The 71,459-nt window shown below is 44.7% G+C and overlaps 4 protein-coding genes and 6 pseudogenes across 5 annotated transcripts; 6 read left to right on the top strand and 4 right to left on the bottom strand.

The window, feature by feature from the left end:
* The window catches only part of LOC124658824, a 2,401-nt pseudogene extending 46 nt beyond the window's left edge, over window positions 1-2,355 (top strand).
* Window positions 2,356-3,302: 947 nt separating this feature from the next.
* On the bottom strand, window positions 3,303-6,609 carry LOC124664539 (rust resistance kinase Lr10-like). The gene is made up of 3 exons (XM_047202036.1): window positions 6,598-6,609; window positions 6,016-6,042; window positions 3,303-4,114 (listed from the first exon to the last, which is right to left on the bottom strand). Exons 1-3 carry the CDS (start codon window positions 6,607-6,609, stop codon window positions 3,323-3,325), a joined length of 831 nt encoding a protein of 276 aa, XP_047057992.1. The 3' UTR covers window positions 3,303-3,322.
* Window positions 6,610-9,743: 3,134 nt separating this feature from the next.
* On the bottom strand, window positions 9,744-13,756 carry LOC124658823 (annotated as a pseudogene).
* A 14,147-nt stretch (window positions 13,757-27,903) lies between these two features.
* On the top strand, window positions 27,904-31,884 carry LOC124664538 (annotated as a pseudogene).
* A 4,298-nt stretch (window positions 31,885-36,182) lies between these two features.
* On the top strand, window positions 36,183-38,899 carry LOC124664537 (rust resistance kinase Lr10-like). The gene is made up of 2 exons (XM_047202034.1): window positions 36,183-36,362; window positions 37,805-38,899. The coding sequence occupies exons 1-2, from the start codon at window positions 36,183-36,185 to the stop codon at window positions 38,897-38,899; spliced, it is 1,275 nt and encodes a 424-aa protein (XP_047057990.1).
* Window positions 38,900-39,303: 404 nt separating this feature from the next.
* On the top strand, window positions 39,304-40,744 carry LOC124664536 (annotated as a pseudogene).
* Window positions 40,745-42,043: 1,299 nt separating this feature from the next.
* Window positions 42,044-44,491, top strand: LOC124658825 (annotated as a pseudogene).
* Window positions 44,492-45,515: 1,024 nt separating this feature from the next.
* On the bottom strand, window positions 45,516-49,052 carry LOC124664535 (annotated as a pseudogene).
* Window positions 49,053-50,588: 1,536 nt separating this feature from the next.
* Window positions 50,589-53,606, top strand: LOC124658821 (cysteine-rich receptor-like protein kinase 38). 2 transcript variants are annotated; one of them, XM_047196837.1, is made up of 3 exons: window positions 50,589-51,405; window positions 51,520-51,689; window positions 51,795-53,606. In XM_047196837.1, the coding sequence occupies exons 1-3, from the start codon at window positions 50,672-50,674 to the stop codon at window positions 52,889-52,891; spliced, it is 2,001 nt and encodes a 666-aa protein (XP_047052793.1). In that variant the 5' UTR covers window positions 50,589-50,671; the 3' UTR covers window positions 52,892-53,606. The 2 variants fall into 2 exon arrangements, with proteins under 2 accessions (XP_047052793.1, XP_047052792.1); XM_047196836.1 differs by having other exon boundaries at window positions 51,517-51,689.
* A 2,139-nt stretch (window positions 53,607-55,745) lies between these two features.
* On the bottom strand, window positions 55,746-65,024 carry LOC124658822. The gene is made up of 10 exons (XM_047196839.1): window positions 64,716-65,024; window positions 59,391-59,520; window positions 59,000-59,158; window positions 58,468-58,515; window positions 58,274-58,336; window positions 58,019-58,111; window positions 57,782-57,925; window positions 57,198-57,305; window positions 56,465-56,516; window positions 55,746-56,375 (listed from the first exon to the last, which is right to left on the bottom strand). Exons 1-10 carry the CDS (start codon window positions 64,934-64,936, stop codon window positions 56,338-56,340), a joined length of 1,056 nt encoding a protein of 351 aa, XP_047052795.1. The 5' UTR covers window positions 64,937-65,024; the 3' UTR covers window positions 55,746-56,337.
* Between the last annotated feature and the right edge of the window lie 6,435 nt (window positions 65,025-71,459).

Genomic DNA, 71,459 nt, shown 5'->3' with positions numbered 1-71,459 from the left:
CTTGGAGTTTATTATTCTCAAAAAAAGACTTGGAGTTTACTTTTTGTTAATTTGGCAGCCATATCCGTAAGAACTCTAAGCTCCCAGGGTTGGGAGGCTCCATTCATCCCGGTGTTTGTGCTTCTCTGTACCAGTCAGCCATGGCGATGCCCGCTGCTCTGAAGGCCTTCACTGTTTTGTTTGTGCTTGCAGTTCTTGCTGTAGATCAGGTTGAAGGGCGGCATCAACGACCTGATTGTCCTTCTTTCTCATGCGGCCCTCTTAGAAATGTATCGTCCCCATTTCGTCAGGCAGGTGATCCACCTGGATGTGGTTATGGATCTTATGAGCTGGTTTGCAGTGATACCAAGGCAACAATTTGCATTCACAATGCAACATACTATGTGCCTTCCATCGACTACAGTGGTTCTTCCTTCTGGGTCGTCAATGCCGAATTGGATTTATACAACGGATGCCCTCTACCTCGGTGGAATTGGCATCCCTATATATTCAAGGAAGGCCGGGAATTCGAATTGGCCCCCGTTGTAAGTAGTAATGCTTGCTTTCTTAAATGCTCTCGGGAAGTAAAGCACAATGGTATGTACATGCCTGTTGCTTGCTTGAGCACCAATGATACCTTTGTTTACGTGCTAACTGGTTATGGATCTGAATATATGGAGTATCTTGAGCCTTCTTGTGCGTACATGGCCATGACTCCTTTGCCTGGGCAGCTAGATAATTCAAGTTATGCAGATGTTGTGAAATCCATGAGGAGCGGATTTGCTGTTCTATTCCCTTTCAGACTTTCTAGGAGGAACATCATAGATTGCCTAATGGACTTCTTCAGGTGAGTTCAGGATTTTGATATCTGTACAGAGTCGTTTTTATTGTTTGCCTGTATAACAGGTGTATATACCCGTCTTATCCAAAACTGTGGATCTCCTCTTTCATTCCTTTACTGTGTTGTTGGATGGTACTGCTGCAGCTCCCTTGAACTGAGACTATCTAGGGATGGCATCATGGAATCTGTTGTGGACATTTTCTGGGCTTATGTGTTTTTCTTGACCTGCGCACTGCGAGTATTTGGTGCCTCACCATATATAGCACTTGTCATCACGACTGTGACGTTGTTTGCTGGTAATTCAGAATTTTGTGCTTTTAACTGCAGTTTCTTCATCATCTCATCTACGCATGCGTGTACCCACCAAACTCGATATAAACTTGTTTATGTAGTGCTATGCAGGTTCGTGTTGGCGCCGCTGACTATGTTGATCTTCCTGGCCTACAAGTACTGGAAAACAAGAATAACAATCGATGCAGTCGAGAAGTTCCTTCGAATGCAGCAAATGCTCGGCCCGATAAGATATGTCTATACTGATATCATCGCAATCACAAGTCATTTCAGAGACAAACTAGGTCAAGGTGGCTACGGCTCCGTGTACAAGGGTGTGCTTCTCCCAGGTGATCTCCATGTGGCCATCAAAATGCTAGAGGGAAATTCTAACTGCAATGGAGAAGATTTCATCAACGAGGTCTCCACCATTGGCATGATCCACCATGTCAATGTGGTCCGACTCCTGGGGTTCTGCTCAGAAGAAAGGAGAAGGGCTCTGGTTTATGAATACATGCCTGGAGGTTCTCTTGACAAGTACATCTTCTCGTCAGATAAAGAGAAGTCCTTCTCCTGGGATAAGCTCAACGAGATTGCATTAGGCATTGCCAGGGGCATCAACTACCTTCATCAAGGGTGCGAGATGCAGATTCTACATTTTGACATCAAGCCCCACAACATCCTTCTTGACAGCAATTTCGTCCCAAAAGTTGCTGATTTCGGTCTCGCCAAACTGTACCCAAGGGACAACAGTTTTGTGCCATCGAATGCCTTACGGGGAACTATTGGATACATAGCGCCTGAGATGATATCACGGAGCTTCGGTGTCATATCAAGCAAGTCTGATGTTTACAGCTTTGGGATGCTGTTGCTGGAGATGGCCGGAGGAAGAAGGAATGCTGACCCGAATGCAGCAAACTCAAGCCAGTCTTACTACCCATCATGGGTGTATGACCGACTGAGTGAACAAGAAGTGGTTGAGCTATCTCCCGTCGATGACATGCATGAGTTGGAGAAGAAGTTATGCATCGTTGGTTTGTGGTGCATTCAGATGAAGTCCCATGATCGCCCGACGATGAGCGAGGTGATAGAGATGCTTGGAACGTGATGTCGACAGCTTGCAGATGCCTTGTAGACCATTCTTCTGTGACGAAGGGCACACACATGTTGAGGATTCCTACGATTTGTCATCCGAGCTGACCACAATCTGTGAAGATGATGAGTAAAAAAATATCCGTGTGATGTACCTCATGCATGCGCCTGAGAGGCTGAGAAGCTGAAGTTATGGTGGTAGTTTTACCGAGTATGAAATAGGTGTCTCCGAAAGCATGTACTAATAGCTAGCAGTCTGTGCTACTGCTATATCCATTATAAAGTGCTAAAATGCAATAATCTTCCTGGAAGACATATTGTTTGAATGTACTGTTAGAGGAGTAATAGCTTGTGTAAGCTGGATTGATATTTGCACCTGCTGTAGAGATAGCATGAATATTGCAAGTCTAAGTAATACATTATTATTTCTGGGGCTTCTACTACCGTCAGTGTCCAGTAATATTTTATACTGTCAGGTTTTGTGCCATCTCGACAGTTACACGGCCTGAAGAAGAGTATGCTCTCGCCGATCGCATCTGCAGGTGAGAAACTACGGGTTTCAGTTTCATCAGAGAAATGGGGGGAGGGAGATCCATTGTGCGGCGGAGTTGGAGTGACGCGGGCTCGCCGGCGAGGCCAGAACGGGAGGCTCCCTGTCAACTCCGTCCATTGCAGGATTTTCCTGTCAACTCCGTCCATTGCAGGATTTTCCTAGAAACAGATATACCAACTGATTTGTTGGGCGAATGCTTCCACTGAAGTGCATCAAATTGTGCAGATAAACGGCTGTAGAAGGACAATACAAGGTAGGCAATCAATGCCTGAATCTCTTCAGCAGATGTGTTTAGGAGGATTTGTTGGGCCGAATGTTTCCACTGAGGAGCATCAGATGTGCAGATAAACAACAGTACAAGCACAAAACAAGGTAGGCAATCAATGACTGAATCACTGCAATGGCTTCTTATCTTATTGTCATCAGCTCACCATATGTTTCTCAAACCCAGCGTGATGCTACAAGTCTAGAACTTTACAATACAGTAATACAATTCAATTGAAGATAAAATACAGTACACTCTAGGCATCTGCCAAGCTCGTCGTGTCTGGGCTGTTTATTGGATCATGGCAGCACACTCTCTTGGTCTACTGCATCTGACTGCTTGCAGATGAAACAAACGGCTTGGGGGGCATCTGTAGGTTCTGCAAGCTCCCTGTCAACATGTTCACCACCTTCGTCATCGAGGGCCTATTTCTTGGGCTCCACTGGATGCACCAAAGTGCCACAATTGCCAGCTTTCTCACTGTTTCGTCCTCAACTTGCGCCGTTTCCCTTTGAGGTGCCAAGTCCTGGCCAGTGATTACTCTCTCGTAGATCCACTCTGGGAGGTAGACCTCATTCTGGCTCTCAACACCTGGGTCTGAGTTCCTTCTTCCGCTCACCATTTCCAGCACCAGCATGCCAAAACTGTACACATCTGACTTGTAGGATATCCCCCCAAAGTTCCGAGAGTATAGCTCCGGCGCGATGTAGCCCATTGTGCCTCTGGCTGCTGTCAAGGTAACGATGCTTTGGTCCCTTGCACACAGCTTTGCAAGGCCAAAGTCTGAAATCTTCGGATTGAAGTTGTAGTCCAGCAAGATGTTGTGAGGCTTGATGTCAAAGTGGAGAATTCGCTGGTTGCACCCTTGATGCAGGTATTCCATTCCTCGGGCAATGCCTAGAGAAACATCTAGCATTTTATCGGGAACTAGGAGCTGACGATTAACATGAGAACCAGTCAAGAATATATATCTCTCCAATGATTCGTTAGGCATGAATTCATAAATAAGTGCTCGCCTTGTTCCTTCTGAGCAAAAGCCCAGGAGCTGGACAATGTTTGTATGGTGGATTCTCCCAATGGTTGCGACTTCATTAATGAATTTTGTGCAGCGGCCCTATGGGGCGGGGTCGTGGCGCCGCTTGGTTTTGGGTGGCGTTTCTGGGGCTGCGTGGGCGGCAAGGTCGTCGACCCGGCTGGTTCATCTTCGGGCTATGCGAAGATCGTCCTGGTTGTTACGTCGGGGCGGCGGCCCCGAAGGCAAGGTTCTTGGGTGGCGACTTGGAGATCTGTGTGGACAGCGAGTTTGTCGACCCGGCTGGTTCGTCTTCGGGCAATGTGAAGGTCGTTCTGGATGGTACGTCGGGGCGGCGGCTCCGAAGCTAGAGGTGTGTTTGTTGCGTTGGTGTCTGCATTGTGTGGATGACGGGGCTCCATGCTTGTGCGGTTTTTTGTCTCAGTTTTCCTTATAAACCGGGCAATGTAAGGTTTTTGGACCCGGTTTTCCTTATAAACTGGATCATTCTGTGCATAGTACTCTTTCTATCTGATTCAACTGCCTTTTCCTCAAAAAGAAAAATGCATGATATTAGAAATACAGACCTGTGTGCTTCAGGAACTGCGTCTGTGCTAAGTTTGTGGCAGTGTCCAGTTTGCTGCTATTAACATCCACTGTAATATTTTGTGCTGCCAGGTCGGCCATTCTGTTATGCCACGAGGTTTTGTCGATAGGCATGCAGTCAGAATCATGGAGGAATTCGGAGTTTCAACTTGGAATACTGCTCTGCTGTTGGAGACACGAAGATGCCAAATATTTCTAGTTTCCATTTCCGTAACGAAGTGCTCCTCATCAGTTCAGTCCAACATGTAAAGATAAATAATTACATGGAGAGTAGAAACTAAACATCTAGAGAAAACCAGACTTCAAAGTGACCGGTTCTGCGTCCCAGGATGGGCATCTCTGCAACCCCGTCCCATCCATGCATGGGCATTCAGCCGGCAATGCACACAACAAGTAGCCGATTTCATGGTCGATTTGGCAATATCCTGTGAGGTTAAGAAGGGAAAAGGGGAGAGGATTTTTTTGCTCGATTTCCTCGAAAGAGTCTGAGGAAGAGAGATAAATACATTAAATTTCTGATTGGGTCCAGTGCAGGAGACGGCTAAAGCTCCGGAGCTTTTTACTAAACCAAATTGGGACTCCGCATGTCAGGATAGATAGCCACCCCAAAACTGAATAAATGACTTGACTTGTTCTTACAGCAGTTCAATAATTTGCTTCATTTTCTGTGTGTACTGTCAACTGTCAAGTCAATTCTGAGATTGTCGTACTCCCTAAATAAGAATTTTCGACTTTTGTTTATAAATGGCAAGGAGTAGCTTATATTTGTGTTGTTTTATTTGTCTATTTCGTAGTTCTATGACTATGACAACCGAGAGAGCGCAAAGAAAATTAAGATGTGCCCAGCCTCTAATTTTTTTTGCGCTAGCCACTGATCGACAATGAAGTTTTTACAACCAAATTACTTGATGTAGCTCTATTTATATTCAGGTTTGCATAATCAACTTTGAAAAATCAGCCAAATCAATAACAACAAAATATCGTCGATCTTTAGCAAGGCTCGACCAAAATGGTTGGCAACGAGTCGAATAGCGCCTGAAAAAAGCTGCTTCCATAAGCGAATTATGCTTGTGTTATTAATCTTCCGGGTTCATAATCTTCAACCAAATTACTTGATGTAGCTCTATTTATATTCAGGTTTGTATAATAAACTGAAAACCGCATGACGCATTGCTAAAGAGAACAGATGCCGAGCACAGCCAATGAGCCGAGTAAGAAAAAGGAAAGATGGGATGAAATCTGACTTCAAATGATAACTGAGAAAGCTGATAGATGGTATTCAATAACATCTCGCTACATTAGAAACTTGGCTAGACTAAGCCATGGGTTCAGCAAGTTTTTAGATGGAATATATAAAAACAAAACGTTGCCAGCCAAATTGATGCGACGAGACAAACAGGCAACATCAGCAGCTCTTTCTTCACCTGCAGAAAACAAAATCATTAATCGGTTAATAACCTGATACAGATACATGCAAAATCTAATAGTAATACCTATGCAAGACAGTGTAATAACAAGACGGACATCCAAACAAATGATCAACTCAGCAACATAAAGAAGCGCTCATACAATGTTCTCGGCTACATCTACTAGTAATACTTTTGACACTATCATTCGTTGGGGTGGGGAGCTGAATGGTGTGATTATCGTTTGCAAGAAAAATGATCTACAAATATACTGAGCTTAAAATATATTTCGAAAGAGGAAGAACTCTAGGGATGGTGAGATAGGCACATAGGTAATTTCAACATCAACACCATATTTGACATCTGATCTGGATATCATTTACGATCCAAGTAGTCACTTTGCCTTGCATCATCATCATTTTAATTTTTTTTTGTGTTATTCATATGTGTGAATCCCTATAGCCGAATGGACAACAATTGTGGGTGCATGCTCCCACTTGGCAGCTGGATATTTTACATCGAAAAAAAAATCAAAGAGTCCAAAATTCAGAGACTATATTCAGAATATCTTACCAGCTGAACCATTTCAACACATTGGCCCTTCAAACTAGACAAGCATCCTATGATTCGTGCAGCATATCAGCTCCATTAGATCCACCATTTATGGATGTTTCTAGAAGCATAAGGTAAGGAAATTAGTAACAGTTAAGGGGAGGACCGGAGGGGACCAATGGATAAGAGGAGGCAACAATGAGTCCTTTAAATAGATGAGATGAAAATAAAACTTGAGCAACATAATGCATTGTTCATAGATGTTTTATAACAAATCTGACATATAATGTAAAATGCAGAAGATATTCCTGAAAACACTATACATAGCTACCTCATAATGGAGAACTTTTATCATCCAAACTCATGCCTCACAACAAGCAGAAAAAAAATTAGAACATGCCCAAGCTAATCAACTCAAGCAAAAAAAAAAAAAAAGGTGACTGGGCGGGGTAGGGAGGACGAATGAGGCGGGAGGCGGAGTAGAATCTCCCGCAGCATGTCGTCGTCGTCGGGCAGGGAGGCAGCCGCTGCGGGCGAGGTGCTGCGGCGGCAGGTCACTCCGGCTCCATCCTCATTCTCCTGGATTTGGGGGGTGGAGGCGCGGGCTGCAGCAGTGGGGCACTCCGGCGCCCTCCTCGCTGGAGTGGATTTGGAGATTTCGGCGTGGGCTGCGGCGGCTGGTCATCTCCGGGCCCTTGTCGGAGTGGAGAGCTGGAGGCGCCGCCAAGACAGGGGACTGGGACTCTGGGAGTGAGGTTTTCGATGGGAAGGAGGGACTCAACAGAATGCGTGACTATGCGACTGCGACCTAGATTCAGAATAGGGAGTTTCTTCTGTATCTAACGAATTCTCAAGGGAAAGAAAACGGTTGGTGCAAATGGCTACCAGTGATTTTTTTTAAATAAAATAATTAAAAATTATATTTCTATGTTTTAAAAAAATAGGAAAATAAATTATGATGTAGTCCCACAAACGTGTAAACTTTTAATTGGAAATCATCTGTATTTTAAGCTACACAAAAATAACAAATATGGAGATCTGAGTATAGTGATTCAAATCTCTAAAAATAAATCAGACTTTGTCATTTTTGTGTAGCTTAGAAAACAAAACATTTGTAATTGGAATTTTGTATGTTAGTGGGATACATCATCAGCCCCTTTCAAAATTTTATTACATTATTTTTTATACACATAAATATAATTTTTAATTCTTTTAATACAACAAAAGCACTGATGCCCAAGATCCAAAATGACTTTTCGAAGAACAAGTGGTATATCTAAGGCCGTCGGCCCATCACACAATGTAGAAAGCTAATGTACCACTCCCTCCATCCTATGAATAAGTTGCCCTCATTTTTGTGTTTTTTCTTTGACCAATAATTGCTTTAAACATATAAGCGGTGCTGGTATAAAATTATCATCTTTACAGTGTTTTTTCAGTACGAATTAATTACTTACAATATAATAATAATAATAATAATAATTTTGTTGCTCAACTTTTTTAGTTAAAGTTCGTTTTACAATGCCTGTGCGCTTTTTTCATGGAAACAAGTACTACTACCTATGTCTATAAATCGATGTCTTAGATTTATATAAATTTAGAAGTATCTATCTAGATACCATCGAATTTAGATAAACTAAAGTGTCTATTTATAGACGGAGTAAAAAAGATAAACGAGACTGGTGGATGGACGGATTTGGAAATGACTTCAATCATTCATTTATAGTCTTCTGTTACAACTGGGCTTAGGGTATCTCCAGTTGTCTGACACAAACGGATCGACATCAGTTTGTTTTCTGTTCGCACGGATAAGAGGACAGGGAAAACCCAACCCAACAGCCCGACGCAAACGGACCCACCTATCCATGGCAACATATTTGCAACTCGGTAAGGGTAGCAAGTGCGTTGCCACAGACACAGCGCGGTTCATGCGTGTGTCCACCCTTCCCCCATTTCGACCTCATCCACCCTTCAAGATCCAACGACATGCCCGTCTCTTCGGCACCGTCTAGGTCCGCGAGATTAGCGACGACGACTAGGCATGGCGTGTCGGCTTCTTCCTTTGCACCGATTCCTTTGGTGGTTGTAAGCATCTCAAATCCTAGCTCTAGGTTGGATCGAACTGAGTGGTACATAGGGGTAGATATGATAGCTTTGATTGTAGGTGATCCCGTCTAAGACGATGGCTCTTCCCAGATCTCCGTCAAGCATTGCGGCGATGGTTCTCGTTGGATCTCTGACATCTACGGAGACTAGGCAGAGTCTCATTAGCGGGCTGAAAGTGAAGGGAAGCTCAAATGGAGCAAAGAGGACACTTGCTTCGTGCTTGAAGATGAGGACAACCTGGATGATCACCTGAAGGTTATAAAGCTACTTGATGCTTCTTTGGTGTTCTTTTCGTGCATGTTGATATGAATTGACAGGAGGACCTGGCTTAGGACTGGCTCCGCAAGCAGTTTGTTTAGGGCTGCTGCTTTTGTCGATTGCGGTCATGGTCTATAGTAGATCATGTATATTTTGAGAGGTGGTCTCATATCCATCCATTAGCTAGGACTTGATTGAACATAATCCTCGGCCTGTAATGATAAACTTGTTTGAGGTCGTATATATAATAACTCCTCGTGTGATGATGATGCATCACAAATTATTATTGTTTTACTATTGATGCATTGCGAGTAGAGTAACTCTGTATCATGTATTATCAGCACCTTTTGATGTGTGTTATTATTCAGTCAGCACTTGTAGGTAACCTCACCACTTTAATGAAAGAGGTTACCGTAGCAAACTCATGTGTGCAACCAAAGGGGTGTGTTGCACACGCAAGCCAGAATGCCATGTACGCAATCAATCAAACAGTGGGGAAAATGTTCCCTCTCTAGCCAAAAACGCTAAAAACACCTTTACGAGCAACCAAACGAAACATCGAAAGTGGCCCATGGCTCGGTTTCCACATGGAGCCTTAAATTTGACCCAGGCTACCAAACACATCCTTGGTGTATCGCATTCCTATTGCCAGGTCCTTGCTATATACCATTCCTATTTCCAGAAATCACACAAATCGGCACACACCAACTGATAGAGAGGCTACCACCCACCAACTGATAGAGAGGCTACCAGGGGTCCCACACAACCTTTGTATATACCTAATAATGTATATTGTCTTTTTTTAACAGGGGAAATGCCCTGAAGGGCCTAGAAACTGCATTAAACTTCAACGGTAGCAGTACAAATTACATCAAGGACCCTAAATTAAAAAGAAATACAACATAGCCCTCAGACTTTACACATAGGACTCTAAGATAAAAACTAAAAACGCAATCGGATCCTTCTTCTCCATCGCAGATGAGATTGAGCCTCAAAACACAGGCACCTACACCACCGACGAGGACAACACCACTTCGGGTGGTATGAGCGGGGAACCCCGCGTCGAAGCTGATAATGTATATAGTCCAGTCACATAATATCAGTAAGTTGGTAAACACTAGTGCTAAGTTACTCATGCTGAGCTTCTGCACCATTCAAAAAAATCTGGACACAATCTCCTCAGCTTCAGACTTGTTATCCAAACATCACCACCCAAGCTCGCAACTACGCCAGAAAACCACAAATTATGCGCTAACCACTCTACAATGAACTCTTGTTTCTGTGAATGAACATGGCTTCAGTCGCACCAAAAGAACTGGAGCGATACACAAGCTACTCTGGCTAGCATGTGATGGTTGACTCCTCATGAATCCCACCAACTGTAGAGAGCATGGCATCAGGTTGTTACACACAGATACTCATACTAGCATAAAAGTTCACTGGAAAAATTCAGAGAACGACTCCGTACCAGGAAGTTTGATGGCAAGCTTAGCTTGGGCATGGGCGTCGGCATTAAATTCCTACGTGGCAAACAAGAAAATAGGAGTGAGGGGATCCGACCAAGTTTCAGCTTGCCCATTCTTACAGAACAAATACAGAGTTCTAATCGAAAAGATATTCAGAAGGATAATATTTGAACAAAAACTCTGGAGAACATAAATAACCTAGTTTGAATATTTGCAAATACTAGACATAAGCAATAACATGTGACATGCTACCTCCGTTCCAATGAATAACTCATATAAATTTAGTCCAAAGTCAAACATTAGTAAATTCAACCAAATATTAGGCAAAATATTAACATCTACAATATTAAATAAATCTATTATGAAAATATACTTCACGATGAAGCTGTTATATTGACTTGGTATTGCAAATGTTCATATTTTTGCCTATAACATTGCTCAAACTTAGAAGTTGTCGACTTCAAATTTATACGCTTTATTCATTGGAATAGTGGGAGTAGCAATTGACATTAACTTGAGAGAATACAAAGATTACTGGAGAATCGCCCAAACAATGGTCTTTGTGTTTGGCTCTTCTCATCCAATTGAATAAATTATTTGTTACGCGGCACTGCAGGCATTTGTACCAAGAGCACAAGTGTGTAATGTGGTGCCAAGCATTCATACAACAGAACCTAAAGCTGGCTGATGCAGGGTATGTTTGAACAATATCAATGAAAATACATGATACCTACCCTCAAAACAAGGTTCATCTGAATCTGGAGAAACCTTCCCTTCAGTTCCTTTACTTTCTTGCACAAGTCAACTGTATGATCCCTCTTAGGATGCCAGAGACCTTGGACCTGTTCCAGCAAGTTCAATGTGTGTTACCTAAGAATTTAATTGATAGATATGCTGCTAGAGGAACTCTCCAAAGAGCTCTGATTAGTTTTCACCAGATTTTGTATGCCATTGGCAATCAAGGCCTTAATCGAAAATACGCCTTATTCAAATAAAAATATATATACTGTGAGGCGTCTTAATCTGTAAACGTGTTAATAAATGATGATGCATGAAATAAAAAGTTCCTTTAGTTAGGATAAATGGAGAACCATGGTTGATCAAATAAAATTTAAGGAGAAACAAAGCACACAAATATAAACAATAAACATTTCAATTTTTTGGGTTGTCTACATATTTAATGTTTTAGTGGGCCCTGAAGAGTCAAAATGAACTGCACTATGAAGAGTCAGTCTGAACTGCCCAACAAGTAGTTATGTAGTGACTGTTCAATGGAAGACTACGAAGGCTGCAAAGTGCAAAGTAGCAAAGCTATAACCACAAACCTGGTAGCAGACACTTTGAGAATTGCCTTGAGCACGAATATACTTGAATCCCTTGTTAACAGCATATGTCAGCCCCAAGAGCAATGCACGATATTCAGCAGTCTTATCCGTCACACTACCCAAACCCTCACGTAGTTGAGCAATCTTCAGTTGAAATAGTAGAACATGGCCATCATGAGCAGGTCATGGTAACTGAAGACTAAGAAAACTAACTAGCACAGTACTAGTTGTACATACCACAGATCCATCCGTCCGCCTTACTATTACACCAGCACCTGATTTACTGGGATTTCCTTTACGGGCACCAAGCAAATTCAAGAATACAGGACAGCTGTAAAGACCAGGTCAAGTGGTGAGAACAAGTCAACATTTCCTCATAGTGAAGACAAATTTCAATCATGCATGTCAATTTCAAAATCATAACTGCAAAATAAAACCAATTTAGAAAGGAGAAACATGCACTGTGAAGATAGAAAATTGCGTTCATACTCACATGGCTGTCAGGTAATGGTTCAAGTTCAGCAAATTTGGGATGCTTCTTCGATGGTCCAGTTTCCTTCAGCAAATAATTATTGGTGCAAGTATATGAGATGTGAAAAACACATTAAGGAGGATATAGAACACTTGTCTCCACAGGGCATATATATATTCACGCTTAGGTTGGAGAGGGGAACGAACGCTACTCACCATCTCCTGTGGCCTTTCCAGAGTAGAGGTAGCACTTCCATCAGGTTGCTGAAACCAAAACCGGCACAGTGAATAATCTACAAGGAAGTTTATGGAAAAATACACAAGTAGTAATGCAAGCACCTTTGAGGAGATAACATATAAGATCAGGTCAACTGTCAAGGTAAATGGTGTTGGAACTGTGTTCGAGCAAAACTAATGCCCTGAGAATTATGGGCAGCGACCAATCAAGATTGAGGCATATATACTACATCACGCTTGTATTTTATGGGTGATCTCTTTCTATTACAACTAATATCATGTCTACAGAAATTGGGTCCAGCGAGTACATAAGACACAAGTGTAACTAAAAGTGGTAGCATCAGTACCATCAGACACTGCAAAGCGATTGCAAATAAACAAGAATACAGACATCCAGATAGCTTCCAAAGGTAAGCCAAAAAGGAAATAAGAAATCTACACTACATTGGCATGTAACGAACCTCATATCAGGTAAAACAGCAAGGAAAATACAATTATAGCGCCAAACTTTACCTGGAAAGGGCAGAGAGCCAGATCATCAAACAATTCATCTTTTGCATCTGCTGCATTGATGGAATACAGAGCATTCTTTAACCCACGCGCAGGTAGGTACTCCTCAGTTTCTTTGCGCAAAGAATAGCCTTTGTACACAGTCACAGAAGGATCACAGACCTACCAAGATATGCCTCACATAAGTAATGCCTATTGACATGGCAATAAGTTGTTTCTACTGTGCAATATACTAATTGGTAACACAGTCCACAGACAGATGAATTTTGCAGCAATGATGTGTGAGATTAAACTATAAAGTGACTATGTTTTCTTGTTCCAGGAAGACCATTTAGAGAGGTACCGTTATCACGTGTATATCTCTCTGTTGGCATTTTTTCAGAAACGTTGAATGCACATAATCGTCATAATAATAGGAGATCTACTACTAATAGACCGAATGATTAGTGTCTTTACCGAATTGCTGACTTGGGCTTGGCAGTCGGGGAGATTCTTGTAGATGCCGATGACGTCGCCCTTGCGGACGACATAGAACGAGTCGCCGCCGCTGGCAGAGTCCACCGGGGTGTCCTTCTTTGCGGCGGATTTCTTGGTGGAGCGCTTGGTGGAGGAGGAAGAGAATAAGCGCTCAGCGAGGCCATGGGAACTGGGCGGCGCGGGAGACCTGAGAGGGAGGGGGAGGTAGCGCAGGTCGCGCTGCTGCTGGTGGTGGCTGCCGCCGGTCAGACTCGGAATGCCAGCCACCGCATGCCTCCACGCCGCTCTGGAAATCCCACGGAGAGAGGAAGGAGAACAGCAGTTCCTCATCAATAGCGGGAGCGCTGGGTGAGGAGAGGAGGGCGGCGCTGGGGATGAGGAGAGGCGGGGCTACGCCGCAGGGTGGCCGTGGCTGCAGAGTGGAAGGGAGCGTTGGGCAGCGCCGGCGGTGAGTGTCGTGCCCGTATGGAGGCATTTGGTACTGGGCTGGTGGACATGGGCCTTGGGCCTTCATGGACATGATGCTGCAGATTTCCAAGATGGGCTGATGAATCTGATATTAGCCAGCTTACTGGGCCCAATACTGCGTGTTTTTTCATATGTGACCCTCAAATGGCTCAAAAAAAAAGAGAAGAAACCCTAAAAAACAAGTGAACGAGAAGAAAAAACAAGACGCTCGTCCCAGTGTGACAGTGTCCGCATCTCAAACGCCAAATCCTGTGGCGCAGGCCTGACGACGATCTCATCCGGGAGGTCTTCCTCGTACCTTACCTCAGGTGCCATCCTCTCTCTCTCTTTGTCACAACTGACGCCACTCCTTAGAACATCTCTAGCGGGTCGATCCAATTTAAATACGAGAAGTCTTGTACGGGAGTATCTTGTGTTAGTGTATGTGTTATCCTTGTATAATACCGGTATAGAGTAGTACTCTACCCGGTATTATACCCCCTCTGTATTGCCACGTGTGGGGCTATTCCACACCTATATAAACATGAAACCGAGCCCGGGGAGAGGGCATCGTTCCCGCATAACATCGACATGGTATCGAGCCCTCTTCCTCCACGACATCCAACACCGATCCCTAGAACCGCCGGCGATCGCCGAGCTTCCAAACAACCCAAACAACCAGAAAACAATCCTCTCCGGCCGCCGCGTTGAGATCCTCCGCCGCCGTCAACAACCACATCAAAACCAAAGAACCCATCAAAAACCCTAGCCGCCGCCGCCGATCACCTTGATCTGCCGCCGCCAAAACCAAAACAACAACCAAAAAACCCTAGTTGCCGCCGCCGATCCCTTTGATCCGCCGCTGCCGATCCTTACAGACAACCAGAAATCAGTAAAACTCCAAAACCCTAGCCGCCGCCGGTCCCCTGTGATCCGCCGCCGCGTTTTTTCGTCCACAACCCCATGGCCTCTTCTTCGACAATGGCCACCATGGCTGCTCTGGCATCAGCTCTCGGTCACCCACCACCGGAGAAACTCTCCCGTGAGAACCACCTCTTCTGGAAGGCGCAAGTCCTACCGGCTCTCCGTGGTGCGCAAGTTATGGGTCTCCTTGACGGGACTGACCCCGCACCACCGACTACCATCCAAGTCCTCGATGATGACAAGAAGGAGATCAGCATCCCCAATCCAGATTACAACTCCTGGCTTGCTCGGGATCAGACCGTGCTCAGTTTTTTGACAAAAGGCCTCAACCAAGACATTCTTGCGCAGGTTCTCGGGGTAGAGCATGCTCGGGACCTGTGGACTGCCATTGAGGAACTCTTTTCCTCCCAGTCTCGCTCCAGGGTGAATATGCTTCGCGTCAAGCTGTCCAACACCAAGAAACTCGACATGACCTGCACCGACTACATCACCAAGATGAAAGGCTTTGTGTCCGAGCTTGCTGCTGCTGGCAAACACGTCGATGATGATGAGCTCAAAGGCTATATTCTTGCTGGTCTTGGCGATGACTACACTGCTTTTGTTGTCTCCATGAACGCTGTTCCTCACACCAAGCTGAACGACATGTGCTCCCAACTCCAAGCCCTTGAGCATCGCCAGGCTACGCTGAAAGAGACCTCTGAGGTTCCTACTGTGTTCCAGACCTCTGCCAACATCGCCGCTCGACGTGATGGTGGCGCGCAGCACCGCAATGACGACTATCAGCGCCGGCGTGATGATGGCTACCGCCCACGTGATGATGGCTACCGCCCACGTGATGATGGCTATCGTCGGCGTGATGATGGTTATCGCCGACGTGATGATCAGCGCCGTGACCGAGATCGTGATGGGCGCCGTGACCGTGATCGTGATGGGCGTCGTGATCGCCGTGACGATGGGCGTGGACCACCCAAGGGTGGTCGGGGCCGTGGCCGCACCCCTACTCCCTATGTTGATGTTACCTGTCAGATCTGCACGAAGCACGGCCATCCAGCCAATGCGTGCTGGTGGCGTTATTCAGACCGCGATAGTGATGATGATGATGACTCCAGGACAGATAAAAAGGGTGCATACGGTGTGGACACCAATTGGTACATGGATAGTGGAGCCACTGATCATATCACTGGACAATTGAACAAACTGCACACTCGGGACACTTATCAAGGCCGTGATCAAGTCAACAACGCCGGTGGTACAGGTATGAAAATTGAGCATGTTGGTCATTCAATATTGCATACCCCTCATAGTTCTTTACATCTTCGTAATATTCTCCATGTTCCTAGTGCCACCAAAAATTTACTCTCTACTCATAAAATTGCCCTTGATAATAATGCCTTTGTTGAGTTTCACCCTTTCTTCTTTTTGATTAAGGATCAGGCAACCAGGCAAATTCTGTTTAGAGGTCCCTGTCATGACGGCTTGTATCCTCTCGTACCCACTACTGTCGACCCTTCCAAGCATGCCTTCATCACCATCAAGCCGTCATCCTCCACCTGGCACCGCCGTCTAGGACATCCATCGTCGTTCATTGTTCAACAAGTTCTTAGAAGAAATAAACTCAGTCATTCGCCAGAATTACATCCATATGTGTGTGATCCATGCCAACAAGGGAAGAGTCATCAGCTTCCCTACCCCGTTTCTATTAGTGTGTCTACTGTTCCTTTGGAACAAGTATTCTCTGATGTATGGGGTCCTGCTCCCGCCAGTGTTGGCAAACACCAGTACTATGTTAGCTTCATTGATGATTACAGTAAATTTACCTGGATTTATTTGCTTAAGAAACGCAGTGATGTTTATCAAGTCTTTCTTAATTTCCAGCAACTTGTTGAACGCAAATTTGGTCGCAAAATTGTAACCATGCAAACTGATTGGGGTGGTGAATATGAAAAACTCCACGGTTTCTTTCAAAAAGTTGGTATTACACATCATGTATCTTGCCCTCATGCTCACCAACGAATGGCTCGGCTGAGCGAAAACATAGACACATTGTTGAGGTTGGCCTTTCTTTGCTTGCTCAAGCATCTATGCCTCTTAAGTTTTGGGATGAAGCTTTCTTGACTGCTACCTTTCTCATTAATCTTCTACCCACCAAAGTTCTCAACCTTGTTTCCCCGTCGAAAAGTTACTTGAGGTTTCCCCAAACTATGAGTCCCTTCGGACCTTTGGTTGTGCTTGCTGGCCCAACCTCCGCCCATATAACAAACATAAACTTGCTTTTCGCTCTAAACGTTGTGTGTTCTTAGGCTATAGTCCTATGCACAAAGGAGTAAAATGTCTAGATACCTCCACAGGCCGTGTGTATATCTCTCGTGATGTTGTGTTTGATGAGCAAGTTTTTCCCTTTGCCTCTCTTAATCCAAATGCTGGCAAACGATTAAAAGATGACATCTTGCTTCTATCTGATTCCTTAGCATCCACACATAAGCAACATGAGGGGGAGCATATTGATGATTTCATGTCAATGCCTATTGTACCGGTTACTAACATTTTGCAAGCATACCGAGGATCATGCGCCGAGATCGTAGCTCTACTACTTGCTTCACACACTGCTCAAAATTCTGCTTCAAATGGCGGTTCCACACATGAAATATCAAGTTCCGAATCGGATGCGAGAAAATGACGAAAATTGTGCTTGAAACCGAGGAAGATCTGCCGCAATCCCCGGGGCAATCATTGCCGGGGTCCCTCGCCTCCGGCGCGGTCTCCCCGTCCGCGTCTGCCACGTCCCCCGGCAGCGTCGGTTCCTCCGACCGCGCGGCCGACAGTGCAGCCAGCTCGCGCGCGCGCGGCTCTGCTTCTCCCGCCCCGGCCGACAGCTCCCTGGCCGAAAATGCTACGGCCACCCCGCCCTCTGCACCCGAGTCTTCTGCTGCTACGGTCACCCCACCATCTGCACCTGCATCCTCTCAACCAAATACTGGTCCTATCACCGTGGGTGCTTCAGCACAGCCTCCTCGACCGCTTACTCGGCTGCAACAAGGTATAAAGAAACCCAAAATATATACTGATGGCACTATTCGATATGGTCTTTTTACTTCCACAGGTGAACCTAGTAATCTCAAAGAAGCTCTTGCGGATGTCAAATGGCAACAGGCCATGAGTGAGGAGTTTGGTGCTCTCATGGCTAACAAAACGTGGCATCTTGTGCCCCCTAGCAAACACACCAATTTAATTGATTGCAAGTGGGTCTATCGTATCAAGAAGCATGCTTGATGGTACTGTTGATAGATACAAAGCTCGGTTGGTTGCCAAAGGCTTCAAACAACGGTATGGTATTGACTATGAGGATACCTTTAGTCCGAGTTGTCAAAGCTGCCACTATCGAGACTTGTTCCGCTCTAAGTTGTCTCTAATGGCTGGAGTCTTCGTCGGTTGGATGTCAAGAATGCGTTTTTACATGGTGTTCGGAGGAAGAAGTGTACATGAAACAACCTCCCGGGTTTGTTGATTCTCGCTTTCCGCACTATATTTGCAAACTTGACAAGTCTCTGTATGGTCTTAAACAAGCACCTCGTGCACGGTATTCACGATTGAGTTCCGGACTTCTAGCTCTTGGGTTTGTTCCATCAAAGGCTGACACGTCCCTTTTCCTGCTTCGTAAGCCAGGTATCACTATGCTTCTCTTAATATATGTTGATGACATCATTGTGGCCAGTTCCTCTGATTTGGCTACCAAGAATCTACTTCTTCAGTTAAACACACAGTTTGCTATCAAAGATCTTGGTGACCTTCATTACTTCCTTGGTATAGAAGTGCAAACCCGGCCTACTGGTCTTCTGTTGACACAAAGCAAATATGCCTCTGATTTGATTAGAAAAGTTGGGCTGCAACATTGTTCCACGTGCCCTACTCCTCTTTCTACGGCTGATAAGCTTTCCTTGCACGATGGTGACCCTCTTGGTCCTGAGGATACTACTAACTATCGCAGTATTGTTGGTGCTTTACAATATCTTACATTAACTCGGCCAGATATTTCTTTCTCAGTCAATAAGGTCTGCCAGTATCTCCATGCTCCCACTACCTCTCATTGGACAGCTGTTAAAAGGATACTTCGTTATATTCAAGGCACTCTTCAGCTTGGTCTCACGTTTCACAGGTCCTCCTCTACCCTTCTTAGTGCTTTTTCTGATGCTGATTGGGCAGGAGATCTGGATGATCGGCGTTCCACTGGTGGTTTTGCCATTTTCTTTGGGCCAAATCTGATATCTTGGAGTGCTCGCAAACAAGCAACAGTTTCTCGCTCTAGCACAGAAGCGGAATACAAGTCACCGGCAAATGCTACTCGCTGAATTAATATGGGTTGAGGCACTTGTTCGTGAGTTGGGTGTTTCTCTCAAAGAACGTCCATGTCTCCGGTGTGATAATTTGGGCGCTACATATTTATCTGCAAATCCTATATTTCATGCTCGTACCAAACATATTGAGATTGATCATCACTTCGTCAGAGAGCGTGTGGCTGACAGGTTACTTGACATTCGGTTCATCTCTACAAAAGATCAAGTTGCTGATGGATTCACTAAGGTTTTAGCTGTTAATGATCTTGCTAAGTTTAGGCGTAATCTTAACCTCTCCCGAGGTTCAGATTAAGGGGGTGTTAGTGTATGTGTTATCCTTGTATAATACCGGTATAGAGTAGTACTCTACCCGGTATTATACCCCCTCTGTATTGCCACGTGTGGGGCTATTCCACACCTATATAAACATGAAACCGAGCCCAGGGAGAGGGCATCGTTCCCGCATAACATCGACATCTTGTTCCACGCCGGGAGACCTTGGGTTGCGGCCTGCTTGCTCGGAGATGTGCGCGATCCTCCCGGCGGGGGTCTTCGGCGCTTGCCTCAGAGTCGCCACCGTGCGCCAAAAAAAAATACACCCTCCACACGAGGAGTTGGGCGGTGCCATCACGAGGGGTGGTAGAGCCGGCGAAGCGGAGGAGACCGGTGGCAACTATGTAAAAATGGCGGACAAAATTGATGGCAATCGGCCGGATTCCACCGGCGGGCGGTGGAGGAGGAGAAATGGATGCGGAATACCTTATCCATACCCTTGAATCAGCCATATAAACTGGCTTCGCGGGAGCTATCGAGTTTCTGGCATCGAGTTTTCCGACGTGTGCAGGGATACCGCTTCTGTCTAGGCCCTTTTTTTTTACCCAAAACCAAAAAATTCGTGATACGAGCGGGTTTGCCGTATCAGCTAGCGATGTTCTTACTATCCATCATAGGTTTATGACCAGTTATCTGAACACGAAGTGTGTGAAATATCTCCTGCTAATGACATGAATGAGTTGGAGAAAACCTCTGCATCGTTGGATTATGGTGAATTCAGATGAGCCAGGTGATAGAGATGCTCGAAGGTGGTGCCGACAGGTTGCAAATGCCTTCTAGGTCGTTCTTGTGCGATGACACCCATGTTGAGGATTCTTACCATTTGGCATCCGAGTTGACAACGATTTCTGAAGAGGATGAGTGAAAATATATCACGGGATGTACTGCATGTATTGATGCACTTCGCTCCTGAAAAGCTTATGGTAGTGGTTGTACGTACCGAGTATATGGAATTATTTGTTTCCAACTCCAGCAAACATTTTACACAGAAACATGTAATAGGTAGCCGTCGGAGGAGAGTCCTCGAACTGCTATATCCATTCTAATTTGGTAAGATGTAATCATCTTCCTGGAAGAGATGTTTTATTGAATATACTGTTATTTGAGTAGTAGCTTTTGAATAGATCGATTGATATTTGCACCTGCTGTGCAAACATTATTAGCATGAACATTGCAGTCTAAGTAGTGCATTATGTTTGGTGCTTCTACTAAAAGTAACTGCAACAACGTTAACTCTGTAACTTTGTGGCATTATCCACCGTAACTTTGTGCATTATGTTTGGTTTTGTACCAATTTTGAGAGTTTTCCACTGCCTGAGTTAAGAGTCAGATCTAGTGGAGGGAATTCAGAGTTCCCAACTGCTGTTGCTACTCTGCTGTCGTGTTCTTGTGATCACGAGTGTGATCGTAGACTTGCTGCAGTCCGGTGTCATCACCAGTAAAATGGCTGCGAGAATGACGAGTTGTCTAGTGATAGATATGAACCATTACAGAGTAGTGGATAGCAGTCGCAAACTCAGTCCCAGGGCAAAGAATTCCTGCCGGTGTCTAACTCTGTAAAGTCATGTAGGCGTATGAACGACCTGTAGAGTGTAGACTGAAACAAGGTTCTGTCGAACAGATGCAGATTGTGGATCTACTGTTCCTTACAAAGAACGTTCAGGTTAGCTTTGCCCACCCAGCATGCTGCTCTGTACTACCATAGAGCGATGTTCTGGCATTCAACTAGTTTACAACTTGCAGTGTACTACAGTAGTTTGTTTCTGTCCACCCTACAGTTGCCCACTATTAATCTCAAGAGAAGAGAAACACATAGCACTGATCATGAGTTAGCGACCACATCACATTAGAATGGGGATGACACGTTTTTCAAATCACAGCTGAGAACAAACAAAAGTATCGGTTCAGATTATACTTGGAACTGAAGTTCTCATGGCCGATGAGCAACAAAAGCAAGATACAACGAAATCCAACTTGAAATGATACTCGGAGAACCAGTACTTAAAAGCATCTTGGTACATTAGAGTTTAAGCTAGACTACGATATGATGAGTTTTTTTACTTCAGATAACATGTAACCGCTGCCAACCACATTGACGCAACCCAGCAAACTCAGTGAGAACTGCAGCAGCCATTCCTTTACCTGGAGAAACCAAGTCATTATCAGTTCAGCTACATTAAAAAGAGCTCTATGAGAGATATTATATCCATGCCCACATTATCTTTCTTCGAATGGTGATATCAACAAAATATAATTTTGAAGCATTGACACTGTAACTTTTGGGTAGGGGAGTTGAATGCTACAACTAAAGTTTACAATAAACTAATAACAAAATGGACTATCGATCTTTTTAGGGCTTCTACCTACAGGAGCTCCAGTGGGAAGCTAAGCAGAAGTTGGTTTCTGTCCAAATTAAAGCCAAAGAAGGGGGCCAATCTATTGGTTTCAGCTTACAGATTTAAACGAAGGGAGACTCTAGGCAAGCCAAGAATCCAGATAGGGACATACATAAGTAGTTTCAAAACCAAGACCATATTCAATATCCCGATATCATTTACAAAGCAAAAAAGGAGTCATTTTATCTTGGCATCACCATCCTTTCAACCGTTGTCTATATTATTCACACATGTAAATACCTATAGCGGAATGACAGTAGTTTGGCAGCCAGATATTTTCCATAGAAGAAAAATCCAACAGTCCAAATCTCAGAAGCTATATTCAGAAGATCTTCTAACATGTTGAATCACCAACACATACATCAAACCAGACAATCATCCTATGCATTGTGCAAAGTTTCAGCCTCATAAGATCCACCAGAAATTGCTGTGCCTAGAAGCATAAGAAGTCAGGGAATTACTAGCAACAATTTCGAGGAAAAGATAAATGGATAACATAAGGCAGCAGTGAGTCACTTAATCAGATGAACTGATAAATACAACTTGAGCAAAATAACTCACTTCTGGTCAGTTAATCAGATGAACTGATGGGTACAACATGAGCAAAATAACTCACTTCTGTATCTCACATTTTATGGATCACTAGTTGAATGCCCGTGCGTTGCTACGGGACCTTAATATTCTTATTGTAATTGTTGCACTCATATATATGTGCTAGTAACCGTCTAATATCATATCTTATGCCTGCTTCGTCTACATGATGATCACCACACATCCCAGAAGTTTTTCACCCTACAGACAAAAGCATAATTCACATAAATATACTTTGGCTATATTTCGAATATTGAAAGTCCGATTTTGTTTTGAGGAATGTTACAATCCTTTGATATCTAATTTATATACTTATCTATTTATTGACACGTTTAATATATCTATATTTTAGAAGAAATGCTTAGTTTATTCACGTACAATTTTCGGGAAGTTACCATTGGCTTCCTCTCCATCGTACTTGACCAACCGTCCAAAAACTGAGCCGGTAACCTTGATGAACAATATATGCTGGTACCAAAAACATAACACCCACTTTCACTTGCATTATGTATGGCATGTCAAAGAACATCCCAGAAGAAGCATGAGTGAAAAAGAAAATACACGACCATTTAAAATGGAAATGGGAGACGAACACAAGAAATACACTGGACTTAGCACCTTCCTCACCAGTCACCAAGCACTCAACATCTTCACCAATGAATGCTACACGATTCCGAGGCCCAGCCCAAGCAGTTGTCAATGGCACACGACCCATTCATACAATATGGTTTGTTTAATTTATTTATGTTAAGAAAGGCGACATGACTCAATTCATTTCTTCCGATCAATCACCTAATTCCAAATTAGTTTTCCATTACCCACCTTATCTTACCAATTGAGCAACCTAAATTAGATATGAGTGAATCGTGTAATCCAAGGAAGAACATAAAAAAAATATAGAAGCATAGAGCATCATGTAATCTTTGTTTACCAAAGGAGACAAAGCCATAGCATCTTGTACATTTAGTTAATTAGCGTACCTACAGCCCTAGCAATTAAGAGCAACAGAGAAGAAGTCCAAATAAGTATGTACCGATGCACAATATGTTTTCTGTAGTGACTCATGTGATAGTGCAGCCACATCAGCTTATATTGTTACGGTTTTGTGTTTTCTAGATCCCATCTGACCCGCCGACATACCACGAACGCTCCTTTTCGTTTGTTCATGCATGCAGCAAAAATTGATCTCCTTGGCACGCAACGTCACCTTGCTGGCTTGCTTGTTCGACCCTCCTCGTCAGCACATCAAGTCATCGTTGGTGCGCACGTCCGCGTAGGTGTGGCCTTCCTCATCGTCCATGTGGAGGTCGGTTTCTCGTGTGTGGCAACGCATGTTGCCTCCTCATCCCGCAAATGTCTTTCATCCACTCTGAGATCTCGCACAGATCACACTTGCGTATCCAGTGCTACCATCGGAAAGTCCTGAAACCAATTTGAAAAGGAGAGGAATTGTATGCACGAAGTAAAAGATGAGAGGTTTTGGGCATGCAATTACTGTGGATCAGAGTAGGCACGTGCTGCGGATCTATTTTTTGCGGACGGTCTTTGGCATTAAGAAAAACATTAAACGGTACAAAGCACCTCAATAAAAAGGAAAATTACAATGGAATCTTTAAAATGTCCTTCATCTTCAATCTCTAGACCATGTCAACGGCGCGTCGCCGCTGCCGCTCCTCGCTGAGCCGGCCTGATGTTGTTGGATGCGAACGTGAAGTCGCCAAGCGGATCAAGAAGACCACATCTGTCCCGGATACGTTGAAGAAGGAATATAACCGTCGATGAAGCTCCATGAAGATCCGATCTGAAGTAGCAGAAATGATAAGATTGCACGTCGTGTTCCATCACCGTTGACATGGTGGTGTGCATGACGCAAGCCCACTACGAATGCACGCCATGAGCGACACCGTGTTTGCCGGTTCCTCTGCTGGGAACTTGGACACATGGAATGGTGATACCTAGCCCAGATCATACGCTATTGAGGACACCGCGCCTAGAAGCGCCCTGATCGCGGGTACTACGACCACGAGATAAAAATAACTACGTCCACCATTGCCTACGTACGTAACCGCCTCCGGAAACACCAAGGCGTCGTCTCCATCACGGCGGACATCTCAAGCGAGAGGAGAGGTTGTTGCCAGCATGGTCAATACCGATGCCGCCTGCCCGCACTTCCGGCATCGCCGTCCCCATCTAATTTCCTACGGAGCAGTCAAACTTCATCTTTAAGGACATATATATTCCGCAGATTGAATGGAGCGAGGAAATCACGTCAAGATATTTTGGAAATACCTTGCTTAATGGACAGGTCCCGTTTTATTTTTGGAGTGACCTACGTTAATAGGATGGACTAATCTCATTTATATTTCTTGAGATGTCAACGATAGAGGAGATCACATACCTTTTTAAGGAGAGGTCTGCCTAAACAGGAAAGATAAGATTTGTCCCAATTTTGTTTGCTCGTGAGATTATTATGGGGTTTTCTTTTATCAAGCAAGGAAATATATCTTTCCTAACTAATTGATTGTGTGATTGATATACCATGATTGATACTGTGAAATTAGATCGGACGAAGTGTAGACCGTGAGATTGATTGGACGGATAGGATGCTTTCCATGACGACCATCAAACGCGTTGAGTGTCAAACGACCAACTCGTATTTAATAGTAATAGCTCACCTCTGAACTAGCAATAGGTAAAACAAAACTACAACTACTGTAAGTGTAATGAATGTTTATGAAAACAATATGCATGCTTAGCTACTTCTCCATGAAGAATTTAGCTGATAAGAACCAAGACATGTTCTAGAATTGATCGCATGTAAACTCATTCCTCGTCAAGCATACAAAACTAAACGAGCCAAACTAACGTTGTACCAACAAAAGTTATTTTTAGGTATGCAGTTTTAAATAAATGGAACATGATTAGAGCCAGTAAATGCAATCTTTTGTGTGGTCTTCGAGAGTAAAAAATATATATAATTTGCATCTGAGAAAAAAATCATATCAGAAGGTATGGATTCAATGGAAGTTGTTATTTTCTAGTTAAAGAAAATACGGGATGAAACAATATAACTAGCTTTGAGATTCCAAACATGACATTTGTGTTTACTAAGTGACATTTTATTTTACATTTTCATTGATTTGACATTTGATTTGGATCTCCCAAGACTGAAGATAGCTGATGATAAAAAAAATACGACTAGAAGGTTAATTTGTCTATCCAGCAAACTGACAATATTTGGTTAATGTTAAGTTGTTAGTGACTTAAGAAGCACAATGAAGCTGTTTGAGCAAGCGTGTACGAACCATAAGTGGATTATGTTACTCCTACAATAAAAAAAGGACTAAGATTGAGCAATCACCTGGTGTATAGAAACTTCTGAAAGGATGACAGCGAATCTATGGTGTGACATATTTTATGAAGTTAAGCTGAACCATGTAGACGCGGAACATGACTCTTCCGCTTCCGGAAACCCTCTTGCTCTTGTGTCCTGTCCGTCTTCTAGGTCTTCGGCGTAGCCGGCACCTAAATCACCAAAATCACACCAGATGAGCTGAGAATATAACTTGAGTAAAGTAACTCATTTTTCATAGATGATTTATAACAAAAATCTGGATACTAAAAATAGTGAACAAAAATCTCATATATTCTGTAAAATGCAAAGGATATTCCTGAAGACAGTATAAATAGCTAACCTCACAATGAAGAATTTAAAAGATAAAATAAATACGGTCTATAATTATTCTCAAGTAAACTCATGCCTTGTCATGTCAAGCAGACAAAATTAAAACATGCCCAAGCCAACAAACTCTAGCAAACAATAAAAAGAGTGAAGACAACAATATTTAATGATAAACACATACTAAGGAATCCTGCTATAAGTTGCATATCTAGCACTTGGTTGGTTAAAGTTGTTAGCGAACACTTGAGGATTACAACGAAAGTAGTCTAGCAAGAATGTACAAAACATGAGTATATTAGGTTACTCCTATAATATAAGGACTAAGGATGAGCAGTATTGACCTGGTATACAGAAACTCGTAAAAGGGTGAATGCGACCGTTTCTATAGGCTTGGTAAAGTATCTTTGATTCCATTGACTTAAGTTGAACAGCATAGACACCGTGGCTCGCTTGTACAAATATTACGTCATTAACATCATCATACCCGAGCAGCCATTTTAACTCTCCCCAATCTGAATAGAAGGCCCAAGAAAGCTATGCATTTCAAAGGTCTTCCAAGGCACCCATGTGGCAACTCCTTGACAACCGACATTTCTGTGCCACATTTGGAAGCGAGTACGAAGCAACATGGCGAAGCCAACAGCCCCATCCTCAGCCTGGATGATCTGAGGGTCGCCATGCTGGAAATCATTTGAAACAGTAGGCCCAACGGTCACAACTAGGTTCTGTCTATCCAAATCAAATACCAGTATGTCACTCATACGTGTGGGATCACGCCCGAACAACCAGTATAGGACATTACCAACAAGGGTTGCAGGAGTACCAGCATAAAAAATCTGACATGGAGCCTCTGTTGAAATGACATTGCCCCATATACCGGCCTCAGAGGAGTAGACAGAAGCGATGGCGCAATACTTTTTCATGTAGTACACAGACACTAAGACCACTTTGAAGGGGCTCGAGTGGCAACCGCCATGCACATGGCCAAGTTCGTCGGCAGTGCATAGAACCGCCCCGCTGACGTCGTGGCTCTTGAACTCCGGCGGAACAGACACCCGGCGTTGCTCGCCGGTGATGGGGTCGCACACAACTAGATCATCGTGCACATAGTCTTTGAGGAGGACGAGACCGTGGTGGCAATCGAGCAAATTGTAATCCCAGCTGCCGCTGCAGTGTCCAAGGGAGAAGCGCTGAGGAGGTATCCTGTCGGGAGGGTCTAGGATGGGATGGAACACGATACCCTGGTTGCCCAAGGAGAAAACGCCGAGGAGGGGCGGCTTCCGGTGGTGCGCATAGAACTGGCGGTGGAACCTGGGGTCGGTGACGAGGCCTCGCCAGCGCTTGCAGACGGCGGAGGCGCGGGGTATCGAGGACGGCTGAGGCGGGAGGCGGAGGAGGATCTCCCGGAGCAGATCTTCATCGTCCGGCAGGGAGGCCTGCGCCGCCGGCGAGCTGCCGCGGCGGCGGCGGCGGGTCGCTTCGGCGCCCTCGCTCTCGCTCATGTGGATTTGGGGTTCGAGACGCAGCCTGCAGCGTCTTGTTTTTTCTTCTTTCCGTTCACCTGATTATATCTAGTCCATGTCCAGAAGGCCCAAGGCCCATTCCCACCAGCCCAGCACCATACGCCTCCATACGGGCATGACACACTCCTTACCTCACCGCCGGCGCCGCTGTCAATGACGTAACCCCAACGCCGCCGCCAGCCTCTCCTCACCCAGCGACGCCACTGTCAATGGCGAGTTGGTCTGATTGATTTCAAATCGTCGGCTGTCGATGAGGAGCTGCTGTTCTCCTTCCTCTCTCCGTGGGATTTCCAGAGCGGCGTGGAGGCATGCGGTGGCCGGCATTCCGAGACTGAGCGGCAGCAGCAGCAGGAAATCCTTCCCCTCAGGCCTCCCGCTCCGCCCAATGCCCTTGGCCTCGCTGAGCGCTTATTCTCTTCCTCCTCCACCAAGCGCTCCACCAAGAAATCCGCCGCAAAGAAGGACACCCCGGTGGACTCTGCCAGCGGCGGCGACCCGTTCTATGTTGTCCGCAAGGGCGACGTCATCGGCATCTACAAGGACCTCGCCGACTGCCAAGCCCAAGTCAGCAATTCGGTAAAAACACTGAGCATTCAGTCTACTATTAGATCTCCTATTATTATGACAATTATGTGCATTGAACGTTTCTGAAAAAATGCCAACAGAGAGGTACACACATGATAACAGTACCTTTCTAAATGGTCTTCCTGGAACAAGAAAACATAGCCAATGTAGTAGTGGAGTAACACTTTCTAGTCTAATCTCACAGTTGTGCTCATGCATTTCATGGGATGCTGAAACCATTTCTGTGGTGGTAGGGGCTGCATGCCACAGGATTTCTGCTAAATTCATCGTCTGTTTTCCCACCTAGGCTATTGCTCAGTAGAAAGGAGTTATTAACCATGTCAGTAGACATTACTTATGTGAAACATATCTTGGTAGGTCTGCGATCCTTCTGTGAGCGTGTTCAAAGGCTATTCTTTGCGTAAAGACACTGAGGAGTATCTCGCTGCGCGTGGGTTAAAGAATGCTCTGTATTCCTTCAATGCAGCAGATGCAAGAGATGAATTGTTTGATGATCTGGCCCTCTGCCCTTTTCAGGTAAAATTTGGAGCTATAATTGTAATTTCCAACTGTTTTACCTGATATGGTGTTTGTTACATGCCAATGTTGTTTAGATCTTTTAATCCCTTTTCGGCTAATCTATGGAAGCTATCTGGATTCTCTGCATTCTAGTTTATTTTGCAATCCCTTTGCGATGTGTGATGCCGCTTTTGGTTTCAGCACCCTGATGGAAATGCAACCTCTACTCTGGAAAGGCCACAGGAGATGGTGAGTAGCGATCTATTCCCCTCTCCAAGCTAAGCGTGAATGTATGCTCTGTCGAGAAAGTGTTCTGCATCCTTCATGTGTCTGTCACCTCTCATATACTCGCACCAATAATTATTTGCTGAAGGAAACCAAACCATCGAAGAAGCATCCTAAAGTTGCTGAACAGAAACCATTACCTGACAGCCATGTAAGTATGAATGCAATTTACTAAGTAACTTCTAACAGTCCATGTTTCTCCTTTCTTACTTGGTTTATTTTGCAGCTATGATATAGAAATTAGCATGCATATTTGCAACTTATCTTCACTATAAGGAAATGTTCATTACATGCCAATGTTTATAGATTTTTTAATCCCTTTTCGGCTAATCTATGGAAGCTATCTGGATGCTCTGTTTTCTAGCTTATTTTGCAATCGCTTTGCGATGTGTGATGGTACTGATGTTGCCACTTTTATTCAGACTTGTATTTTATGTACTCGCTGGACCCAATTTCTGTACACATGTATTAGTTGTAGTTGAAAGCGATCATTACTAAAATACAACTCTGTAATTGTGATATATTATACTACCTTCGTTCCAAAAATATATGCTTTTTTAGAAAGCTTATATTTCAGAATGGAGGTAATATATGCATCAATCTTGACTGGTAATTGCCCATAGTTCTCAGGGCATTAGTTTTGCTCGAACATAGTTCCAACACTATTTACCTTGACACTTGAGCTGATATTATATGTTTTATGTCATCAAAGGTGGTTGCATTACTACTTTGTGTATTTTCCCATAAACTTTCTTGTAGATTGTTCATTGTGCCGCTTTTGATTTCAGCACCCTGATGGAAATGCAACCTCTACTCTGGAAAGGCCACAGGAGATGGTGAGTAGAGATTTATTCCCTTCTCCAAGCTAAGCGTGAATGTCTGCTCTGCCGAGAAAGTGTTCTGTATCCTTAATGTGTTTGTCACCTCACATATACTCGCACCAATAATTATTTGCTGAAGGAAACCAAACCATCGAAGAAGCATCCTAAAGTTGCTGAACACAAATCATTGCCTGACAGCCATGTAAGTATGAATGCAATTTACTAAGTAACTTCTAACAGTCCATGTTTCTCTTTTCTTACTTGGTTTATTTTGCAGTTATGATGTAGAAATTAGCATGCATATTTGCAACTTATCTTCACTATGAGGAAATGTTGACTTGTTCTCACCACCTGACCTGGTCTTTACAGCTGTCCTGTATTCTTGAATTTGATGGTGCTTGTAAAGGAAATCCCGGGAAATCAGGTGCTGGTGTAATTGTAAGGCGGCCGGATGGATCTTTGGTATGTACGACAACTTGTACTGTGCTGGTTTGTTTTCTTAGTCTTCAGTTACCATGCGCTGCTGATGAAGGCTGTGTTCTACTATTTCAACTGAAGATTGCTCAACTACGTGAGGGTTTGGGTATTGCAACATGTAACGCTGCTGAATACCATGCATTGCTCCTGGGCCTGAGATATGCTGCTAAGGAGGGATTCAAGTATATTCGTGTTCAAGGCGATTCTAGTCTTGTATGTAACCAGGTTTGTAGTTATACCTTTGCTACTTTGCAGCCTTCGTGTTCTTCCATGGAATGATTAATAGATATTGCTTGTTCTGTATTTCCTTCTGACTCTTCAGAGTCCACTAACATTAAATATGTGGACAATCAAAAAATTCAATTGTTTTTATTTATATTTGTGTGCTTCTTTTCTCCTTAAATTTTATTTGATCAATCATGATCCTCCGTTTATCCTCACCAAAGGAACGTTTTATCCAAAAAAAAAAATATCGAGAAAAGGAACCCCAAAAGGGTTCCCAATTTAGACACCACAGTACTCCCAGGTCTGTAACATCACTCAGGAAACGTTTTATCCAATGCTTCATCTGTTAATACCTTAACAGGTTAAGGTGCCCCACAGTCGATTGTTGTATTTGAATAAGGCGTAATTGAATTAAGGCCTTGATTGTCAATAGCTTATAAAATCTGGTTAAAACTAATCAGAGCTCTTTGAAGAGTTCCTCTAGCAATTGGCAGCTCTATCAATTCTACTGTAAGTAACACACTGAACTTGCTGGAACAGGCCCAAGGTCTCTGGCGTCCTAAGAGCGATAATATGGCGGACTTGTGCAAGAAAGTTAAGCAACTGAAGCGAAAGTTTGTTCAGATTCAAATCAACCATGTTTTGAGGGTAGGTATCACGTCTTTACCTTGATCTTGTTCAAACTTGCCCTGCATCAGCCATCTTAAAGTTATGTTGTGAATGCTTGGCACCACGTTACAAACTTCTGCTCTTGGTACAAAAACCGATAGTGTTGTGTAACAACTATTTTATTCAATTGCATTAGAAGCAGCAACAAAAAGCTCCATTGTTTGGCCCTTATTCACCAGTAATCTTTGTATTGTGTCAAGCTAATGCCAATTGCTACTTCACACATTATTGCTTTTGTCTAATACTATATATTTGCGAACATGTAGACTGGGTCTCCCTGCATGCATAGACATGTCTACTTTTATTTACTGTCTCCAGAGTTTTTGTTCGAATATCAGCTCTCTGAATACCTTTTCGATTAGAACTATATTTTGTTATATAAGTATGGGAAAGCTGAAACTTGGTCCGATCCCTTCACTCGTATTTTGCTTCTTTGCTACGTAGGAATTCAACTCCGATGCCGATGCCCAAGCTAACCTTGCCGTGGAACTTCCTGGTACGGAATCGTTCTCTGAATCTTTCATGTGAACTGTATACCATCACTCCGTCCTATAATACGAGTGGTTGTAATAACATGTTATATTATGGGATGGACGGAGTAGTATTTATGTATAACAAACTAACTTGATGCCTTGCTCTCTGCAGTTGGTGCGATTCAGGAGCAGTCTTAACATCGCATGCTAGCGTTTCAGAGTAGTTTGGATAACAAGTCGTCAGCTGAGGAGATTGTGTCCAGATTTTTTTGGATGGTGCAGAGCTTAGCTTGAGTAACTTAGCACTAGTGTTTACAAACTTACTGATATTATGTGATTCGACTATATGCAATCTCAGGTAGATTGTACTATTGAGTACCAGCGTCAATTGGTGCTGCACCGAACAAGTGAAATATGCTGGTTGCTGCGACTTGTCTGTCTTACCATCAAGGATTACGAGTTGAGCCAAGTCGCTAGGGTACCGACTACGGACTACCGACTCATGTACTAATCGGAGAGCAGACGTATGGGCAGACTTGTCCTCCCACTTGAGCCACCTGCAAACACTAGTGTCTTGCAAAGACCATCGTGACCAATGGATCATAGTTTTATAGAAGGCAGCCTACATTTTACATGATCATGCCTGATCATGGACGATCGTGGCAGAGGAACATACCAATCGCTGAAGAACCAAACCTCATCGTCCGTCCAAGCACTTAGTGAATCACTTCCACTGGTTTACGCCTGGCTTCGTTTTCTGCTGGTCCTTCCTTAGCTCAAGAAGAAAGGGAGTAAGCCCCCTCTGTAGGGCAGGCACTATAGAGGCCATCTTGCAATGCCAATGAAGCTCGCAAACTTTCTATCGTCTTTCCTAGATCTTACATGTGATCTGGAGCACCCGAAAAAAGTAGAACCCGTGAGCTCCACAACGAGGTTAAAGAATGACCTGATGGTGACCGCTGCGGGCGACCGATCCACGGGAAGATGCTCAAATTTTCAAGGGGTCAATATTGGCTGGCCTGGCACGGACCAAATGACACAGGACTCCATGAATGATCACAGCGCAGGGGCAGCACCACTGTCATTCGGCATCGAGCGCTAGATGTGTGACACCGGCCGCTTCGTAGACCCCAGGAACGATGAAAACCATGCACCAACTACACCGGCGACGGTAACGGCACATGCACCAAAACCGGGATGAAGCGAAACCCGACAAAGCGGGGCCCAACCATAACGGCGCCGATGAAGAAGGCATCAGCGGTGAAATAAAGGTGGAGGAGCCGGTGGTAGTGGACTTCGAGTTTTTCATGCGCGCGGTTTATGCGCCCGTGTCGCTAGGACAACCAAGACAGGAGCTCTACACGTTTTGTATTAAGTTAAAAACTAGCACAACAAATGCCCGTGCGTTGCACCGGGTGTAAATAAGAGATAATTTTAAACTAAAAAACGACATCATAATACGAATTTTGCTTCAAAATTGATTGACCCGTGTAGAATAATTTTTTTCCTAGCGTATGAATTGGAGTTGACACAACATCAAATATGTCTCAAAGGCTAACCATAATGTGTAAGTTAACCTAAGTTATGCCAAATTCATAGTAAATTCCTCGGGAATCAATGAATTCGTTTGTCACAGACAAACTCACCGTGAGGAGCTTGAGCCAAGCGGTGAGCGGACGTCCCCTTGCGCCTGAGGATGAAACACCAGAGGGCTTCTCCCCTCGCGCCCCCTCGCGTGCTGGAGGGCGTCACCATGCCGCGGATTACTCATGTGATGAAAATTTAATACTCAGTTACCAACATTTATTATAGATCGTAGGAGTATTCAAAATAATTTAAATATGTTTTTCTTTGATGTACCAATTGTTTCAGGTGTATGGCAAGCCTTGAGGCATAAACGTGGATCGCCATCCAGCCTAATTTGCAAATTTGACCGGATAAGCACCTTTTTCCTTTCTCCTCACCAAGTCCTTATGCTAAATCGTGCAAACTTTCTAATCAAACACATTTTGATAGCAATGGTACGGCTCTCTTCGTATAGCTGATCAGTGTCCAGACACTCTTCACAACTTAGGCAATTGGGTCAGGTGCTCAAAATTATTATTTTTTGACGAAATACTGCCATTTTGCGATTGAGAAGAGAAGAGCTCAAGCTCCGCACTGGCCATTATGTCGTGTTTCGTCCCACACACGCACGTGCAAAGCAGGTTGGTCGCTAGCCAGGCCGGCGAGTCTTGCACCAGCCGGCGCTGGTTGATTTATTCGCTCGAGGCCGTCATCTCCTCTTTTAGCTCTGCACGCCTCTTCTTTCCTATATCCTCTCTTTCGCCCCTCAGCCGCTCCTTCTTCCTCCGAGCAGGTCTTGTGCCCGGCCGGCCGGCCGAGATCTCCTCTTCCTCCACCCTCTCTAAATCTCGGTCGTCCACGGATGCTCCTTCCTCCGTTCAGATCCCGTCGCCGGCCGTTCCTCCGGCCCCTCTAATCTCGGTCGTCCTCAGCTGCTCGTTCCTCCGTTCAGATCCCGTCCATGACCGGCGAGCGTATAAATCTCCGGCCATCCTCCTGCGCTGCGCTCTAGTCTCTATTTCGGGCCGGGCCAAGTTAATTCGTTCCTCATGATTACACATCTTAGACCAAACGATGATGCTGCGGCTTGTTGTTCTTGAGGAGGCTTGCTAATTAAACAAAACACTCGTATATAAATCAGCTGGTCTCGGTTTAACTTAGCGAGGTGGTATTATTTTGTATACAAAATATTTTTTTCGCTTGTATATTCGTAGACACAAAGCTCGATCTGCGCATCGCGGCCCGGTCTGGGCGCTACGGCCCAAACGATGGACAAAGACGAACGAAGCTTCGCTGTTTTTTTTTTTATCGTGGGCGAACCGTTTTGTTAATTAAGTGGTGGCAGTGTCTGTAATTTCATTTGACAAATAAGGGTATATTTAAAACGGACGAAAAACCTGGGGAGAAACCTTACTTCCTTTATTAGTATATATACTAGGAAACATACCCGTGCGTTGCAACGGAAGAGAAAAGGATAATATAGAGAAATAATGTAACTGGTCACGCATTGAAATCTAATACAGTACATTGGTCTTTATACATTACATACAAAAGAAATATTTGAATTGTATGTATTTGATGGATAACATTGATGTACTAATTTTAAAAGCTCGTAACAGAGCGGTGCGTATGTACCCATATTGTCCCATAGCACCTCGTCCCACCCATTGACAGACATTGTTTGAATCATCTCAAGAGCTTCCTCTAGCCTGTATGCACAAAAAGACGGGCATAGTGATTTGCCCGATAGGTTGTCCCGAGAGGAGAGGAGAGGAGAGGAGAGGAGAGGAGAGAAGGAGACTCTGAGCCATCTCGTTGTTCATCAGATTGCCGGCCGGCCGGCGCACGACGATCCATCATCCAACAACACGGTAATCCCATTGATGTCCTCTTTTGGTGATTTGCCTCTTCGGTTGATGATATTACCCGCATCTCATCCTTGTTTTATTGTAGTATCTTATTTCTCTAGATCTGTTCAAGTGGAGGCAGGAGCCGCCCGTACGCGGGAGTTGATGTGGACCTTGGGCGCGCGGACGGCGGTGCGGCACGGCCGGCGGTACGCACGCGCACTCCATTCGTTTCGTTTTTTCTTGTCACTAGCAGATTACATGTAGTTCCTGGGGTAGTATATATCATATACGTGAAAGTTCACTGTAACTTTCTATGATTCAGAACACGCGGTTGTCCCCGAAGATGCCCATGATGTTTTCTGAACTGCATTACAGTACGTTTGGTTTTAATAGGTGATAGCTTCTGTTTTGCTGAATGTTGGGAACGCTCCATTTTATTTATGTTTTTGGTTGCAACTTTCTTATATACTTTCAACGTTAATGCGGAGATTGTTTCTAGATGAAATATTAGGACATATGAAAATGGATGGTCTAGATCTATTTGTAGTACTTCTGCAGTACCGGGATTATAAGTTGAGCAGTACTTCTGCAGTACCTGTATAAGTTAAACCAGATACAGCTAGAACCAGATAGGATGGCTGTTTCCTCTGATCAGGTTGAAGTCGTGTGCATCTCTATCTCTCTCTTGTGCAGGGTTTCCTTATTAACTCTCAATCAAGACTTACATACTTTCTGCCCCAAATGCATGTGTAGAAACTCTTGAAATCAAACATGAAAATTGGTGCATACTTTCTAGGGTTTGGTTCGTCGCCCGGAGCCGCCTCGCGCGAGACCACCCGGGGCGAAGATCGGGTGGGGTGGGAGGAGAGGGGGAGGGAGGGGACGGTGGTGGAGGGTGGAGGGGCGGCACTGCAGGGAGGGGTCGGGTGGGGAGAGAGGCATAAGAATAGATTGTTGTCAGGAAGAAGCATCTACAGGGACGGTACTCTCATGTCAAAAATTATCAACCAATAGAAGAAAAAGAAGTTAGTGATGATACTAAGAGAGTAAGAGAGAGTCACACATGCTCACCTGCGGGCTATGGCACTTCCGCTCCTTCTCAGCGTAGATCCCGTAGGCTCGATGCAGACAGAAGTGATGAAAGGAGATGGAATCGTAGGAGTGTGTAGATCGACAACAGGTGGAGAGGATGGAGATGCTGGCGTTTGGCGCGCTGGCCTGTTCGTGTATGGTGCTGAGGAAATGTTCCGCCCGCAGGCTGTATTAAAACTTCGTTGGCCAGCAGGCCTGCACACAACACGTGAGGAGCTATCGCGGAGCTGCGAGCTGGTTCGGGCACATGTGGGAAGAGGTGCAGCGAATCCAGGCAATACCAGCCGTTGGATGCGGAAGATCAGCGTCTGATAAAAGGTGGATATGAGTGAAACAGAAGGAATCGACGGTTGGGATTGGTTTCATCTTGCTCTGGCGGGAAAACTGAGAAGAAGGTGGTAAATCCAAATTCAAAACTGCTACACTATAGTAGTGGAGATAGAGATAGAGATTTGCTGGTACGAAACCTCTTGACTAAATTACCAGGGCCATAACTTCTGATGATGAAGCTCTGTACACATCAGTAGCTAAGTTTGCTAAGATGAGCTTCTGAAGTGGACATTGCGTCAATGGTTCCACAAGTGGGGTTACGTTGATGAGGCGGTGCCTGTAATAGGTCGCGGTCACTTTGCAGGAGCCAAGAACATGGCGATCCAGGATTATGGCGTCCCCGGAGCATGATAACTGCATGCCAGGAGTGCCACATGATGGTGGGTGGGTTGAAAGCTGGAATGGGAACCGGATCTCTGGCCCATGTTGCTGCATCGTTGTGATGAACATTTTTTGAAGAAACCTTCATCATCCAATCCTGTGGCCACATAGGTTTGATAGGTGAGAAGAGGTAGCAATATCAGCGTAATAAGAAGTTCATGCGTGACATGTCCTGTCCCAAGGGTGGAGATGCCCAAATACACCACACTCGTGTACGATAACAAATTTTCACAATTAATCTTAATTAGTACCATCTATTGTATTGAGTTCCATTCATATATTGATCTCCTTTTTTAAATATAGATGACACGCCTGCGGGACACTCTCATAACAGCGGATCAAATAAAAGCAATTCAAGAGGAAATCGCGGGATTCTTTATTACCGAGGTCCTTACCCCAGGTGGAGAGCACTATCGGAAGATCGTGACGGCGGAGGATATTCGTTCAGGACGTGTTGTATTGTAAATATGCATGCATTACGTGTACTGTGTTGACTATGTCGTGTACTGTTGACGATGTCTATATATATTCATGACGATTTTTTGTGGTTTCTTGAATGATATATATATGCATTGCTGAAACTCTGCCGCGGCAGAGAAACGCCCTGTTTCTCTGCCGCGGCAGAGAAAAGCTGGTACAGCCCAAATCTGTGCCGCGGCAGAGAAATAGCAATTCTCTGCCGCGGCAGAGAAACATAGGCCCGGTTCGTACCACGAACCGGGACCAAAGCCCTTCTACCGCGAGCTCCCTGGCCGCACCACGTGTCGAGGCCTTTAGGCCCGGTTTATCTTTGAACCGGGACTAAAGGGTACCCCTTTAGTCCCGCCTAGTTGGTCCCGGTTCGGGAACCGGGTCTAAAGGCCCAAATGGACTGGGCCTATTGCCCCGTTTTCCACTAGTGGTTTGTGTTGGCGCCCCTGGTGGTTCTCATCTTCCTTGGCTACAAGTACTGGAAAACAAGGATCACACTCGATGTGGTGGAGACGTTCCTCCGGATGCAGCAAATGCTTGGTCCGACGAGGTACGCCTACACTGACATCGCTGCAATCACAAGCCATTTCAGAGATAAGCTGGGTCAAGGAGGCTATGGATCCGTGTTCAAGGGTGTGATACTCCCAGGCAATCTCCATGTGGCCGTCAAATTGCTAGAGGGAAATTCTAACTGCAACGGGGAAGATTTTATCAACGAGGTGTCCACCATCGGCAGGATCCACCATGTCAACGTGGTCCGTCTCGTGGGGTTCTGCTCAGAAGAAATGAGAAGGGCTCTGGTTTATGAATACATGCCTGGAGGTTCTCTTGACAAGTACATCTTCTCGTCAGATAAAGAGAAGTCCTTCTCCTGGGATAAGCTCAACGAGATTGCATCAGGCATTGCCAGGGGCATCAACTACCTTCATCAAGGGTGCGAGATGCAGATTCTACATTTTGACATCAAGCCCCACAACATCCTTCTTGACAGCAATTTCGTCCCAAAAGTTGCTGATTTCGGTCTCGCCAAACTGTACCCAAGGGACAACAGCTTTGTGCCATCGAATGCCTTACGGGGAACTATTGGATACATAGTGCCTGAGATGATATCACGGAGCTTCGGTGTCATATCAAGCAAGTCTGATGTTTACAGCTTTGGGATGCTGTTGCTGGAGATGGCTGGAGGAAGAAGGAATGCTGACCCGAATGCAGCAAACTCAAGCCAGTCTTACTACCCATCATGGGTGTATGACCGACTGAGTGATCAAGAAGTGGTTGAGCTATCTCCCGTTGATGACATGCATGAGTTGGAGAAGAAGTTATGCATCGTTGGTTTGTGGTGCATTCAGATGAAGTCCCATGATCGCCCGACGATGAGCGAGGTGATAGAGATGCTGGAACGTGATGCCGACGGCTTGCGGATGCCTTGTAGACCATTCTTCCGTGACGAAGGGCACACACATGTTGAGGATTCCTACGATTTTTCATCGGAGCTGACCACAATCCGTGAAGATGATGAGTAAAAAAATATGCGTGTGATGTACTTCATGCATGCGTCTGAGAAGCTGAAGTTATGGTGGTAGTTTTACCGAGTATGAAATAGGTGTCTCCGAAAGCATGTACTAATAGCTAGCAGATGCAGTGCTACTGCTATATCCATAATAAAGTGCTAAAATGCAATAATCTTCCTGGAAGACATATTGTTTGAATGTACTGTTAGAGGAGTAATAGCTTGTGTAAGCTGGATTGATATTTGCACCTGCTGTAGAGATAGCATGAATATTGCAAGTCTAAGTAATACATTATTATTTCTGGGGCTTCTACTACCGTCAGTGTCCAGTAGGTTTTGTGCCATCTCGACAGTTACACGGCCTGGAGAAGAGTATGCTCTCGCCGACTGCATCCGGGTTTCGGTTTCGTCGGAGAAATGGGGGAGGGAGATCCATTGTGCGGCGGAAGCCTCCCGTTCGCCCTCGCCGGCAAGCCCGCATCAGTAGCTAAGCTTGCTAAGATGAGCTTCTGAAGTGGACATTGCGTCAATGGTTCCACAAGTGGGGTTACGTTGATGAGGCGGTGCCTGTAATAGATCGCGGTCACTTTGCAGGAGCCAAGAACATGGCGATCCAGGATTATGTCGTCCCCGGAGCATGATAACTGCATGCCAGGAGTGCCACATGATGGTGGGTGGGTTGAAAGCTGGAATGGGAACCGGATCTCTGGCCCATGTTGCTGCATCGTTGTGATGAACATTTTTTGAAGAAACCTTCATCATCCAATCCCGTGGCCACATAGGTTTGATAGGTGAGAAGAGGTAGCAATATCGGCGTAATAAGAAGTTTATGCAAGTCCATGGGATGTATTGCATATGAAGATGGAATAAGAGAAAGCCAAGAGTATAAAAATTGGCTGTTTGCTTTAACCAATGAATAGGGTTGGTACTGATGTGTACACAGAGCCTCATCATCAGAAGTTGCGGCTCTGGCCATGATTGTTGCGTGCCTGGGCAGGAATTCCATTTGCCACTGAAACCTCTGCCATACGTTTTCCGTGGCTCAGCAACTTCTGTGGTTTTATCACTGGTTGTACCATACATGCCATCATGTGGAGTTTCGCAGCTGCCTCAACTACCTTCATCAAGGGTGCGAGATGCAGATTCTACATTTTGACATCAAGCCCCACAACATCCTTCTTGACAGCAATTTCGTCCCAAAAGTTGCTGATTTCGGTCTCGCCAAACTGTACCCAAGGGACAACAGCTTTGTGCCATCGAATGCCTTACGGGGAACTATTGGATACATAGTGCCTGAGATGATATCACGGAGCTTCGGTGTCATATCAAGCAAGTCTGATGTTTACAGCTTTGGGATGCTCGTTGCTGGAGATGGCTGGAGGAAGAAGGAATGCTGACCCGAATGCAGCAAACTCAAGCCAGTCTTACTACCCATCATGGGTGTATGACCGACTGAGTGATCAAGAAGTGGTTGAGCTATCTCCCGTTGATGACATGCATGAGTTGGAGAAGAAGTTATGCATCGTTGGTTTGTGGTGCATTCAGATGAAGTCCCATGATCTACCGACGATGAGCGAGGTGATAGAGATGCTGGAACGTGATGCTGACAGCTTGCAGATGCCTTGTAGACCATTCTTCTGTGACGAAGGGCACACACATGTTGAGGATTCCTACGATTTTTCATCGGAGCTGACCACAATCTGTGAAGATGATGAGTAAAAAAATATGCGTGTGATGTACTTCATGCATGCGTCTGAGAAGCTGAAGTTATGGTGGTAGTTTTACCGAGTATGAAATAGGTGTCTCCGAAAGCATGTACTAATAGCTAGCAGTCTGTGCTACTGCTATATCCATAATAAAGTGCTAAAATGCAATAATCTTCCTGGAAGACATATTGTTTGAATGTACCGTTAGAGGAGCAATAGCTTGTGTAAGCTGGATTGATATTTGCACCTGCTGTAGAGATAGCATGAATATTGCAAGTCTAAGTAATACATTATTATTTCTGGGGCTTCTACTACCGTCAGTGTCCAGTAGGTTTTGTGCCATCTCGACAGTTACACGGCCTGGAGAAGAGTATGCTCTCGCCGACTGCATCTGGGTTTCAGTTTCGTCAGAGAAATGGGGGGAGGGAGATCCATTGTGCGGCGGAAGCCTCCCGTTCTGCCCTCGCCGGCAAGCCCGCATCAGTAGCTAAGCTTGCTAAGATGAGCTTCTGAAGTGGACATTGCGTCAATGGTTCCACAAGTGGGGTTACGTTGATGAGGCGGTGCCTGTAATAGATCGCGGTCACTTTGCAGGAGCCAAGAACATGGCGATCCAGGATTATGTCGTCCCCGAGCATGATAACTGCATGCCAGGAGTGCCACATGATGGTGGGTGGGTTGAAAGCTGGAATGGGAACCGGATCTCTGGCCCATGTTGCTGCATCGTTGTGATGAACATTTTTTGAAGAAACCTTCATCATCCAATCCTGTGGCCACATAGGTTTGATAGGTGAGAAGAGGTAGCAATATCAGCGTAATAAGAAGTTTATGCAAGTCCATGGGATGTATTGCATATGAAGATGGAATAAGAGAAAGCCAAGAGTATAAAAATTGGCTGTTTGCTTTAACCAATGAATAGGGTTGGTACTGATGTGTACACAGAGCCTCATCATCAGAAGTTGCGGCTCTGGCCATGATTGTTGCGTGCCTGGGCAGGAATTCCATTTGCCACTGAAACCTCTGCCATACGTTTTCCGTGGCTCAGCAACTTCTGTGGTTTTATCACTGGTTGTACCATACATGCCATTTAACCACACATATATATCCTTGTTTTTCTTGAATAATGTATCACTAGTATTCGGATAGAATTTGAAACCTCTGAGGACATGAAGTTTGTATCATTATCCTGCTCAAAAGGAACTTTTTATCTGGTCCCTGTTATTTGTAATTGTCTTAAGGCATTTCATTGTGACTGGGATAGGACTGGACAAGTGGTGAGGATGCTGGATCGTCCTCTATTAGTCAAGAGGTCTCAATCGTCTAGAATAGACGGTATTTAATTATCCAACTTGGCTTGACGGCAAGTAGCCAAGTCTCCTAGTCGGCGACCTTACAGTCATGTAGAGCCACTATCTGGCATGTAATTATCATCCTTGGAGTTTATTTTTTGTTAATTTGGCAGCCATATCCATAAGAGCTCTAAGCTCCCAGGGTTGGGAGGCTCCATTCATCTGGGTGTTTGTGCTTCTCTGTACCAGTCTGCCATGGCGATGCCCGCTGCTCTAAAGGCCTTCACTGTTTTGTTTGTGCTTGCAGTTCTTGCTGCAGATCAGGTTGAAGGGCGGCATCAACGACCTGATTGTCCTTCTTTCTCGTGCGGCCCTCTTAGAAATGTATCGTCCCCATTTCGTCAGGCAGGTGATCCACCTGGGTGTGGTTATGGATCTTATGAGCTGGTTTGCAGTGATACCAAGGCAACAATTAGCATTGAGAATGCAACATATTATGTGCCTTCCATCAACTACAGTGGTTCTTCCTTCTGGGTCGTCAATGTCGAATTGGATTTATACAACGGATGCCCTCTACCTCGGTGGAATTGGTATCCCTCTATATTCCACGAAGGCCAGGAAGTCGAATTGGCCCCCGTTGTAAGTAGTAATGCTTGCTTTCTTAAATGCTCTCGGGAAGTAAAGCACAATGGTATGTACATGCCTGTTGTTTGCTTGAGCACCAATGATACCTCTGTTTACGTGTTAACTGGTCAACAATCTAATTTTATGGAGTATCTTGAGCCTTCTTGTGCGTACATGGCCATGACTCCTTTGCCTTGGGAAAGTGGACGGCTAGATAATTCAAGTTATGCAGATGTTGTGAAATCCATGAGGAGCGGATTTGCTGTTCGATTCCCTTTCAGACTTTCTAGGAGGAACATCATAGATTGCCTAATGGACTTCTTCAGGTGAGTTCAGGATTTTGATATCTGTACAGAGTAGTTTTTATTGTTTGCCTGTATAACATGTATATACCCGTCTTATCCAAAACTGTGGATCTCCTCTTTCATTCCTTTACTGTGTTGTTGGATGGTACTGCTGCAGCTCCCTTGAACTGAGACTATCTAGGGATGGCATCATGGAATCTGTTGTGGACATTTTCTGGGCTCATGTGTTTTTCTTGACCTGCGCACTGGGAGTAACTGGTTTTGGTTATGCCTCACTATATATAGCACTTGTCATCACGACTGTGACGTTGATTGCTGGTAATTCAGAATTTTGTGCTTTTAACTGCAGTTTCTTCATCATCTCATCTACGCATGCGTGTACCCACCAAACTCGATATAAACTTGTTTATGTAGTGCTATGCAGGTTCGTGTTGGCGCCACTGACTATGTTGATCTTCCTGGCCTACAAGTACTGGAAAACAAGAATAACAATCGATGTAGTCGAGAAGTTCCTTCGAATGCAGCAAATGCTCGGCCCGATAAGATATGTCTATACTGATATCATCGCAATCACAAGTCATTTCAGAGACAAACTAGGTCAAGGTGGCTACGGCTCCGTGTACAAGGGTGTGCTTCTCCCAGGTGATCTCCATGTGGCCATCAAAATGCTAGAGGGAAATTCTAACTGCAATGGAGAAGATTTCATCAACGAGGTCTCCACCATTGGCATGATCCACCATGTCAATGTGGTCCGACTCCTGGGGTTCTGCTCAGAAGAAATGAGAAGAGCTCTGGTTTATGAATACATGCCTGGAGGTTCTCTTGACAAGTACATCTTCTCGTCAGATAAAGAGAAGTCCTTCTCCTGGGATAAGCTCAACGAGATTGCATTAGGCATTGCCAGGGGCATCAACTACCTTCATCAAGGGTGCGAGATGCAGATTCTACATTTTGACATCAAGCCCCACAACATCCTTCTTGACAGTAATTTCGTCCCAAAAGTTGCTGATTTCGGTCTCGCCAAACTGTACCCAAGGGACAACAGTTTTGTGCCATCGAATGCCTTACGGGGAACTATTGGATACATAGCGCCTGAGATGATATCACGGAGCTTCGGTGTCATATCAAGCAAGTCTGATGTTTATAGCTTTGGGATGCCGTTGCTCGGAGATGGCCGGAGGAAGAATGAATGCTGACCCGAATGCAGCAAACTCAAGCCAGTCTTACTACCCATCATGGGTGTATGACCGACTGAGTGAACAAGAAGTGGTTGGGCTATCTCCCGTTGATGACATGCATGAGTTGGAGAAGAAGTTATGCATCGTTGGTTTGTGGTGCATTCAGATGAAGTCCCATGATCGCCCGACGATGAGCGAGGTGATAGAGATGCTGGAACGTGATGCTGACAGCTTGCAGATGCCTTCTAGACCATTCTTTTGTGACGAGGGGCACACAAATGTTGAGGATTCCTACGATTTGTCATCCGAGCTGACCACAATCTGTGAAGATGATGAGTAAAAAAATATCCGTGTGATGTACTTCATGCAATCGCCTGAGAAGCTGAAGTTATGGTGGTAGTTTTACCGAGTATGAAATAGGTGTCTCCGAAAGCATGTACTAATAGCTAGCAGTCTGTGCTACTGCTATATCCATTATAAAGTGCTAAAATGCAATAATCTTCCTGGAAGTCATATTGTTTGAATGTACTGTTAGAGGAGTAATAGATTGTGTAAGCTGGATTCATATTTGCACCTGCTGTAGAGATAGCATGAATATTGCAAGTCTAAGTAATACATTATTATTTCTGGGGCTTCTACTACCGTCAGTGTCCAGTAATATTTTATACTGTCAGGTTTTGTGCCATCTCGACAGTTACACGGCCTGAAGAAGAGTATGCTCTCGCCGACTGCATCTGCAGTGAGAAACTACTGGGTTTCAGTTTCGTCAGAGAAATGGGGGGAGGGAGATCCATTGTGCGGCGGAGTTGGAGTGACGCGGGCTCGCCGGCGAGGCCAGAACGGGAGGCTCCCTGTCAACTCCGTCCATTGCAGGATTTTCCTGTCAACTCCGTCCATTGCAGGATTTTCCTAGAAACAGATATACCAACTGATTTGTTGGGCGAATGCTTCCACTGAAGTGCATCAAATTGTGCAGATAAACGGCTGTAGAAGGACAATACAAGGTAGGCAATCAATGCCTGAATCTCTTCAGCAGATGTGTTTAGGAGGATTTGTTGGGCCGAATGTTTCCACTGAGGAGCATCAGATGTGCAGATAAACAACAGTACAAGCACAAAACAAGGTAGGCAATCAATGACTGAATCACTGCAATGGCTTCTTATCTTATTGTCATCAGCTCACCATATGTTTCTCAAACCCAGCGTGATGCTACCAAGGAAAAAAATAGCGCGCTATAACAAAATAGCGTCAGCCGAAAAATATGCTATTAACGTGCTATAGCGTGCTAATAGCGCGCTATAGCACGCTATAGCGCCGAAATGATGTAGCGTGGACTGTCTAAAAATGCTATAGCGTGCTATTAGCGCCGAAATAGCGCGCTATTTTTTTCCATGGATGCTACAAGTCTAGAACTTTACAATACAGTAATACAATTCAATTGAAGATAAAATACAGTACACTCTAGGCATCTGCCAAGCTCGTCGTGTCTGGGCTGTTTATTGGATCATGGCAGCACACTCTCTTGGTCTACTGCATCCGACCGCTTGCAGATGAAACAAACGGCTTGGGGGGCATCCGTAGGTTCTGCAAGCTCCCTGTCAACATGTTCACCACCTTCGTCATCGAGGGCCTATTTCTTGGGCTCCACTGGATGCACCAAAGTGCCACAATTGCCAGCTTTCTCACTGTTTCGTCCTCACCTTGCGTCGTTTCCCTTTGAGGTGCCAAGTCCTGGCCAGTGATTACTCTCTCGTAGATCCACTCTGGGAGGTAGACCTCATTCTGGCTCTCAACACCTGGGTCTGAGTTCCTTCTTCCGCTCACCATTTCCAGCACCAGCATGCCAAAACTGTACACATCTGACTTGTAGGATATCCCCCCAAAGTTCCGAGAGTATAGCTCCGGCGCGATGTAGCCCATTGTGCCTCCGGCTGTCTGTCAAGGTAACGATGCTTTGGTCCCTTGCACACAGCTTTGCAAGGCCAAAGTCTGAAATCTTCGGATTGAAGTTGTAGTCCAGCAAGATGTTGTGAGGCTTGATGTCAAAGTGGAGAATTCGCTGGTTGCATCCTTGATGCAGGTATTCCATTCCTCGGGCAATGCCAAGAGAAACATCTAGCATTTTATCGGGAACTAGGAGCTGACGATTAACATTAGAACCAGTCGAGAATATATATCTCTCCAATGATTCGTTTGGCATGAATTCATAAATAAGTGCTCGCCTTGTTCCTTCTGAGCAAAAGCCCAGGAGCTGGACAATGTTTGCATGGTGGATTCTCCCAATGGTTGCGACTTCATTAATGAATTCTCCTCCCTCTGCTGTAGAGTTCTCTAGCATCTTGACAGCCACGGGAACTCCATTTGGGAGCTCGCCTTTGTATACACTTCCAAATCCTCCTTGCCCTATTTTCTCCTTAAACCGTTTTGCCATCTTCTTAACTTCAGAGAAAGTGTACCTCGTGGGTTTTGATGTGCCATATGTCCTGAGAAACATTTCAACCTTCAAATGTATCTCTTCGTTATATCTTGTCTTCAGTGACAGATAAAGTGTAGTTGCCACCACTAACAAAAGAACAACAAATGCTGCCACCGATGATGTAGCTGAATAAATTAGATAATAGGAGTATAACAGATTGTAAGTGATCAATAATAAGAATTTATGCATAATGGGATGATTTATTTTATGTTCATCTTTGTTCATGTGAAGTTAAGGAAAACATGGTTTATGACTATACCTCCTATAACTCTGATACGTGAACCTGAAAATAGAAAAGATAAGAATGAGATATGGACTTTGTGTCACCTGTCACAAAAAAAGTTTAGTGAACAAAAAGGAATTGTAGTTCTCGAAAATAAGATCTCGGTACTAAGATATTTTTTCTCGAGCACATGGACAGTACTAAGAATTGACAATAATGTTTGTAAAGGAAAATTATTACCCGTTGCAATAGATTTCTCTCATTTTTCGATAAAGGTAATATATTAATATTAAAGATACCAATTACGCCCAGCCTCAGTGGCCTAATGGAAATACGGATGCACACAGCCAAAGCCCCGCTACAACCAAAAGCGACGTCTTCAAGAAGGGAACAATGCACAAATGTTGTCATCGCCCTGATCAAAGATCATAGGTTTTCACCTAGGAGGAAATCCACGCTCACAAAAAAATACCTTCAACAAGGCAATTGCAAGGCACAACCAATTAAGGAGGAAAACCGTGGCCGCGGTCCGCCATTTTGTCGTTGCCACGCCGGTGTAGGGGGTGCAGGAGGAGGCCGGAGGTGTGGTGTAGGTGGAGGAGGAGGCCGCCGAAGGAGGAGGCCAGAGGTGGAGGAGGAGGAGGCCACCGGAGGAGGAGGAGGAGAAGAAGGATGCCACCGGAGGAGGAGGAGGACACCGGTGGAGGAGGCCGGAGGTGGAGGAGTAGGAGGCCACCGGAGGAGGATGCCGTATGGAACCAGAAATCTTGTTTTGCCGAAACATGACGCCATTTTGCATAATATATCGAAATTCATGTTTTTAAATTTTTACTGAAACTAGATGACATAGCACATAGGCATCTCGAAGGATTTTTTAAAAAAACTTCAATCATTTTCTTATATTTTTTCGGAAACTTAAAAGGCAATCCGGGTGGGTGGGGGGGGGGGGAAATTGAGTCTACCTTACCACTCACAGTGCACCACCATGTTGGTGTGCCTGTGGTAATCAAATTACCACCGGCGCACCAATATGGTGATGCGCCAGTGGTAAGGGGGACTCCGATTTTTGGGCTGGCCATGACCTAGCCGACTCGTATCCCCGGCGCGCTAAATTTTTGCTGCGCCGGCGGTATTGGGTCGTCACCGGCGCGCCTGAAACATGCTGCGGCGGTAGTATTTAGCACCGGCGGGCACCTTTTCTGGTGCACCGGCAATAGCGCTTGCCGCTATAGGCTGTTTCCTAGTAGTGATTGAGCCTGCAACAGCTAATTTTGATCAAAGGTAATTTTTAAAAGGACAGTTCCTGATACGATGGAAAATGAAATACATTTTCTTTCATTTCTATGAGATCGTTTTTGTGATATTTGGGCGCCTCGGTGTGGTTGCTCAAGCTAGGTACTCAAATGGACTAAACACATGAGTAGTAGAATGAGTAAAGCCACAACTAAATAAAAACTGCAGAACCTTATTAAGTTTGAAAAAATTCAGTTACAAAACAAATGGGGTTAGTTCTAATGCATGGTGCTTTTGGCCAGTTAGAAACAATACCATGAGGCATGCAGAATGTTTGATTCCTTTGTGTGCTGAATGCGCAGTGTTTCCCTTGAATTTCACATTCGTGGCAATATATGCCTTTGCTCATCATTGTCAGATCTTCCCATTTCACCGTGATCTCAGGAGAACTGAGGATTCTTTCTGCATTTCTCTTGAAGGAATATGTTCTGTCATTGTTGAAGAAGGGCATCGGGACGATGCCATCTGAACACACCTTGCAGTCTGATGGAAGAATGGAAATGATCACATTAGGGGCCACCAAATACGAGAAGTGGGTTGCGTTGCTAAGGCAGGAGACTGGGCCAGCAACTCTATCAGCATCATGAATGCTTGGCGTGAACTCTTTCGAGCAGCATACTAGGGTTGCATATTCCATCAAATATACACTGCAATCGCCCTTCCCTGCATCCAGAGCATCAACTGTTATGCTTCTGGAGATGAGATTCTTCAGCTGACAAGGAGACAAGGAGTCTACGAGCGGGATAATCTTGATGGAAGTAGAACTGTAATCTATGTCAGTCACTTTGCACAAGCCAAGGACTGGGTGAACCAGGATGGTGTCCTGGCCAGAGCATGCTAACTCCATGCATGGACTGCTGCACCATGATGATGTATTGCTGGATTCAAGTCGGAAAGGAAACCTGATCTCCGGGCCATGTTCGCTGCAATTGGACGGTGGACAGTATCTGAAGAAATCTTTGTCTTCCCACGCTGTGGCCCACTTGGCTCCATGGTTAACAAGACATAGCAGGAGAGCTGCAACAAGGAATTCACTCATCTTTCTGTGCGCTAATGGGGATTTAGTGGAAGAGGAATTGACATGAAGGCAAGCAAGCTGCCGCAAGTATAAAAAAGCAACACTTATTTCTTAGCTTCAAGTAGCATTCAGAGTCAGGCTAGTATGATAGCAGCATGCCGTAATTCTTGTGGAAGAATTCCAACTGCGATAGCAACCTCCTGCCACGTTCTGGTGATCCATGTCTGGTTATAAATTTCTGCAGTCCTGAAAAAAAGTCCGTGTGGAAATTCGAGTATACTGAGAGTAAGAGCCAACTACAGCTAAGTTTTGTTCAGTCTTGCTCTACCAATAACTACGTGCCTAAAAATTCCTATTCACTGGTAGCACTTGCGCCCTGCAGGAAGGGGCACTGTGTGCTGGTATGATAGCAGCATTCCTTAATTATCATGGAAGAGTTCCAACTGCGATTGCAATCTCCTGCTACGTTCTGGTGGTCCTTGTCTGGTTGTAAACTTTCTGCAGTAGTTTTCGTGTGAAAATTCTTGTTTACTGGGTGAACCAGGATGGTGTCCTGGCCAGAGCATGCTAACTCCATGCATGGACTGCTGCACGATGATGATGTATTGCTGGATTCAAGTCGGAAAGGAAACCTGATCTCCGGGCCATGTTCGCTGCAATTGGACGGTGGACAGTATCTGAAGAAATCTTTGTCTTCCCACGCTGTGGCCCAGTCGGCTCCGTGGTTAACAAGACATAGCAGGAGAGCTGCAATAAGGAATTGACTCGTCTTTCTGTGCCCTAATGGGGATGCAGAGGAAGAGGAATTGACATGAAGGCAAGCAAGCTGCCGCAAGTATAAAAAAGCAACACTTATTTCTTAGCGTCAAGTAGCATTCAGAGCCGTGCTAGTATGATAGCAGCATGCCGTAATTCTTGTGGAAGAATGCCAACTGCAATTGCAACCTCCTGCCACGTTATGGTGATCCGTGTCTCGGTGTCTGTTTATAAAATTTCTGCAGTCCTAAATGAAATTCCGTGTGGAAATTCGAGTATACTGAGAGTAAGAGCCAACTGCAGCTAAGTTTTGTTCACAGTCTTGCTGTACCAATAACTATGTGGCTGAAAATTCCAATTGACTGGTAGCACTTTTGCCCCGCGGGAAGGGGCACTGTGTGCTGGTATGATAGCAGCGTGCCTTAATTATCATGGAAGAGTTCCAACTACGATTGCAATTTCCTGCTACGTTCTGGTGATCCGTGTCTGGTTGTGAACTTTCTGCAGTCGTTAATAATGTTTCGTGTGAAAATTCTTGTTTATTACCACCTCCATTAAATAAGAGCCAACTCCAGTACATTTTGGCCAGAGTAATGCTGTAACAATAACTATATGCCTGGGAAAAAATTATTGACTTGAAACACTTGCGCCGTGCTGGAAGGAGCACTGTGTGGAAATCCTAACATAACTGTAATCACCATTTCTTTTCCTAGAATAATATTTTGGCCAGAATATGAGCTAGTACTATAAATAATACTAGATTACAAAGGAGAGGGCAGGACAGAAAAAAAAACTTTCCCTTTTCCTGATGTATTGGGGTCTGCATATTTTTTCCCTACAAGTATCACCACCTCAAGAAAATAAGTATAGCAACATATAGTCTTCTCCATAACCAGGATACGATCGGTGAAGCTATCATGGTGGACACCCGTGCATTTTGTTGTTCCATAACCCTGCGAGCCTTTATTTTCTTGTTTGTGCTTGCTGCTATGGTAGCATATGTTCAGGGAGGAGGTGGCTGCCCACGTTTCTCTTGTGGACATCTTAAAAATATATCAAGTCCATTCCGCCGACGAGGTGATCCACCTGGGTGTGGTTCTCAGTACTACGAGCTGATGTGCAGAGATAGCAAGGCTACAATTCGCATCGGCAGTGCTGTATACTACGTGGTTGACATTAACTATACTGGTTTGTTTTTCTCGGCTATTGAATCCAACTTGGATACCAGCAGCAACTGTCCTCTTCCTTACTCTTCCCCAGAGATAGTTGACTACTTTTCCCCAGAGGTAGATTCACATGGCCTTGTCAATCTTGAAGTTGGAGGTCCTTGGGCATGCTTTGCTAATTGTTCGCGAGCAATAACAAATAACAGTCGGTACAAGCCCGTAGCTTGCCTGACTGCAAAAAATTCATTTGTGTATGTCTGGGTCCGGGGCTATTGCGACATTATGCATCTTGAACATTCATGTGGATACTTGGCCATGGCCCCCTTTGATCTCCCTTCTAGCCAAGACGTATATTTAGGGAACGCAAGTTATGCAGATATCATGGGCTTTGTAAGCAAGGGATTTGCAGTAAGATTTCCTCATCGAGACAGCGATCCTATGAATTCTTATTATATCATCAAACTATGCCTCAGCGACACAACCAGGTCAGTCTATATTGGCCCAATTTCCTCCTGAATTAGGTTTCTCTTGTAACTAAATATAAACCATGTTCCCCTAACCCCTACTAAACCCAATTCAACTAATGGTGTTATTAGCAGCTACTTCAAGGAGCGGATATCTGATGCAAGCATTTTGAATCGGACTCGTGCTTTCTTCTGGAGTGAGATACACTTCTTCGATTGCTTACATGCTCACCACTACATAACAAAGTCAATTGTGTTTGCTGCAGCCATGGTATATGTTATTGATGTCCCAAGATTCCTTGTTGGTACGTGCTTGCTATTAGTATAGTCATCACCGCTGCAGTCTTGTAATGAATATGCGCGGTTATCTAACTAGTGTTTCCCTGGCACCTGCCAATTTATTTGGGCAGTACTATGCAGGTTTGTGTTGGCACCCCTGGTAGTGTTGATTTTCCTTGCCTACAAGTACTGGAAAACAAGGATAACAATAGATGCGGTCGAGAAGTTTCTCCTGATGCAAGAAATGCTTGGCCCGACAAGGTATGCCTACACCGATATCACTGCAATCACAAGCCATTTCAGAGATAAGCTGGGTCAAGGAGGTTATGGTTCCGTGTTCAAGGGTGTGCTGTTGCCAGGCAATGTTCATGTCGCGGTCAAGATGCTAGACGGTAACTCCAACTGCAAGGGAGAAGACTTCATCAGTGAGGTCTCCACCATTGGCAGGATCCACCATGTCAATGTGGTCGATCTTTTGGGATTCTGCTCGGAAGAAATGAGGAGGGCTCTGGTATACGAGTACATGCCTAGAGGTTCTCTCGACAAGTACATCTTCTCAGCCGAGAAGACTTTCTCGTGGGATAAGCTCAATGAGATTGCTTTGGGCATTGCCCGAGGGATCAACTACCTGCATCAGGGGTGCGAGATGCAAATTCTACACTTTGACATCAAGCCCCACAACATCCTTCTTGATAGCAATTTTGTCCCAAAAGTTGCTGATTTTGGTCTCGCCAAACTGTACCCAAGGGGCAACAGTTTAGTGCCCTTGAGCGCCCTACGCGGAACAATTGGATACATAGCCCCGGAGATGATATCTCGGAGCTTTGGTGTCATATCAAGCAAGTCCGATGTTTACAGCTTTGGAATGCTGCTACTGGAGATGGCTGGAGGAAGAAGGAATGCCGATCCAAATGTGGCAAACTCTAGCCAGTCTTACTACCCATCATGGGTGTATGACCAGCTAACTGGACAAGAAGTGGGTGAGATATCTCTCGTAGATAACATGCATGAGTTGGAGAAGAAGCTGTGCATTGTTGGACTATGGTGCATTCAGATGAGGTCTCAAGATCGTCCGACCATGAGCGAGGTGATAGAGATGCTGGAAGGTGGCATTGATAGCTTGCAAATGCCTTCTAGGCCATTCTTCTGTGACGATGGGCATACCCATGCCGAGGGTTCATACCATTTGTCGTCCGAGTTGACCACAATCTCTGAAGAGGATCAGTGAAACTATATATGTGGACTGTAATGCATGAGGTGATGATCTTAGCTCCTGAGAAGATGAAGTTATGGTTGTAGTTGTACCGAGTATGAAATAATTATTTTCTGATTCCTATGGAGAAATAATTATTTTCTGATTCCTGTGGACTTCTATGCGGAAATATGTAATCGGTAATCGGTAACTGCTATATCCATTTTAAATTGCTAAATGTAATCATTTTCCTGGAAGACATGTATTGTATGAATATACTATTAATTGAGTGATACAAGCTTGATTGATGTTTGCACCTGCTGCGGAAAAAATATTCGCATGAATACTGTAGTTGAAATAATGTATTATGTTGGGTGCCTCTAGTGAAGGGAAAAAATGCATGATATTAGAAATACAGACCTGTGTGCTTCAGGAACTGCGACTGTGCTAAGTTTGTGGCATTGTCCAGTTTGCTGCTATTAACATCCACTGTAATATTTTGTGCTGCTAGGTCGGCCATCATGTTATGCCACGAGGTTTTGTCGACAGGCCTGCAGTCAGAATCATGGAGGAATTCGGAGTTTCAACTTGGAATACTGCTCTGCTGTTGGAGACACGAAGATGCCAAATATTTCTAGTTTCCATTTCCGTAACGAAGTGCTCCTCATCAGTTCAGTGCAACATGTAAAGATAAATAATTTCATGGAGAGTAGAAACGAAACATCTAGAGAAAACCAGACTTCAAAGTGTCCGCTGCTGCGTCCCAGGATGTGGGCATCTCTGCAACCCCATCCCATCCCTGCATGCATGGGCGTTCAGCCGGCAATGCAAAAATAACAAATATGTAGATCTTAGTATAGTGATTCAAATCTCAAAAAATAAATCAGACTTTGTCATTTTTGTGTAGCTTAGAAAACAAAACATTTGTAATTGGAATTTTGTATGATAGTGGGATACATCATCAGCCCCTTTCAAAATTTTGTTACATTATTTTTTTATACACATAAATATAATTTTTAATTCTTTTAATACAACGAAAGCACTGATGCCCAAGATCCAAAACGACTTTTCAAAGAAAAGGTGGTATATCTAAGGCCGTCGGCCCATCACACAATGTAGAAAGCTAATGTACCACTCCCTCCATCCGATGAATAAGTTGCCCTTATTTTTTGTGTTTTTTCTTTGACCAATAATTGCTTTAAACATATAAGCAGTCTTGGTATAAAATTATCATCTTTAAAGTATTTTTTCAATATGAATCTAACGATACAAATTACGTACAATATAATAATAATAATAATAATAATAATAATAATAATAATAATAATAAAGATTTCGTTGCTCAACTTTTTCGGTCAAAGTTCGTTTTACAATGCGTGTGCGTCTTATTCATGGAAACAAAAGTACTACTACCTATGTCTATAAATCGATGTTTTAGATTTACCTAAATTTAGACGTATCTATCTAGATACCTTCAAATTTAGATAAACTAAAGTGCCTATTTATAGACGGAGTAGAAAAGATAAATGTGACCGGTGGATGGACAAATTTGGGAATGACTTCAATCATTCATTTATAGTCTTCTGTTACAACTGGGCTTAGGGTATCTCCAGTTGTCTGACACAAACGGATCGACATCGGTTTGTTTTCTGTTCGCACGGATAAGAGGACAGGGAAAACCCAATCCAACAGCCCGGCGTAAAGGGACCCACCTATCCATGGCAACATATTTGCAACTCGGTGAGGGTAGCAAGTGCGCTACCACAGGCACATCGCGGGTCATGCGTGTGTCCACCCTTCCCCCATTTCGAGTTCATCCACCCTTCAAGATCCAACGACATGCCCGTCTCTTCGTCACCGTCTAGGTCCGCGAGATTAGCGACAACGACTAGGCATGGCGTGTCGGCTTCTTCCTTTGCACCGATTCCTCTGGTGGTTGTAAGCATCTCAAATCCTACCTCTAGGTTGGATCGAACTGAGTGGTACATAGGGGTAGATATGATATGATAGCTTCGATTGTAGGTGATCCCGTCTAAGCCGATGGCTCTTCCCAGATCTCCGTCAAGCACTGTGGCGATGGTTCTCGTTGGATCTCTGGCATCTACGGAGACTAGGCAGAGTCTCATTAGCGGGCTAAAAGTGAAGGGAAGGTCAAATGGAGCAAAGAGGACACTTGTCGTGCTTGAAGATGAGGACAACCTGCATGATCACCTGAAGGTAATAAAGCTACGTGATGCTTCTTTAGTGTTCTTTTCGTGCATGTTGATATGAATTGACTGGCTCCGCAAGCAGTTTGTTTAGGGCTGCTGCTTTTGTTGATTGCGGTCATGGTCTATAGTAAATCATGTATATTTTAGGACGTGGTCTCATATCCATCCATTAGTTAGGACTTGATTGAACATAATCATCGGTATGTAATGATAAACTTGTTTGAAGTGGTATATATAATAACTCTGCATCACAAATTATTATTGCATTGCGAGTAGAGTAACTATGTATCATGTATTATCAGCACCTTTTGATGTGTGTTATTATCCAGTCAGCACTCGTAGATAACCTCACCATTTTAATGAAAGAGGTTACCATAGCAAACTCATGTGTGCAACCAAAGGGGTGTGTTGCACCAGCAAGCCATAATGCCATGTACGCAATCAATCAAACAGTGGGGGAAATGTTCCATCTCTGGTCAAAAATACCTTCACAAGCAACCAAACAAAACATCAAAAGTGGCCCATGGCTCGGTTTCCACATGGAGCCTTAAATTTGGCCCAGGCTACCAAACACATTCTTGGTGTATCGCATTCCTATTTCCAGGTCCTTCTATATACAATTCCTATTTCCAGAAATCACACAAATCGCCACACACCAACTGATAGAGAGGCTACCAGTATCTTGGGTCCCACACGACCTTTGTATATACCTAATAATGTATATTGTCATTTTTTAACAGGGGAAATGCCCCGAAGGGCCTAGAAACTGCATTAAACTTCAACGGTAGCAGTACAAATTACATCAAGGACCCTAAATTAAAAAGAAATACAACATAGCCCTCAGACTTTACACATAGGACCCTAAGATAAAAACTAGAAACGCAATCGAATCCTTCTTCTCCATCGCAGATGAGATTGAGCCTCAAAACACAGGCACCTACATCACCGACGAGGACAACACCACTTCGGGTGGCATGAGCGGGGAACCCCGCATCGAAGCTGATAATGTATATAGTCCAGTCACATAATATCAGTAAGTAGGTAAACACTAGTGCTAAGTTACTCATGCTGAGCTTCTGCACCATTCAAAAAAATCTGGACACAATCTCCTCAGCTTCAGACTTGTTATCCAAACATCACCACCCAAGCTCGCAACTACGCCAGAAAACCACAAATTATGCGCTAACCACTCTACAATGAACTCTTGTTTCTGTCAATGAACATGGCTTCAGTCGCACCAAAAGAACTGGAGCGATACACAAGCTACTCTGGCTAGCATGTGATGGTTGACTCCTCATGAATCCCACCAACTGTAGAGAGCAAGGCATCATGTTGTTACACACAGATACTCATACTAGCATAAAAGTTCACTGAAAAAACTCAGAGAACAACTCCATACCAGGAAGTTTGATGGCAAGCTTAGCTTGGGCATGGGCGTCGGCATTAAATTCCTACGTGGCAAACAAGAAAATAGGAGTGAAGGGATCCGACCAAGTTTCAGCTTGCCCATTCTTACAGAACAAATACAGAGTTCTAATCGAAAAGATATTCAGAAGGATAATATTTGAACAAAAACTCTGGAGAACATAAATAACCCAGTTTGAATATTTGCAAATACTAGACATAAGCAATAACATGTGGCATGCTACCTCCGTTCCAATGAATAACTCATATAAATTTAGTCCAAAGTCAAACATTAGTAAGTTCAACCAAATATTAGGCAAAAATATTAACATCTACAATATTAAATAAATCTATTATGAAAATATACTTCACGATGAAGCTATTATATTGACTTGGTATTGCAAATGTTCATATTTTTGCCTATAACATTGCTCAAACTTAGAAGTTGTCGACTTCAAATTTATACACTTTATTCATTGGAATAGTGGGAGTAGCAATTGACATTAACTTGAGAGAATACAAAGATTACTGGAGAATCGCCCAAACAATGGTCTTTGTGTTTGGCTCTTCTCATCCAATTGAATAAATTATTTGTTACGCGACACTGCAGGCTTTTGTACCAAGAGCACAAGTGTGTAATGTGGTGCCAAGCATTCATACAACAGAACCTAAAGCTGGCTGATGCAGGGTATGTTTGAACAAGATCAATGAAAATACATGATACCTACCCTCAAAACAAGGTTCATCTGAATCTGGAGAAACCTTCCCTTCAGTTCCTTTACTTTCTTGCACAAGTCAACTGTATGATCCCTCTTAGGATGCCAGAGACCTTGGACCTGTTCCAGCAAGTTCAATGTGTGTTACTTAAGAATTTAATTGATAGAGATGCTGCTAGAGGAACTCTCCAAAGAGCTCTGATTAGTTTTCACCAGATTTTGTATGCCATTGGCAATCAAGGCCTTAATCGAAAATACGCCTTATTCAAATTAAAATATATATACTGTGAGGTGTCTTAATCTGTAAACGTGTTAATAAATGATGATGCATGAAATAAAAAGTTCCTTTAGTTAGGATAAATGGAGAACCATGGTTGATCAAATAAAATTTAAGGAGAAACAAAGCACACAAATATAAACAATAAACATTTCAATTTTTTGGGTTGTCCACATATTTAATGTTTTAGTGGGCCCTGAAGAGTCAAAATGAACTGCACTATGAAGAGTCAGTCTGAACTGCCCAACAAGTAGTTATGTAGTGACTGTTCCATGGAAGACTATGAAGGCTGCAAAGTAGCAAAGCTATAACCACAAACCTGGTAGCAGACACTTTGAGAATTGCCTTGAGCACGAATATACTTGAATCCCTTGTTAACAGCATATGTCAGCCCCAAGAGCAATGCACGATATTCAGCAGTCTTATCCGTCACACTACCCAAACCCTCACGTAGTTGAGCAATCTTCAGTTGAAATAGTAGAACACGACCATCATGAGCAGGTCATGGTAACTGAAGACTAAGAAAACTAACTAGCACAGTAATAGTTGTACATACCACAGATCCATCCGTCCGCCTTACTATTACACCAGCACCTGATTTACTGGGATTTCCTTTACGGGCACCAGCAAATTCAAGAATACAGGACAGCTGTAAAGACCAGGTCAAGTGGTGAGAACAAGTCAACATTTCCTCATAGTGAAGACAAATTTCAATCATGCATGTCAATTTCAAAATCATAACTGCAAAATAAAACCAATTTAGAAAGGAGAAACATGCACTGTGAAGATAGAAAATTGCGTTCATACTCACATGGCTGTCAGGTAATGGTTCGAGTTCAGCAAATTTGGGATGCTTCTTCGATGGTCCAGTTTCCTTCAGCAAATAATTATTGGTGCAAGTATATGAGATGTGAAAAACACATTAAGGAGGATATAGAACACTGTCTCCACAGGGCATATATATATTCACGCTTAGGTTGGAGAGGGGAACAGAACGCTACTCACCATCTCCTGTGGCCTTTCCAGAGTAGAGGTAGCACTTCCATCAGGTTGCTGAAACCAAAACCGGCACAGTGAATAATCTACAAGGAAGTTTATGGAAAAATACACAAGTAGTAATGCAAGCACCTTTGAGGAGATAACATATAAGATCAGGTCAATCTGTCAAGGTAAATGGTGTTGGAACTGTGTTCGAGCAAAACTAATGCCCTGAGAATTATGGGCAGTGACCAATCAAGATTGAGGCATATATACTACATCACGCTTGTATTTTATGGGTGATCTCTTTCTATTACAACTAATACCATGTCTACAGAAATTGGGTGCAGCGAGTACATAAGACACAAGTCTAACTAAAAGTGGCAGCATCAGTACCATCAGACACTGCAAAGCGATTGCAAATAAACAAGAATAATACGTCCAGATAGCTTCCATAGGTAAGCTGAAAAGTGATTGAGAAATCTATACAACATTGGCATGTAACGAACCTCATATCAGGTAAAACAGTTGAAATTACAATTATAGCGCCAAACTTTACCTGGAAAGGGCAGAGAGCCAGATCATCAAACAATTCATCTTTTGCATCTGCTGCATTGATGGAATACAGAGCATTCTTTAACCCACGCGCAGGTAGGTACTCCTCAGTTTCTTTGCGCAAAGAATAGCCTTTGTACACAGTCACAGAAGGGTCGCAGACCTACCAAGATATGCCTCACATAAGTAATGTCTATTGACATGGCAATAAGTTTTTTTTTCTATTGTGCAATATCCTAATTGGTAACAAGGACAGATGAATTCTGCAGCAATGCAATAACTAGTGTTTTTCATCAATCCTGTGGCATGCCGCCCCTACTAGCACAGAAATGGTTTCAGCACTTTTTCAGACCCTAATAGGAGATCTAAATAAACCGAATGCATAGTGTCTTTACCGAATTGCTGACTTGGGCTTGGCAGTCGGAGAGGTTCTTGTAGATGCCGATGACGTCGCCCTTGCGGACGACATAGAACGGGTCGGCGCCGCTGGCAGAGTCCACCGGGATGTCCTTCTTTGCGGCGGATTTCTTTTTTTCGATAAAGGATGCTTTATTACTTCAAAAAGCAATTACATCCAGCCTCTGCATAACCAGGATGCACACAGCCGTTTGTTGTCTCAAGTGATCAAAGTTGTAGAAAAACAAAAATAGGCGAAATACATATCGGAACGATGAATCATATAACGCCTAAGAGCTAGGTGGTGCAACTATCCGTAGACTATGCTGCCACCCATGTAGGGAAAAAGTATCCCTCGCCGTATCCTCCAACCGTGTACGGACCTCCGTAAACAGGTCTCGGTTCTCCACACGCTGAAGAGGTAACCACGAACGGAGAATACCTGTGCATCTGTAGATAACCTGCAACAAAGAGCAATTTATATCGTTAAAGATCTTGTCATTTCTACATAGCCAGAGCGCCCAAATAACTGCTAGCGCCCCCATCCTAAGAAGCATTTTAAACCTTGAGTTGATACCATGAAGCCAATTGCCAAAGACATTAGCGACACTAGTCGGAGGATACAAGGTAGACGCTACTTGGATGACTGACCATATAGATCTCGCAAATTGGCACTTGGAAGAATAAATGATTGATAGTTTCATCATGATGACAAAAAACACATCGTGTACTTCCGTGCCAATTCCGCTTAACAAGATTGTCTTTGGTGAGAATAACCCCTCGACGAAGATACCATCCAAAAATTTTAATTTTTAATGGTATCTTCATCTTCCAAATTTTCTTATTATTATCAACTGGTAAATCAGAAAGTAGCATCGCATTGTATAAAGATTTTACGGAAAAAGAACCATCTACGTGGAGGTTCCATCGAAATTCATCCGGTTCGGCGATAACTGAATATCTCCAAGCCTCCGAATTAGGTTGTTCCATGCCACGAGCCTTTGTCCTAGTAAAACCCGTCCGAACGTCACATTCGGGGGTGAGGTAGCCATTACGGTTGCAATGGTATCACCTTGGCGACGCGCAATTCTATACAAAGCGGGATCACTTGTTCACATAGGGGTGCATTGTCTAGCCAAGCATCTTCCCGAAACGTATCTGCGCTCCATTCTTAATGGAGAAAGTCCCATGTCGAAAAAAAACATTTTTTGTCGCCATAAGACCAGCCCGAAGTGTGAATCCCCAGGTTTCCAAACCACCTGAGATAATGTCTTCGAGCCGATGTATTTTCTCCGAAGTATAGTTTGCCAAATCCCATCCTCAGTAAGTAGCTTAAAAAGCCATTTACCCAGAAGAGCTGAATTCTTGACTTTCAGGTCATGAACTCCAAGCCCTCCTTGATCTTTGGGACTACAAACTATACTCCATTTAACCAGCCGATATTTCTTTTTCTCGTTGTCCCCTTGCCAAAAGAATCTGGATCGATAATAATCGAGTTTATGCAGAATTCCTTTTGGTAGGATGAAGAATGATAACATATACGAGTACCATATTAGTTAGTACTGAATTAATGAGTACCAATCTTCCACCCAGGGACAACAATTTACCTTTCCAACTACTGAGGCGTTTTTGTAATCTTTCTTCCACTAATTTCCATTCCGCAATTGTCAGTCTCCGATAGTGAATCGGAATACCCAAATAGCGAATCGGAAATTGGCCTTGCCCACAACCAAATAACTCGTATACGAGCTACATCGTCTTGGGCATCACCGAAGCGGAACAATTCACTTTTATGGAAGTTAATTTTCAGTCTCGATAATTGCTCAAAAGCTGCTAAAATTAATTTCAGATTTCGAGCTTTTTCAAGATCATGATCCATAAACAGAATTGTATCATCGGCGTATTGAAGGATAGATAAGCCACCATCAACCGGATGTGGAATCACACCTTCAATCTGACCATCGGACTTGGCTCTCTCTATGAGTACCGCCAACATATCCGCTACGATGTTAAATAACATCGGAGATAGCGGATCTCCCCGGCGTAACCCTTTTCGTGTTTGGAAGTAGTGTCCGGTGTCATCATTAACCCGGATTGCAACACTACCTCCATACACGAAGTCATGAATTAGAGCTCGCCACTCGGGCGAAAAACCTTTCATCCCGAGTGTCCGTTGAAGGAAAGACCATTTAACTTTATCATACGCCTTCTCAAAATCAAGCTTTAAAATAACCCCATTTAATTTCTTAGAATGCATCTCATGTACCGTCTCATGCAAAACCGCCACTCCATCAAGGATATTACGTCCTTGCATAAAGGCTGTCTGCGATGGTAAAACAACATGATCCGCAACCGTATTAAGTCTAATGGTGGCCACTTTCGTGAAAATCTTGAAACTTACATTTAATAGGCAAATGGGTCTATATTGTTGGATCCTTTCTGCCTCATTAATTTTCGGTAACAAGATAACTTCACCAAAATTTAGACGAAATAATTCTAGTTGTCCAATGTGTAAATCACTCGAACAAATCTAGAAGGTCCGATTTAATAGTATCCCGGAAAGTTTGATAAAACTCTGCTGGAAACCCATCTCGGACCCGGTGCTTTGTTACATTCCATTTGGAAAACTGCCTTCTTAACCTCTTCCTCAGTATAAGGTGCGGTTAGCAAGCCATTTTCTTCCAAAGAAACTTGGGGTATATCATCCGTTAAGTCCTCGTTAAGAGAGAAAGTACTTTCCTCCGGAGGACCAAACAGACCCTTATAATAATTTGTAATGTAAGACTTGAGTTGCTCATGGCCTTCAATCAACCCTTCAACTTGAATAAGAGAGTGAATACGTTTTTTCCGGTGTCTCCCATTAGCTAAGCCATGGAAATACCGCGTGTTCGAGTCTCCTTCCAAGATGAATTGAGCTTTGGATCGTTGATACCATTTGAGCTCCTCTTCGCGAAGAAGACCCGCCATCTGTTCATTGGATTGATTTTTAAGCTCAATCTCATGTGTAGACAGGGGTCTAGTCTCCGCAACAGCCTCAAGCTCATCAATCACGAGTTGATAAGCGAGACTTCTCTTTTTAAGAATACCAGCCGTATGGGCAGCCCAACCGGATAGATGTTTGCGCATAGAACGCATTTTATTATTCCATCTCAAAATGGGCGTACTCCCCCCGACCGGTCTGTCCCAAACCCTTTTAACCATATCATGAAATCCCTCTCGATATAACCAGCCAAGTTCAAATTTGAACGGCCGTTTACGAACGGGTGTGGGATTCCCGGTGGTTAAAAGGATGGGAGCGTGGTCGGACAGCTTTTCAATACGTTCTAGTGCGCGGACCGACACCGGAGGGTATTTATTTTCCCATTCGGTATCCATCAACACGCGATCTAGTTTCTCGTATGTGGGCTCCGGCAAGCTGTTCGCCCAAGTAAGCGTCGACCGATCATAAACACCTCTCTTAAGTCAAGGCTATCAATGACAGCGTTGAACAAGAAAGGCCAATGACCATCAAAACGGCCTTTACTTTTCTCATGAGGAAACCTCAACAAATTAAAATCACCTCCGATTAAAATCGGGTAGGGATTATCCTTTGTAAGGTTTACCAACTCACGTAAAAAGTCAGCCTTAAACTCTTCTTGAGCGGCACCATACACAGCAACCAGACTCCACACGAAACCGTCGGCTTTATTCTGAATGTCGAGTTTAATATGATACTCTCCATCAGAACTAGCCAAGACGGTCATGGTGTCTATGCGGACGCCAAGTAAAATGCCTCCGGACCTACCTCGAGGCGGGCGAGAGAACCACTGAAAGTTAATCCCGCCCGACAAACGGTCGAGAAAACTTTGAGAGAAATTTCGCCTACCCGTCTCCGATATAGCAAGAAAATCTAAATCATAATCTCTACAACCATCAGCAATGTGGGAATGCTTAGCCAAGTCGCGAAGACCTCTGCTATTCCGAAACATGCCATTCATCGAGAGACTATTTTAGATTTAAAGTTCTTGCCATACCTACGAGATTTCTTTCCAGCCGATGATCGAGAACCACGTTCGGATGCTTGCAAATCAGAACTAAGCTCCGCATGTTCTAGATCAACTTCTGAAATGTTGCCAATTATAGCCGAGAGAATTTGACCATCTAGGATGTCATCATCTTCATCATCGTCTATAATCGCCGTTTCGAGCCCGGTGGAGTCATTCGGGGCAACCGTTAAACGGTCAAGCTCCGTTTGTCTCAACACATTAGCCGAAACAGAAATCTCGTCATTACGACTACCCAAAGAAATCCCTAGGCTACTCAAATTAGAAGAAATACGAGTATCTGAAAAAGAAACAAAAGACTTAGACGGTTGTTTAGTACCTGCCGTGTCGAGGTTCATCTCCGCCTTGCGTCGCATGGCTCGCCGCATGACGTCCTCATCCGTCGCCCCCGCCCCATCCTCCGAAAGAGCAAACCTCCCACTCCTCCTCACCGTCGGCTGAACGACCGGAGGAGGAACCGTGGGTGAAGGCTGCCGCAAGGAGGCTGGCGAAGAGGTGGGCGAGCGAGGCGGCGAACCAGCCGGTGAAGAAGATGGCGATGACACAGGGGTAGTGGGTGAAGAAGCCCCCTGTATCATCCCCTCCATGACCGTCGTAGGCGCGGAAGCCGTCGGAGCCGCTGTCTCGGAAGACTTAGCCGCCATAGGCGGCTCGGTCCCCGGAGTCTGCAGCTCCTCCACCGCAGCGCCTCTCGGAACTGGTAGAGACGGAGAAGGCACGGCCTGCGTGACCATCCGGCCCTCCTGCGTGTCGCCCTCCGAGGCTGGCTGCCTCGGCGAAGAAGATACCACGACTCCCTGCTGCACCGACGGCGCGGCCGCCCCAACGGTCCGAAGCGGGGACGCCGTGGCCGGCCGTGGCGAGGATCCCGACGCGGGGGTCGAGGCCAAAGCCGCCGCGGCCTGCTGCCCCGACGCGGGTGTCACGGCCTGGTGGGGCGGCGAGGTCGGCCGTGCATGCTGCGCCGACGCGGAGGACAGCGTCTCCACCGACAGCCGGCTGCACCACCGAACCCGACCGAGGCGAAGTAGAAGCCGGAGTCGGTGGGCTGCTGCGCCCGCGGTAGAACCGAGACCGGACGAGTGCGACCCCGCATAAAAGTCCGAACTCTGGAAGGTGAGGGCTCCCGTGGAGCCATAGGAGAAGAGGCTACCAAGTGCGGCGACTCGACTCTAGCTCGAGCCACAATCTGCCGCCCTCTATCTGTCATCGGCGAGTGGTTGAACGGAGTCAACGCCACTTGCGCAGTCTGCACCGCCGGTGTGCCTGTATGCGGCGGATTTCTTGGTGGAGCGCTTGCTGGAGGAGGAAGAGAATAAGCGCTCAGCGAGGCCATGGGCGATGGGCGGAGCAGGAGGCCTGAGGTGCAGGGGGAGGTGGCGCAGGTCGCGCTTCTGCTGCTGGTGGCTGCCGCCGGTCAGGCTCGGAGCTGCGGCCACCGCGCGGCTCCACGCCGTTCTAGAAATCCCACGGAGAGAGGAAGCAGAACAGCAGCTCCTCATCGACAGCCGGCGATGTGAAATCAATCAGACTAACTCTTCATGGACAGCGGCAGCGCAGGGTGAGGATAGGCGGGCGGCGCTGGGGATGAGGAGAGGCGGGGCTACGCCGCAGGGTGGCCGTGGCTGCAAGGTGGAAGGGAGCGCCGGCGGTGAGTGTCATGCCCGTATTGAAGCATATGGCACTGAGCTGGTAGACATGGGCCTTGGGCCTTTCTGCACATGATGTGCTGCAGATTTCCAAAATGGGCTGCTGAATCTGATATTAGCCCACTTACTGGGGAGGTGCTGTCCGCCGACCAGGTCGGTGCGAACGGACCACCGCACACCCAGGCCAGGTATGTTGTTTTTCTTTGTTCTTGGCAATTTGCACAACAATAACCCAAAAGTGAAAGAAAAGCACAGAATGACCCTCCGGCGAAACTATTTCACTCATCTAACCCTTTTGTGTGGCGCCCCTCTCATGGGCGCCACACATGCCCATGTGGCGCCCGTGCTGCCGGCGCCACAAACTCATCCGACGTGGCCCGTCGACGCTGAGCTGGTGAGCCGATCCGACGTGGCAGGCCGTCGGCGCCACACTTTGTGGCGCCCGTGGCAAGGGCGCCACACATCCACTTAAGTTTGGCCGCGCCAGCCCGCCCAGCCCGACCCAGTTTCTTTCTTCTCCCTCTGTTCTTCTTCTCTCACAGGAGGCGGTCGGCTCTCTCTCTCCCCCCTCTCCCCCCCACCAAATCCACCACCAAATCATCAGATCTGTCCGTGGAGATCGTTCCCAACTTAAGTGGATGTGTGGCGCCCTTGCCACGGGCGCCACACTTTCAAAGTGTGGCGCCGGCGAGAGCGGCGCCACACGGCCTGCCGCGTCGGATCGGCTCACCAGCTCAGCGTCGACGGGCCACGTCGGATGGGTTTGTGGCGCCGGCAGCACGGGCGCCACATGGGCATGTGTGGCGCCTGAGAGGGGCGCCACACAAAAGGGTTAGATGAGTGAAATAGTTTCGCCGGAGGGTCAGTCTGTGCTTTTCTTTCACTTTTGGGTTATTTTTGTGCAAATCGCCTTTGTTTTTTTCTCATTTTTTTCCCCATTTTTTCTCTGTTTTCAATCTAAACAGTTTTAAGTTTGAACAAATTTCGAATTGAACGTTTTTTCGAATTTGAACAAATTTCCAAATTGAATGAATTTTCGAATTTGAACAGTTTCAATTTTGAACAAATTTCCAAATTGAACTATTTTCTAATTTGAACAAATTTCGAATTTGAATAATTTTCGAATTTGAACAATTTTCGAATTTGCACACTTTTTGACTTTGAATATTTTTCAAATTTAAACAATTTTCATATCTGAACAAAAAGAAACGAAAGAAAAACAAAATAAGAAACAGAAAAGAAAAACAAAAAACAAATAAAAAAATAAACGAAAAAAAAGAAATAGAAGACAGAAAATAGACAGCGAACTGGGCTGACTAGGCCGGCCCATACCGCGCGGGGGGGGGTGTGCGGCGCGCGGCAACGGTCAACCTAGTCGGTGTATAACAATTGCCAACTTACTGGGCCCAACAATTCGTGTTTTTTCATATGTGAACGAGAACAAACCCTAAAAAAAAGTGAACCAGAAGAAAAAACAGGGCTGACCAGGCCGGCCCATACCGCGCGTGGGGGGTGTGCGGCGCGCGGCAACGGTCGACCTAGTCGGTGTATAACAATTGCCAACTTACTGGGCCCAACAATTCGTGTTTTTTCAACGAGAACAAACCCTAAAAAAAAGTGAACCAGAGGAAAAAACAAGACGCTCTTCCCAGTGTGACAGTGTCCGCCGCCTCAAACCCCAAAATGGAGTTTTCCACTGCCTGAGTTAGAGTCGGATCTGGTGGAGGGAATTCAGAGTTCCCAATTGGTATTGCTACTCTGCTATCGTGTTCTTGTGTCACAGAGTGTGATCGTAGACTTGCTGCCGTCCGGTGTTATCAGCAGTAAAATGGCTGCGAGAATGACGAGTCCTCTAGTGATAGATATGAACCATTACATAGTGGATAGCAGTCACAAACTCAGCCCCAAGGCAAAGAATTCCTGCCGGTGTCTAACTCTGTAAAGTCATGTAGGCGTATGAACGACCTGTAGAGTGTAGACTGAAACAAGGTTCTGTCAAACAGATGCAGATTGTGGATCTACTGTTCCCTACAAAGAACGTTCAGGTTAGCTTTGCCCACCTAGCATGCTGCTTTGTACTACCATAGAGGCGATGTCCTGGCATTCAATTAGTTTACAACCTGCAGTGTACTACAGTTGTTTGTTTCGGTCCACCCTACAGGCTACAGTTGCCCACTATTAATCTTAAGAGAAACACATATCACCGCTAAATCATGAGTTAGCGACCACATTCTTCAAATCACAGCTGAGAACAAACAAAAGTATCAGTTCAGATTATACTTGGAACTGAAGTTCTCATGGCTGATGAGTAACAAAAGCAAGATACAACGGAATCCAACTTGAAATGATACTCGGAGAACCAGTACTCAAAAGCATCTTGGTACATTAGAGTTTATAAGCTAGACTACAATATGATGAGTTTTTACTTCAGATAACATGTAACCACTGCCAACCACATTGCCAACCACATTGACGCAACGTGGCAAACTAAATTTGATGCGGTCAGACAAACTCAGTGGCGACCGACAACTGCAGCAGCCCTTTCTTCCCCTGGAGGAAACAAAGTCGTTAATCTCTTCATATCATATAGATACATGCACAATCTTACAGTAATACCTATGCAACATAGTGTATCAGCAAGACATGTGTACAAACTAATGGTCAACTCAGCAACATAAAGAAGAGCTCTGTACCAGATACTATGTTCTCAGCTACATCTACTACGAATACTTTGACACTAATTTTTGGGGGTGAGGAGCTGAAGGTTGTGATTAATGTTGGCAATAAGAATGATCTACGAATATACTGCACTTGGCTTATTGATTCTGAAACAACTAGGGAGAACTCTAGGGATGACCAGGTAGGCACACCAATAATTTCGCTATCAACACCATATTCAACATGAGATCTCATTTACGATCCAAGTAGTCATTTTAATTGGCATCAACACCATTTTAATTGTTCTTTGTGTTATACACATGTGTAAATCCCAATAGCCGAATGGACAGCAATTTGGGGGTGCATGCTCCCCACATTGGCAGCTGGATATTTACCATAGAAGAAATAATCAAAGAGTCCGTTTTCACAAACTAAATTCAGAAGATCTTACCAGCTAAGCCATTTCAGTACATTAGGCCCTCAAACTAGAGAATCATCATATGTACTGTGCAGCATTTTAGCTCCATTAGATCTACCATCAATGGATGTTCCTACAAGCATGAGTTCGGGAAATTTAAAACAGTTAAGGTGATAAGACAAATGGAGTCAGTTACATAGATGAGCTGAGAATATAACTTTTTCATAGATGATTTATAACAAAATCTGGATACTAAAACTAGTGAACAAAAATCTCATATATTCTGTAAAATGCAAAGGATATTCCTGAAAACAGTATAAATAGCTAACCTCACAATGAAGAATCTAAAAGATAAAATAAATACTGTCTAGAACTTTTCTCAAGTAAACTTATGCCTTGTCATGTCAAGCAGACAAAATTAAAACATGCCCAAGCCAACAAACTCTAGCAAAAAAAACAAAAAGAGTGAAGACAACAATATTTAATGATAAACACATACTAAGGAATCCTGCTATAAGTTGCATATCTAGCACTTGGTTGGTGAAAGTTGTTAGTGAACACTTCAGGATTACAACGAAAGTAGTCTAGCAAGAATGTACAAAACATGAGTATATTAGGTTACTCCTATAATATAAGGACTAAGGATGAGCAGTATTGACCTGGTATACAGAAACTCGTAAAAGGGTGAATGCGACCGTTTCTATAGGCTTGGTAAAGTATCTTTGATTCCATTGACTTAAGTTGAACAGCATAGACACCGTGGCTGGCTTGTACAAATATTACGTCATTAACATCATCATACCCGAGCAGCCATTTTAACTCTCCCCCAATCTGAATAGAAGGCCCAAGAATGCTATGCATTTCAAAGGTCTTCCAAGGCACCCATGTGGCAACTCCTTGACAACCGACATTTCTGTGCCACATTTGGAAGCGAGTACGAAGCAACATGGCGAAGCCAACAGCCCCATCCTCGGCCTGGATGATCTGAGGGTCGCCATGCAGGAAATCGTTTGAAACAGTAGGCCCCACATTCACAACTAGGTTCTGTCTATCCAAATAAAATACCAGTATGTCACTCATACGTGTGGGATCTCGCCCGAACAACCAGTATAGGACATTACCAACAAGGGTTGCAGGAGTACCAGCATAAAAAATCCGACATGGAGCCTCTGTCGAAACGACGTTGCCCCATATACCAGCCTCAGAGGAGTAGACAGAAGCGATGGCGCAATACTTTTTCATGTAGTACACAGACACTAAGACCACTTTGAAGGGGCTCGAGTGGCAGCCGCCATGCACATGGCCAAGTTCGTCGGCAGTGCATAGAACCGCCCCGCTGACGTCGTGGCTCTTGAACTCCGGTGGAACGGACACCCGGCGTTGCTCGCCGGCTATGGGGTCGCACACAACTAGATCATCGTGCACATAGTCTTTGAGGAGGACGAGACCGTGGTGGCAGTCGAGCAAATTGTAATCCCAGCTGCCGCTGCACTGTCCAAGGCAGAAGCGCTGAGGAGGTATCCGGTCGGGAGGGTCTAGGATGGGATGGAACACGATACCCTGGTTGCCCAAGGAGAAAACGCCGAGGAGGGGCGGCTTCCGGTGGTGCGCATAGAACTGGCGGTGGAACCTGGGGTCGGTGACGAGGCGCCGCCAGCGCCTGCAGACCGCGGAGGCGCGCGGGAGGGTGGATGGCTGTGGCGGGAGGCGGAGGAGGATCTCCCGGAGCATGTCGTCGTCGTCCGGCAGGGAGGCCGGCGAGGTGCCGCGGCGGCGACGGATGCGGCGGGTCACTCCGGCGCCTTCCTCGCTCGGCTCGATTTGGGGATGGAGGCGCGGGCTGCGGCGGCAGATTACTCCGGGGGCGTCCTCACTCGCCTGGGTTTGGGGATGTAGGCGCGGGCTGCGGCGGCGGGTCACTCCGACGCCCTCCCCACTCGCCTGGATTTGTGGGTGGAGGCGCGCGCTGCGGCGGCGGGCCATTCCGGCGCCCTCCTCCGTCGTCTGGATTTGGGGCAGGGGAGGGTTTGGGTGGAGTGGGGTTTCTGCTCGTCGTAGCGAGATATGGAGTACTACTGTATTTTCAGTCTCGTCAGACCAGAATACTTCTTGCTATATGATTCAATGCATGGGCATTAGCATTTTTTTTTACCAATGAATTTCAAAGCATTCCAGGTACCTGTAAATCGGTTTATTTGTCTGTTATACTGAAGCTAGGAGAACTGTGAAACGTGCTACAGTAAGAGATCTGAACATTGAACAACACGTGAAGTCCCAAGTTTTTTTCTCTGTTGTAACAGCGTGTCATTTTTCAAACTTTGTGTGCTTTAAGAGTCCGGCAGAACGTTTTGGAATCTGCAGGCTACAAGTTTTATTTTCCTTCAGTTTCTTGTACCGTAGTTAATACTTTCAGTATAGCAGATAAGCACTTGTTTCTGAGTGAGATTTGCTCACATCCATATGGGTACGGTTCCTGTCAGATTGTTTCCGGCTCGAGCCCAAAGTTTCTTTTGCGCAATATCCATAGGAGTATTTCTGGTACATACGATTGTATCTCCTGTCAAGGTTGTTTCCAGTTGATATGGTTCAATCTTAACCAAAAGATTTGAATCAAACCAACTATTATCATGCAACCCGTACTATGTGGGTAGTGTATCGACATGCAATCAAAGAAAGTGTAACAACTTTTCTGGAGGACGTGTTACTTAGAATAATGGTTAGACTTTCTTTTCATCTGACAAAGATATGGAGAGCAAAATGATTAATGGTTTTTCTTGTGTCATGTTCTTCTTTTGTAGATGTTTCATGATGGTTAATGAAGTCATGACGTAGTCCAAAACTCCTCATAATGAAGAGACAAGCAGCCAAACACAACCATGTAAAATAAGATACAAGGGAATCCAACTTGAGTTATAACTTGGGAAACCTGAGCTTCCCTCGATTAGGCATTATAAGACATCTTCTGACATTGGAAACTTGGACTACGACACACGTTCAACAAGTTCTTCTAGATAATACATACACACTGCTGAGTGCTGACCACATTGATGAAACGCGGCAAACTTGTGAGAACTGCAGCATCCATTACTAAATCTGGATAAAACAAACTTGTAAATTCGTTAGTACATACAGATACATGCAAAACCTAATAGTAGCAGCTATGCAGCATACATGGTTAAAATCAGTTAATTATGAACAAGTTATGTGTGCGAAGTCATGAATCTAACACGTGTCATACTCCTGGCAAAATCTCCTGGGAATACCAATGACAAGAAAGTATCCTTAAAGCCTTTTGGCATC

Source organism: Lolium rigidum, chromosome 6, assembly GCF_022539505.1.
Source record: "Lolium rigidum isolate FL_2022 chromosome 6, APGP_CSIRO_Lrig_0.1, whole genome shotgun sequence".
NCBI classification, from domain to species: domain Eukaryota; kingdom Viridiplantae; phylum Streptophyta; class Magnoliopsida; order Poales; family Poaceae; genus Lolium; species Lolium rigidum.
Note: the sequence above shows the minus strand (reverse complement) of the source record. Positions and strands in the feature narration are given on the sequence as shown.

Coding starts and splice junctions, on each gene's coding strand:
- LOC124664539 (XM_047202036.1), bottom strand. Junction 4,115..6,015: donor AAGAGCTGCTGATGTTGCCT/GTTTGTCTCGTC, acceptor CCCGCCCCATAG/GGCCGCTGCACAAAATTCAT.
- LOC124664537 (XM_047202034.1), top strand. CDS start 36,183: ATGGCACTTCCGCTCCTTCTCAGCGTAGATCCCGTAGGCTCGATGCAG. Junction 36,363..37,804: donor AAATGTTCCGCCCGCAGGCT/GTATTAAAACTT, acceptor GTTTTCCACTAG/TGGTTTGTGTTGGCGCCCCT.
- LOC124658822 (XM_047196839.1), bottom strand. CDS start 64,936: ATGAGGAGCTGCTGTTCTGCTTCCTCTCTCCGTGGGATTTCTAGAACG. Junction 58,112..58,273: donor AACCATTACCTGACAGCCAT/GTGAGTATGAAC, acceptor TGGTCTTTACAG/CTGTCCTGTATTCTTGAATT. Junction 56,517..57,197: donor AGATGAACCTTGTTTTGAGG/GTAGGTATCATG, acceptor TTTGCCACGTAG/GAATTTAATGCCGACGCCCA.
- LOC124658821 (XM_047196836.1), top strand. CDS start 50,672: ATGGTGGACACCCGTGCATTTTGTTGTTCCATAACCCTGCGAGCCTTT. Junction 51,406..51,516: donor TGCCTCAGCGACACAACCAG/GTCAGTCTATAT, acceptor TGGTGTTATTAG/CAGCTACTTCAAGGAGCGGA. Junction 51,690..51,794: donor TGTCCCAAGATTCCTTGTTG/GTACGTGCTTGC, acceptor TTATTTGGGCAG/TACTATGCAGGTTTGTGTTG.